A 72089-nucleotide genomic window follows, 5' to 3' on the forward strand; every position below is an offset into this window, starting at 1 on the left:
TACCCATTTTGGTTCTAAAAGAGCCAATTCATCCCATAGTGGGTTTAAAGCACTATAGTAATCTTGTATACTTTAATCACCTTGTTTGGTGGTTCTAAATTTTTCTTGTAAAAAGTACGCTCTTGCAAGGTCTTTTTGGGTATATATACCCTTCATAATGAACCAAGCCTCATTGGCTCGATGAAATTTAGCTATGTTAGCACATACCTTGAATTCAACATTGTTCATGAACCAAGCAAGGATTTTGGTGTGATTGCTTTTCTAATCTTCAACTTTCTTTTGGTGGTCTTCAATGGCTTTGAGGCGAGCATCTCCCTCAACAGCTTTTTCTTGGCCTCCTTCAATCTTGGTGGGGTTCCAGAATATAACCCATAACATAACCCCAAAGTTTCTTACCTTTGAGGTTGTTCTCTATTGCCGATCCTCACGTTATGTAGTTCTTTCCATTGAATTTGAAGGATAGGTCGATTTTGGATTCCATGATGTCACCAAAAGTGTGTGAAGGATAGAAACAATATATGTCAAAATAAAGTATGCGGAAAAATAAAGAGTGCAAAGAGCATTCACAATGTCCAACAATGGACAAAATACAAAAGAGATAATAGTCGAGTCCACTATGGGACAATGCACACACAAGCTTTAAGAAAAGCACAAACTAAAATATAAAATCTCTTTATTGAGAGAAGGAGCATTAAAGCTTTTCAAATACAAAAGGGTTCACCCCTATTTATACAAAAAGAATGGCCTCAAAAGAGGAGCCAAAAAGGGGGCTCCCATAGTGTTGTTGGGAGCCACCAACGACTCTATGGTGGCCCCCCCTTTTTGGCATGGGTTGAATAAATAAAAAAGAAAAAACATGAAAAAATAAAGAAAGAAAAAAAACCTAATCTAATAAAATAGTTGTTTATTAAAACAACTATGTGAAAAGACATAAATACCCCTATCGGGTATTTTATATATATATATATATATATATGTATGGATACATATTTTAACATACACATGCATGCAGATATGTTTGGTATGACATGGCACTTCTAAAAGTTAATTCTAAATCACTATATTAACAATATCAAATAATAAAACTAAGTTCAGTCTGAAATACAAATACATTATAATTGATGACAAATTTTAAAAGAAAAGAAACTCAAGCCAATACACAATAAGTAATCAAAATAATAAGAGGAAATAAATAAAGTTAACGGCACAATATTGACTGTGTCGGACACTGGTTTGATTGTGTCCACAAGGTTTCCTAGAGTGTCCGAGTAGTGTGTTGTGTCGACGTGAGATACGCATGCTCAATGATGTGTCTATGCGACATAAGCTGGGGTTAGGCATAACCTTACCAGTTAGATCCTACCAGATTACACATTCTACTCACTTAGGCCCCACTCAGGTGGTTCATCTTTCCATGTCCAATCCTATTCCTTGATAGCCATGTATGCTAGAGCTCTATCTATATAGATATTCTCTTTTGGAATTACCAAGCAATTGAATCCTTGGTAGCTGTACATGGGATTGAGGATATTTTGATCAATTGTATGTAGATCCCCTTTCTTCTATGTCACACAGACACTCCATTTTGCCCTCTGTACGCGCATGTCCCCGTGTCGACACACGTCGACACCTGGACACACCATTTTAGGCTCCGTACATACAAGTTTGTATTCAATTTATAATTTATAATTATATCTTCAGTTTATAACTTTATATTTTCAGTATATAATATATATTTTAGATATAGCATATATATTTAGATTATATTCAGTTTATTTTGTATTTATGTGATATTTAATATATTTAATATATATATATATATATATATATATATATATATATATATATATATATATATATATATATATATATATATATATATATATATATAGCCGTGTCCCCGTACCCACATTTTTTTGGAATTGCCATGTCATACCCTCTGTACCCGTACCTGCACCCGCACCTGTACCCAGCTGACATAGCATCCAGTCCATTTAGCTAATTTTTTGTGAACTTCTTTTCTGTATCTACTATCTATCATGCCTGCATGACCATAATGTGTCACCTTTGTTGCCTTCTTCACTACATCATTCATTTTAGGCAGCTGTCTATATCCTTAGTATCAAGTGTAATGATACAAGGATCCAATATATTGTCTTTTATGTGTCAACAAATATTTTCCTAGCTGCCACATGATTAGCTGCATCATCAGTTACAATGTACAGTGTTTTTCATCCTTAATATATAATTATATTTTCAGTATATAATATATATTTTAGATATAACATATATACTTAGATTATATTCAGTTTATTTTGAATTTATGTGATATATATATATATATATATATATATATATATATATATATATATATATATATATATATATATATATATATATATAGCCGTGTCCCCGTACCTGCATTTTTTGAAATTGCCGTCCCTGCCCGTACCCATACCCGTACGACATAGCCTTTCCTTCTAGAGCAATATTAATTGGTTTAACCATGTCTCTTCTCAATGGTTCAGAAATGACTTGGTCTTTCATGATTTCAGGTGTCCATTCAAATTCATAAACTCCCATGCACCTCTTGTCTGCCATCCAATTTTGATGAATTATCAATGATTATCTCTACTTGCCAATTTTCCACCTGTCAACAAGAAATGTAAATAATGACTTGATCCTACCGGAGGACGTCTCCCTTAAGGACTTTGAAGAATATGCCCTCTTGCTGAATTTAAGATTTCCAAGACTTTTTTTTCTCAATTCTAGTATTCTATCTAAATAATATTCTGTTCTGAATCTTTGATTGTTTCTAATTTCCTAACTGTATCCTTGCATGGTACCGACTAAATTAATTGCCTTGATAATCAATCATAGCCTTTCTCTAAATCAATTAAATAGCGTATGAAAATCTCGCTGTTTCCCTTTAACGGTCTTGATAAATTGCTTTAATAAGACAAGAACTTCTATTTTTGACCTTAATTAGATTGGTTTTCATATGCACAATTCTCTTCTTAAATTACGCTCTATCATTCTTATAACTTCAATGCCTTATAGTTCAATATAATTTTATCTATATCCTTCTTTCTTATAAATAAGGGCCAAAATATTCTCTCTATTTATTGAACATTTTGTTTCTTTACAAAGTATTGCTGAATGATTTTACTAGTCACCTATGTCACATAGGTGCAGGTGCGGCGATGCGGCACTTTAAAAAAACTTAGGTGTGGGGGGTGCAGGGAGGGTATATATATACTTTAACAGTTTAAGTTAGCATTACTAATGAAATATAAATAATTATGATATCATCAATTCATCATGCATAAATTCATGCAATAAATCAAATTAATTGCGAAGTACAAGTCAAGTCCAGCAAATTGCATACCAATCAAACAGGTCAAGCAGAAAAGAAGCAAACAAGTTAAGCAGAAAAATAACATTTTATTAAAATGAAATTCATAAAAATAGCTGGCTAAATTTAGAATAGAATTATAGAATCCAACCCAAACTTGGATTCGGTTCTGCTGAACCCATGCTGGGTTCTGTTTTGCTGAACCTAGGAGCCCAACCTAGCTGAACCCAGACCTGGGTTTAGGTTCCACTGAACCCAGCAGAACCGAACCCAAGAGCCAAACCCAACCTTGGGTTCGGCCCTTGTGACAATGAGAGAGAGAGAGAGGTGTCGAGAAGCGCGGGGGGGGGGGAGAGAGGTTTATGCAATTGTGCCCTAACCCCCCCAAACCACAATTTTGTGATTTTTTTTTACTTGGACCGAAATGGATTCAGTCACAGTTGATCGAGTCCATTTCTGGACATTTATAACCCTGGGTGTGGGTTGACCGCACCCAGTGCGGATGATTCTCATGGTAGCCGCACCTATTTCTCTTTGCATTTTAAGCTTTATTGTTGTTTTTTCAACTTCTTTAGCATGAACTCTATAAATTTTCCCTACCAAGGCTCTTCTTGTTGGTCCACTTCTCCCATTCTTTGCTTAATAAGTTACAAAATTATTTTTATATCTATCCTTATTTTGGTTATCTTTAACCAGAAATCTTTTGTTTCCATTAGTTATATGAACTAGTTTGCATAATTTTTGGGCTAACTAATATATCTTTTATAATGTCTTTTGTATCTAACTTGGTGTAAATCTGATTATGTGCCTTTTATACCTTTTTTTGATATCTAACTCAGTGTAAATTTTATCATGCTCTTGAAGGATATGCCAAATGTTTCATGGCTAGTTTCCACCTGAAACCAACCCTCCTCTCTAATCCAAAAGCAGAATCTAGTAAAAAGAATATCTTGAATTAGAGATCAGAACTGGGATGAGGAAGAAAAACACAAACTAAAACTCATATCAGATACAGGAAGCTGAAAAAAAAAAGTTTTTTGGAGCAAATTCTGCTGGTTCAGATATTAAGAAACACAAAGAAAAAAAAATCAATAGCAAAGCAAGAGGGAAGCAGAAGCAGACTTCCTTCTGAAAAAATATTTTCTTTTCCAACTGCCGTTGGGGTGATTCTTTTAATCAAATAATGACCAATAACATCAGGGTATATTCCCTACTACTTAGACGTATGGATCCAAGTGAAATTGCTATGTCCTTTATTTTTTATCCAGGCTTTGTTATGGTACTGATAAAGCATAAGACGCTGAAAGAGTTTTGGGTTCTCTACATGCTACTGATTTGTTGTAAGATCTTTGAAGTAGATAAAAAGGACTATTGAATCTTTGATCCAAATTTGTCATATATTCTGTTTGGTTGATTGCAGCAATATTATGGTATCTTACCTTTTTTCTTCTTTCCTAGTAATGTAAATGTTGATGATAATGGCATATGTTGCTAATTACATGTATCTATTTGCATCTACTCAAGTATGTTGTGAATGGGTTTCAGTGGATTTGACCTTGTATGTCTGCATTTGATACATTTCTGTCAATATTAGAGAAATGACCTTAAATCTTTGCAATTTTATTATAAGGAAAATTTTTCTTGATGAGAATCTGATTGCAAGTTGTGCACCTGAGACACTTGTATGTGCCTTGGATGCCATTACCATTGTTGAGTTTTGATGACTTGGTGAGCAGACGACAATGGGGAACAATTATTCAGATTATTGTTGTGAATTTGATGGTGCCATCTTCATGTGCAATCGTAAAATGAAGAAAGAGTGCCTAAAGAGAGAACTTTTTGGCCTTCCACATTCCCACGCTCAATTTGTGAAAAAAATTAAATCGGGAATGATATTATTTCTGTTTGAATATGAGGAAAGAAAACTCTATGGGGTGTTTGAAGCATCCTCCAATGGTGGTGTCAATATTGAACCTGATGCATTCAGTTCCTCAGGGAAGCAGTTCTCTTCTCAGGTATTATCTACTGATAGGATTTGTATTTTTCACATTTACAGTTTAAAGAAAAAGGTATTACATAACAGAATTGACGCAGATGCTTAATAGAACATAGTTGATGTTGCTGTGAAATTCAACTTCAATCTACAATTATTATCCCTTTTCATTTACTTCTCCCAGATCCGCATACGGAGAATATGGTCCTGCTATCCTCTTTCTGAACCTGAGTTCTATCATGCAATGAAACACAATTACTATACACCAAACAAATTTCGTTTTCTCCTCTCAAGAAAACAGGTTTTTGCCTTGAATTTATTCCATGAAATTTCGATAATAGCATGGCATCAACTGGATATCAATAACCTTTCTGATTTTAATTTTTGTAAAACTGCAGGTTGAAGATCTCATATTGCTGTTCTCTGCTAAGAAAATAAGAAAGCAGGTTTCAGGGGGTCTAGGGAAGAATGACAAGGCCATGGATCAATTCAAAAAATTTAGTCAAGGTAGGAGTGCCATAAGTAAGCAAGAAAAAACTGTAGAAACAAATAGCACACAGCAGGAATTCGCTGCCACTAACTTGGCTGATGCAGCCCAACAGTTTGATATGTGCAAACCTTACTTTGTGCAGAGACAATACCTTAACGAGCATATCCTGAATACCCAAGGTTTTCAATCTGAGAGAGAAGACAACCCCTTGGTTCCATACATACCTGCAGTACATCAGTATGCTCCTGATGGAACACTTGCAGCACCTTGTTCTTATGCCAGTTCTTTGGAAATTGAACGTGTTAGCAGGAATGCACTTATAGAGGAGCTTATGAGTTCAGGTGCTACTGACATTCTAATGCTTGATGATGACCCTACTTTTCAACCATTGGTGCAGACTAACGAATACAGGTGTGGCTGCAGTGACCCTCTGGTTTGCTGGCATGAAAGTGGTCTTCAAGATCTAGAATATCAATATCTTAATGAGGTGGACCATGAAGAGCATTACCAAGATCTTGTTTACCCTTCTCTTCGTGCAGATCAGTATGTGAAGAGAACTAGTGCATTTGACCGACTGTCTTTTGCTTCTAAAACTGGCATGCAGCATGATGAGCATGAAGTAGATATTTCTGCTTATGAGCTTATTGAATTGTTAGGTCAGAGGAGAAAAAGGTGGCCCATGCCCATTCCTAAGAAGGAAAGAGCTCAACACTTGACCAGTGGGATTGATGAAGAGCATGGGAGTGAAGCTGAGTTGGAAGGGTTTGTAACCTTCCAGACTGATGAGGAAACTTGGATCCAGGCTGATTCTGTCAATGATGTAGTTGACGATCATGATAAAAGGCAGTTTCCAAATTTCAAACGCAGGAGTGATGCCCATAAAGAGTGTAGAAAAGGAGAAACTGTTGAGGATCGAGGAGGCTCTCATGAGTTGGAAGGGGTTGTCACCTTCCAGGCTTATGAGGAAGCTTGGGTCCAGGCTGATGCTGTCAATGAGGTAGTTGACAATCATGATAAAAGGCAGTTTCCTAATTTCAAACGCAAGAGTGATGCCCATAAAGAGTGTAGAAAAGGAGAAACTGTTGAGGATGGAGGAGGCTCTCAGGAGGGTTCCTGCCAGGTGCCCAAGCGAAGAAAACTGATCAGGCCTTCTTTCGCTGATGTGAATTCCTCAGTTGAATGTGTCAGTGAATCCGATAAAGCAGAAAGCCAAGCACAAGAATTGGTTGTTGATCAGTCTATCGTACAGTTGTCAAAGCAAAATTCGATGGATGGTGCTGAGCATGCGGTTCTGTCAGGTGCCTGTGAAGGAAAGCAAATATTGTTTCAAAATGTGGTTGGGCCTGTTCATATCTTGGATCAGATTGTTGGTGAAGAGCAGGATTTGACACTACCACAGAAAGCAAAAATCAATTCACAGAAATTGGATGTTGTTCAGTCTACATTTTCAGTCTCAAATATTGAAGGTGAACAAAAGGGGAACCAGATTTTGCAAACTGGATCGTTACCTCAAAATACCATTGGCCAAGCTAAAATATTGCCCTTGGCTGAAGAAGCTGGGGTTAAACATGGATATTTGGTTCATGATGATGGAGTTGAGTTGCTAGTCAAGCATGTCGATAACTTGGATAAGAGTGTTGTTAATGAAGAACAGGAAGGCACATTACTACAGAAAGCAGAATGCAACTCAGAGAAATTAGTTGCTGCTCAGTCCACATTCTCTTCATCAAATGTTGAAGGTAATCAGAAGGGGAATCATATTTCACAAACAGGATCCTTATCTCAAAATGCTGTTGGGGAAGCTAAGACAATGAACTTGGCTGAAGAAGCTGATATTAATCATGGGCTTTTGATTCATGATGGTGAAGGTGAGTTGCGAAATGCAGTTGAGCCTGTTGATTCATTAGACGAGAATGTTGTTGGTAAAGAACTTGTAGAGACTTTAGCAGAGAAAGCAGAAAGCAACTGTGATACATTGGATGTTGCTCAGTCTATGTTCTCAGCCTCAAATGTTGAATGTGAACGGAAGGGGAGCCAGATTTCACAAACAGGATCCCTACCTCAAAATGCCATTGGGGAAGCTAAGACAATGACCTTGGCTGAAGAAGCTGAGGTTAAGCATGGGCTTTTGATTCATGATGATGGATGTGAGTTCCGAAATGCAGTTGAGCCTGTTGATTCATTAGATCAGAATGTTGTTGGTGAAGAACAGGGAGAAGCTTTAGCACAGAAAGCAGAAAGCAAATGTGGGAGATTGGATGTTGCTCAGTCGTTGTTCTCAACCTCAAATGTTGAAGGTGATCAGAACAGGAACCAGATTCCACAAACGGGATCCATAGCTCAAAATGACATTGGGGAAGCTATGACAATGACCTTGGCTTAAGAAGCTGAGGGTTAAGCATGGACATTTGGTTCATGATGATGGAGGTGAGTTACAAGGGTTGTCCCAGGCTATTCATCTGGTCAGCATTATATTAAATGTTGGAAAGGATCAAGGTATTGTTGAGCACTCCTTAGAAGAAGCTTTGTTAGAAAAGGTTGGCATCCTAGCTCAGAATGATGAGAATGTTTCAGAAGAGTCATCCCAACCAGAAATTTAGTTCCTGAGACGATTCTCATGATTTTATTCACTGGGAAGATTTTGTGAATATGTTTTGGTGTTTAAAGTAGATGCGACCTTGTTGATACTTGGTGATTAGGAATTGATTGGCTAGATATGACTGTCTCGCACAAGAGGTATACTGACACATAATAGAAGGGTGCTTCATCTTGCAAATATTTTATTTGCATTTTTGTGGTTCAGAGATGGTGCATTTCCTTATTTTGGGGATCTCAAAAACAGAGTTGAAGAATCCTTGTCTGACCAGCTGAAACTTTCATATTGGTTCAGGCGTTTTGGTTTGAGTTTTAAGATTCTCACTCTCACTTGGCATGATCCATGCAAATTCTTTTATTAACGGCTATTAAACAATGTAAACAGTTGTAATCTGCCTTTTTGTTTTCTGTTTTTAATCGGAACTTTTAATGTAATCCTTGAGTTGAATGCATTGCCTGTGGTGAGATCACCATTTCCATGCCTGAGAGTTTTAAACGGCATGATGAAAGAGCGATGAACGTTCTTGGGCCAAGAAAGAGCGACAAATTAGGATGGCAGTGGACCGGGGCAGGGGGGGGGGGGGGGGGCAAGGTCTCCACCCCTTCCCCATCTCAAAATCCTGCCCTCCATTCCCGCCTCTATTTTCGCACGGGTTTTGATTTTAAGCTCCATTCCTGCCTCCATCCCTGTTTCATGTCCATCTCCTGTCTAAGCGGGGCGGGGTGGGGTGGGGCTCCGTTTTCCCTCGGTCCATTGTCATCCCTAAAGGATAGGAGACAGGGTGGAGCGGGGCAAGGCGGGGATCGGGACGGGGCGGGATGAGGGAAAGCGTACGTCCATCCCCACCTCCATTCCCACATGGGTTTTGATTTTAACCTCCATCATCGCCTTCATCACCGTTTCATGTCCTCCCACCCCGGTCTAAACGGGGTGAGGCAGAGCGGGGCCCTGTTTCCCCCTGGTCTACTGCTATCCTAGCAGGCGGGGTGGGGCCCTGTTTTCCCCTTGTCCACTGCGATCCCTAGTGATGAATGCTGACTCTGGTTGCAACTCGCCTGAAGGCGATGAGAGGCATGATGCCTCGTATAGCCCGACTCTTCGCTCCCTTCTCCCAAACGTTCTTTGGGCCAAAGTTTATCTCTGCCATGCATTTTGGGATCCTCGGCCACAGCTAGAATGGTACAGCATGGAGACCACCAACGTTTTGAGATCTCATCCGAACGACTTGATGAAATGCTGGCCCCATTCTGTTGGACGCTTCGGGCTAGCTTTTTCGGGGGCAACAAGCGTAAGCATATTGAGTTTTAATATGCTGTTCGCAAACTCAGAGCGTTGTGGAAAATCACTACTCCTATCCGGTTCTCTCAATCAGTCAGGGGATGTTCATGGTTCACTTGAACAGTCGCGAGGAGATGACCCATATTCTGCAAGTGGGTCCGTGGATGGTAGCAGGATGCACCCTTGTGGCGCATCACTGGCTCCCGAAATGGAACTTAAACTCAAGCCTTCGAATCCAGTTCCATTGTGGATTTGATTGCCAAGACTATCAACTGAATGTTGGACTAAGGACGTCTTTGATGGTGTGGCATCCGATCTTCAAGTCAGTCTGCTGGATATTGATGCCCATACTCGTTTAGTGGAGTGCATCACTTTTGCTCGTATATGTGTTGCAGTTCCCTTGGACTTTTTCCTGAAAATGTATATAAAAGTTGTGATTCTAAATCCCAGGACTTTTAATGAGATTGTATATGAAACCAAAGTCCAGTATTGTTACACTCTGTATTGTTTTCCTCATTTTTTCTATACCACCCATACTATGGGATCCTGATTGTGAGATACATTGACTCTGTGTTGATGGGGTCAATCACAGTTGGTTTACATCATCATCATTCATGATGAGAATGAGTTTTCAAATGATCAACAACATGACTCATGAACAACCTATGGCGTTTGGTTTCCTATCCCACCCATACCATAAGATGCGTTTATTAAAAAATTTCACCGTCGATGTTTTTTCATCGATGGTGGTACTTTCGATGCTTGGCCAAGGAAAAAATGTTCATAATTTCTTATTGGTAGATCACAAAAACCTTATTTTCTGTGAAACCCTACCTTTGTTTTTATATTATGCTCATACAAACATCTAAAACTTTAAAAAGAAATTTCACAAAAAAAAAAAGGAATCTCACAATACCAGTGCGATGCAAATAAGAGCTTTCACAATATTGGACTTTCATAATTTTTTCATAATTTCTCAAATTATAAACTTTTACAACATTTGAAGGCATTTTCGGAACACAATGTGTGATACTCATCACAATTTTACAATATTGAACTTTCACAAATATTTTAGAATTTCTTAATACGTCATGCTATGCTCATCTACAATTTCATGATTATCGAACATTCACAAATTTTATGATTTTTGTAGGTGGTCACGCGATATTCATCACGAGTTTCACAAAATTTTTGAAATATCGCAACCTCATATATGATTTTGTTGACGAGTTTTGTGGGTGTATTATTTTATCATCGTGACACATGAAAATAAAAAATTCGCATATGCAAGAGGTAAAAGCATCTAAAAAAAATTGAGTACTTGCATAATTTTTCATTTGATAGATTTGGTAAATTGCTGGGTATTTTTTAAAATGCATCATTTTTTAAGTATAGTAGAATCAATTTCCATTCAAATAATCTGTAACTGTCTTCAACCTTAATTTACATTGGTTACCTCAAATACCATTAGAGCTGATTATATCAATATTTATGAAGAAGGCACGAAGAAAGTTTATGAATTTTTGGGTGTTCTTTGAATAAAATAAGCCTCACAACTGATACATGGTTTTCCTGTCAAAATCTTGGATATCTATGTTTGACTAGTTATTATATTGATAATGAATGTACATTGCTCAAGAAGGTGTTAAGTTTTGTTGTGGTTTTGACTCCAAGATATTTTTCCTAACTATTGATAATTGTTCCGCAAATGCTAGTGCACTATCAATTATTCAGATAAGTGAAGGAAAATTATTGTCATGTGATGGTCTGCTGTTTTATGTCCATTTCGTGCAAGATGGTTACAAAATTTGAAATGTTGTTACATTTATAAACGGTTCACAATTTATATAATTAAATTTTAGACAAGTAGTTGATCAAATACATAAAATGTGAGAAATTCTTGTGTCTTAATGTTCCTATTAGATTAAATTCAATATATCTTATGCTTCAAGTGGCCTTAAAATACAAGAAACCATTTTTTTAAAGTTGTGAATCAAAATTTTAAAAAATTGCACCATGTATGGATGATTGGGATTGTACATGGTAAATTTATAAAAGGTTAAGTGTTCTATATAATCACTAATGAATTCTCATAGACCAAGTTTCCTACTTTTAATATATTATTTCCTTCTCTGTGTTTGGTAAATGTACATCTTGATTGATTGTCTAAGAGCTCGAATATGGTTATTCATAACATGGTCACAAAGATAAAAGGAAAATTTAATTACTGGGGTATTGCTACTTGGTTTTCAGTAGAAGCTATGCTAGATCCTAGATACAAAATGAAGTTAATATAGTTCTATTATCCCCATATTTATGGTGCTAATAGGTCTGATTGCATGTGAGGGGTTAAGGATTGTTTCATGGTAAATTAAATTCAGTCAAGTACCAATATAATCATACATGCATAAATCTTTGTAAGGCCAAAGTATGAAATCAAACATGGATTTGTATTTGGAAGAGAATCTTTTTCATGAAGATCCACATTTTAATATATTAGAATGGTGAGTACATAATGAACCAAAATACCCAACCTTGGCATTGTTGGCAACATGAGGATAATTAACATGTATATTTCTTTTATTTCCTGCTTACCATTTTTTTTACTTGATTGGTGTAAAAAATATAATGTTTAAATTGACATCATTTTGAAGTCTTTGAACTAGTCTATAGTCTTGAAAGTAAGTTGATTTTGTACTACAGTTTGTAGTAATTTAAATACTTAGTTTAGTAGTGTCCATATCGTGAAGTGTATAGTCTTAAACTAAGTTGATTTTGCATTACACTTTATAGTCCATTTGAGACTTAGTTGGGTTGTAAATATGTAATTACCTTAGTTGGTTGAGGTGGAATGGTTGATTGATTATTATGTTGTGTTTGTGGATCCAAGTGACTTGATTTGGTTGAAATGCGATCCGATTATGTGTTGGCGGACCGAGTTTGGTTATAAATATCATTGGCAAATTTGGGTTTGGTTTGTGTTAATTCTATTTTAATGAAATCCGGGCAATGGGTTTGGTGTCGAATTCGAGTATGGTTTGTGTGTATATTTATTTGAGTGCGGTATGGTATCTTCTATAGTAGGTCTGGTTGGATCTGGGTCCAAACCCAGTACTAGCACCTCTTAGTCAGATCCAGGTCCTATACCACTCCAATTTTGGTGGAGGTCCGACCTGTTGTCACCCTTATGAGTAGGGGCTGTCAATGGGTCAGGTCAAGGTTGACCTGGACCTGACCATATAACTAATAACCAGGTTCGAGTTTTGTCAGGTCACGAAAATAAAATTTCAAACCCGGACTTGCATAATTTTAGATATTTATTTTTATTATATATATATGTACTCAGGTCGGGTCGATTACCCAGAAAAAATCTTGACCCAAACTCGGCTCACATATTGCTCGGGTCGGGTTCGGGTCGACCCTAATATTATTCAGGTTGGTATTTTCCATGTCGATACTTTAAAATTCAGGTTTGGGTTGGGTCAGATACCCGATACAAATTGGACCCCTTGACAGCCCTACTTATGAGATCCACAGCTGGATTTGACTAAATGGGCATGGGGCCGACAAGGACCCTGGATATAGTGTAGCAACCACTCAGACCCAAGACCTGCCCCGACCCATCCTACCTTACCCATGTACAGTGCCCAAAGTTTAAAACAACGAGAAATTAACATTTAAAATGTTCAGGTGGTTTCTTGCGATATTTTTACGAGTTTTTGCATAAATCTCGCCAAATTTGCCACGTTGGGCATCGCCTCGATTGGCACCAAACATCTCTGCCTTTCGGGTCATGAAGTCCTTTTTTTAGTATCCAATTGTAGGGTTGGACATCAGTCCGACCCAGGCCCATTTAAAACTCAGTCCATTGGGTTTTAGGTGCATCAGGGCCTGGAGATGACCTGGCCCGTTTATTAATGGGTCGGGTTTTAGCCCAGTTTTTAATGGGCTTGGGTTTGAAGAGGAGCCCATGACTCGGCCCATTGGCCCAACGGACTAATGTTCAACGGATCGATCCAACCCAACCCAAATTGAGTTCAGTCGGATATCTGAACCGTTTAGATCTGACACCATGGAGAACCGGGAAACTTAAAAGATACGCCGGAGAATTTCCCGGTAATAACGTCGGTCTCTATCTCTCTCTCTGAATTGTTGCTCATCAGATTACTCGTGAAGGGGAAGAAAGAAGAGAGAGATGTTCAGAAAGATTGGCGGCCGAGTCTCCAGCCGGCAGAAGCCGTTCAAGCCGGCGCCTCCGTCTTCTAAGAGGCGGTGCGTGACCAACATCTGCGCCGCCGTCGCGGCCGCTCTCCTCCTCCTCTCCCTCGTCCTCCTCCACTTCCGCCTCTCCACCGAGGGCGCCACCCTCAAATCAGGCCACCTCCGCTACTCCTTCCGAGATCCCATCGGAGGCGACGCCGACGGGGCGGCCCTCCTCCAAGACCAGAAGAAGCCAGAGGGTATCTCCGGAGACGACTCGCTAGACCGGATCGACGAGTCGGACGAACTAGACGAGAAGGAGACGCCGGAGCGTGCGGATCCGTCGGGTCTAGGGTTAGTGTCTGGCGATCGTAAGGAAGGTTCCGGCTACTTCTGGGACCATGCTACGGGTGTCGTCCGCCGGGCGTTCACGAAGGGAGGAGTGATTGACGACGACGATTGGCACGGGCGGGGGCTTCGGCGCCGCCTCTGCGGCGGACGATCGGATCAAGCTCGCGTTCGGGTCGGACGATCAGCCGGTGGACGGAGATATTCGGTCTCAATTAAGCGGGATTCGGAGGATCGAAGACGCGCTGCTGCTGAATAATAAGAAGAAGAGCGGGTTGACGCCGATGGAGTGGTCGGATAGGGTTCAGAAGCAGTCGGCGAAGGGCTACTTTCCGTTGCGGGACGCGCTTTTCCGATCGACCATGGATGCCTTGAACCCGTTGAATCAGCCGCTGCTTCAGGATCCGGACTCGGCCGGACTCACCGCGCTGACGAGGGGTGACCGAATTGTGAAGAAATCGCTTCTGAATAGAGTAGATGAGAGCCCGAGGAGGGTGCCGAGGAGGAAAACTTTGGAGGAGTCCCGATACGCAGACGGACGGAGATGGGGCTACTTCCCCGGATTGAATCCTCGCTTGGGGTTTTCCGAATTCATGGATCAGTTTTTCCGGCGGGGGAATTGTTCGATGAGGTTCTTCATGGTGTGGAACACGCCGCCTTGGTCATATACGGTTCGGCACCAAAGGAGGCTTGAGAGCATTCTTTACTATCATCCAGATGCCTGTATCGTCGTGTTCTCGGAGACAATTGAACTCGATTTCTTCCAAAACTTTGTCAATGATGGGTATTTCTTCTTCAACCCCTTTCTTACAGAAAATTTTAATAGCGTTATTTTTCTGAGTTTTCTGATCAATTGAGTAAATGGTACATCTGTGTGCAATAGTTTGCCTGTTCATGTTGGGCAATGTTCTTTGGTTAAGACATTTGATAGAATTGAATATGGTTAAAGTGAAGCTGTTTCTTGTAAGACAGCTTGTGGAATTGTTCACTTATTTCATGCCTCTTCTTTTTTTTCTTGTGGAATTTGGCAAATTTAGAATCATGTGAGATTAGTCCACCTGTTTAAGTTGTAACCCAGCTATCTCTAGGTGTAACTTAAAATAATTTAGGTTTGTGAGCCAAATATATCAGAATAATGATAATAACACGCACACACCATCTATAATTCTTTTCGTTTTCTTATATGCCTGTCCATATAAATTTTGTACCTTTGAAGATTACGTCTGTAAGTTGCCCATGTATATGGGACGAGGTATGATGATGATATCATCATCATGATTTCTGTAATCTAAACAAAGTAAATGGATTTTTTATGACATTTTGGTACTTCAGTTACTGCTTCAAAATATTATGGTGCGACTTTTTAGTTTGCATGAAAACGTGGACATGCGAGTGCTGAGTAAATTTCTGCAAACACATTTTCTTTCTATAGGAATGCCATGCTCTTATAGCAGTAATATGATGGATGCGTAGATTATTTGGAATCCCAAACTGGATAACCCATTTTGTAGTTTACTAGATTCTATGACATGGTTGGACTTGGATCTGTTACACCAGATAGAAATTGTGATTCTCTTTAAATTTTTGAAGTAATTGTTGTATGAACTTTTCTTGGTTATCTTAAGCGCTAGATTTATGAAATTATCATGTGTGAAACTTTCTCTGGATGTGTATTTTTGAGTTGGATATTCTCCAACAAAACTTGAATCACCATTCCATATTCTATTTTGTTACAGCATGATTTTTCTCTAAAATCTTCTGAGCATATATATCTGGCTAATTTTTGCTTATTTTGTACAAAAATGCATACATGAATGAGTGCCTTGTTGTATTCAGTATTTTTGTTGCTCATATTTTAATAGAAATAGAATTAGGTAGCATGATTTACTTGAAATTTGATGTTTTTATGAGTGCTAGTTGGAAAAATCTGTGACTAAAAATTATGATTACACATGAACCTTGATTCTGGAGGATAATTTGCCTTAAATATAATGTACTGCAATAGTACCACAATGAAAACATTGTTGAATGGTGGCAACATGCAACATGCAACATGCAACATGCAACATTTTATGAGATTCTTGTAATGAAACACTAGTGCAAAGAACAATGTCACAAAGTGACTATAACAAATGTGAAGAGAGAGAGACCTTAAAAATATAAAGAATAACATATTGAAATGCTCTTGGAAGCATTAAAAATAATGGAGACAAAGACCCCCTATTTACTTAGTTGTCATAGGCGCTAGGCGGAGCCTAGGTGGTGAGCTCCTAAAAAGGCCTAGGCACGGGCTTAGACAGTACCCAAATAAAAAAAATTAAAAAAACATAAAAAATATAAAAAACATAATAAGAAACATGTATACCATATAAAATCAATCAATAATAATCAATAGACAAATAGTATGTCATTGAATACTATAAAAAAATTATATTACATAACCTTAACCTGCTCAAACAAATTAAGAATAAATTAAACAATTGAATAAATAAACCATACAACTAACAATGTGAATGGACACACAAAAAATAAAATCATGTATACAAAAAAATTAACAACAACAATGAACATAATACAAACAATAGACAAATAATGTCTTCTTCTTCTTCTCAACAATAAGCATAATATAAGCAGTAAACAAATAATATGTCTTCTTATTCTTCTCAACAATAGACATAATACATGCAATAGACAAATAACATGTCTTCTCTTTCTTCTTCTTCTCCTCCTCCTTGAAGAAGAAAACAAATGATATGTCTTAAAAAAAATCTTCAAAAAAATTAAAAAAAAAGAGAGATCTTAGGCTATGACAGCCTAGGCGGCAATATAGGACACCACCGCCTAGACCTGGTCGCCGAGGCGGTGGGGTTGTGCCTAAGTTGCCTAGGCTGCCTTTGACAACTAAGCCTATTTATACACTCTTTGGGACTAAGAAGGGGCTCCCATAGAGCTGTTGGGGAGGGTCCCAACAACTCTATGGGATGACCCTCTTACCCCTAAACAAATAGGAAAAAAAGAAAAGAAAAGGAAAATAAAAAAAAGACAAAAATGTCCCTAGTGGACATGCCTATTTACATAGAAAGAAAAAGACTAAATTGCCCCTAGTTGGCATTACAAAAGACATTCATACAATATATATATATATATATATATATATATATATATATATATATATATATATATATATATATATATATATATATATATATATATATGAAAGAGAAATGAACATATTAGGCCCCATTTCTCGTTCTGCCCATAGGTTTTAAGTGTTTTATGATAGATTTGAACCCTTAGATGTGTTTAACATGCTTGATATAGTGGGAATCGACTCTTGGATCATGTTTTTTCAATGAAAAAACATACTTTTTTGAGCCGGGAAAAATTGGTACCTTCATAGCCATTGATTTTGGATCACCGGAAAAACCTGTATACAGGTTAAATTCTGGCGATCTAAAAACCTGTTCCCACTAAGCAAATCCTATAGATCACATCTACGGTGTTAGATGTGAGAAAAAATACTTAAAACTACGATTTTTGAAGAGGCCTAACAAGACCTAACAAAAAAGAGGCCTAAGGAACACATCACTCTATATGAAATACATATGCATAGATATATATCATAAATATATATATATATATATATATATATATATATATATATATATATATAAATACACACACACACACACATATATATATATATATGATATCCATATATTTTAACACCCTCCCTCAAACTAACGGCAAGATCACCGAGAGTTTGCTTAGGATGGTAAAACTTTGGTAAAAAAATCTGCATGCTGATACTCTGAAGTGACATAATGGCAATTAAATGGTGCTATGCAAAAATTCATCCTGAACATAATGATAATCCTTCTTGATGTGATTTGTTCGTTTATGGAAAGTGTGGTTGCAAGCAATGTAGATGACACTCTTGTTGTCGCAACACAACTTCGAAGGAATAAAGATGATGACTCCCATATCTTTGAGCAGACTTCTTAATCAGATGAGTTCAGTTGTAGTCGTGGCCATCACCCTATACTTGGCTTCCGTGGAAGATAAAGACACCTTTTGTTGTTTCTTACATCTTCAAGAAATTGATGATTCTCCATGAAAAACACTGTAGTAGAAATACGATCATTGGGGTTACCACCCCAATCAGAGTCAGTATAAACAATTAAAATGAGAGATGATGAAGAGGATAATAATAGTCCTTTTGTTATTGTTTCTTTCTGATATCTGATAATTTGCATAACAACAACCATGTGAATAGTAGTAGGGGCATTTTGAAATTGACTTGCTCTGTGAACGACATGAGCAATATCTGCCATGATAATAGATAAATATGTTAGTGACCCAATCAATTGACGATAAGGAGTGGGATCTTCTAAATGAGTTTCATCATCGGCTCTTATTTTAACATTGATTACTTCTAGAGTCTCTACTTTTTTTTCGACAGTTAAGCCAAACTTGACAATAATATCTGATGCAAGCTTTATTTGAGACAAAACATATCTTCTAGGAGAATATGCAACTTCAATCTCTAAAAAATTACCTTAGAAATCCAAGGTTAGACTCAATGCTTTCCAATGATGTTCATATCATTAACATATAACAACAAAATAGTTATGTGATCACCTGCATTCTTAACAAAAAAACAGTATCAGTGTAACAAAAAGTAAGTCCATTATTAAGAACAACTTTTCTAAAGCGGTCATACCAGGTTTTTGGAGCTTGTTTAATACCATAAATAACATTATTAAGCTTAAGAATTTTTCTTTTCTCTATCTCAAGATTCGGGTGAGGATCTATATAGACTTCTTTATAAAGATCCTCATTTAAAAAAACTTTTTTATCTAATTGGTAGATAGGCCATTGTTTAATAGATGCTAAAGCTATTAAAGTTCTTACACTAGTCATCCTAGCAATCAAAACAAAAGTTTTCTCATAATCAATTCTATATTCTTGAGCATATTCCTTACCAACTAACCTAGCTTTATCTTTCTAATGACCCATCTCTTTTAATTTTGAGTTTATAAACCCATCTACACCCAATAGCCTTTTTTTCTAAAGGAAGACTTACGATTTTCTAAGTGTTAGCTTTGTTGAGTGCTTCTAATTCTAGTATCATGACATCTATCCAATGTAAATGTTACATAGCTTCTTTAAAGTTGGACGGCTCGTGATAGGAATAAATCATCATTAAACAAGTTCTACAATTTGAAGAAAAAGAATCATATGACTCAAACTTTTGAGGAGGTCTACTACTCCTAAAGGATCGTCTAGGTAGGGATTCATCTACTTGGTCCTCTAAGAAAAGATTTTGTAAATACATGTCAAAAACATTTTGATGTTCATTTCCCTCACGCCGAGTATATACATGAATATCATTAGGATTCTCACTATGAGAATCATCTCTTTGATGAGAATGGTTATCATAAACAATTTCATTATCACAAATTTTATCATTAGATTTTTTTAGAGTTATTTCTAGGTAACAAATCAAATAAGAAAGAATAATTAACATCTTTGGGTTTTTGATGTTCAAATCAAGGTTTTAAAACTCGTCGAGTCTAACTCGGTGACTCGGCTCAACCCTCTAGTGAGTCAACCCGGCAAGGCAAACTCAGTTTGCGAAGACTCGGCTTGACTCGGCCTGACTCCGGCGAGTTCTGGGCACTTTCGTCTTTAAGAAAATTTGAAAGACTTGTTCCTGCTTGTGTAATTTCTTTAATAAATGTCAGTCACCTTACTGTACATTGATAACATTGAACAACCTGTAGGTGCTCATTTTTCAAAGAACAAATAGCATAATAACAATAGGCTTACCAACTTAATATAAAATCACAAAATTAGTAACAGTCTATGGGCATTTTTTTCTAACTGCCATGCTACTACACAATGATTAGAGTGCAATACCTTTGTTCTAATAGGGCATGTAAAAAAAAAGGTCATGTTCGGTTACATTCACTATAAAAGATAGAACACCTGATTGCACTGAAAATGTGTTTTATATGTGATTCCACACCAAAAAATGATTTCTCAAAAATAAGGTAGTCCTCAACAAATTGGCTTCTGATTGATCTTTAACAGTAAGTTGCTGACAAATTTAGTCACAATGCAAGTGACATTTTGGAATCATTCATCTTTTGTCACTATCTCTGATTTTCAAATCATCCGTAACAAATGCCAAAACTATCTATGTTCCCTCACTCTATGTTTCCTGTCATAGTTTTCTTCTCTATGTCGTCGATCTCACGATGGTACTGTGAAATTGTCTACGAAAAGACAATCCATAAACAAGCATAAAAACTTTATAAAAGAAGTGCACGAAAGCACTCTCACAACACTTGAACAAAATACACAAAAAGTGTATAAATAATAAACATGCAATAATGCATGTATTTCAATATATAAAAGTAAATGCTTGAGACTCTCAAGCTTAGAAAATACAAGGGGGGAACACCCCTATTTATACAAATGTTAGAAGGTGCAAGGGGGCTCCCAAAGGAGTCGTTGGGAGCCCCCAACGGTCACATTTGTGACCGTTGGGGGCCCCCAACGGTCACATTTGTGACCGTTGGGGGCCCCCAACGACTCTATTGGGGGACCCCCAATGCACATAAAATAAATCAAAAAAAATAAAAAGAAAAAAAAGAAATTACAAAAGTAAAAATAAAAAGAAAATTACAACATATTCTAAAAGTGAATATGCGCAAAACAGGAAATGACAGAAATGCCCTTTCGGGTAAAAATATATAAATATATATATTTATATATATAGAGATATATGTACATATAATATATTATATGTAAATATATCTCTATGTATATAAATATATATATTTATATTTACAATGATTTTAGGAGCTACATTTTAACACCCCCCCTCAAACTTACGGTGTGATAACCGCAAGTTTGTCAAGAAGGAAATGAAATCTGGGCGAACATAGAGCTTTTGTGAAGAAGTCGGCAAGTTGATACTCAGATGTCACATATGGCAGATCAATGACCTTCTTCAAGTATTCCTCTCTGACGTAATGACAATCCATCTCTATATGCTTTGTTCGCTCGTGAAATGTGTGGTTCTTGGCAATGTAGATGGCACTTTTATTGTCACAGCATAGCTTTGTTGGTTCTTTGACAACTACTCCCATATCTTCCAAAAGACGTCGAATCCATACTATTTCCATGGTGGTAGATGCCATGGCTCTGTATTCGGCTTCAGTGGATGATAATGAGACCTTCTGTTGCTTTTTACATCGCCACGAGATCAAGGATTCTCCTAAAAAAATATAAAAACCAGTGGTGGAGTGACGGTTACTAGGGTCACCTCCCCAATCTGAGTCAGTATAAGCAAGCAATTTTAATTCAGAAGAAGAGGATAGGAATACTCCCTTATTCACTGTTCCCTTCAAGTATCTGATGATGCGAAGTACAGCACCCATATGGACGGTTGTAGGAGCATGTTGAAACTGACTGGCGATGTGTATAGCATGCGACAAATCGGGTCGAGTAATGCTCAGATACATTAAAGAACCTACCAACTGTCTGTAAGGAGTAGGATCAGTTAGAGGAACACCGTCGTCAATCTTCATTTTGGCTCCCACAACTTCAGGAGTTTCACATACTTTGTCATCAGAAATCCCTGATCTGTCAATAATCTCACAAGCAAGTTTAGACTGAGATAGAAAATAACCACGTTGCGAATAGGCAACCTCAATTCCAAGAAAATATGTCAGAAAACCTAAGTCTGACATCTCAAATTTTGAAGTCAAGACGGACTTAATACCCTTGACTCCTTGTATATCATCACCTGTGATTAACATGTCATCAACATATAATAACAATATTACAATCCCTGCTTTAGATTTTCTAGTAAATAGAGCAGTATCAGTATAACATGAGGAGAAACCATTTTCCAGCATTACACTGGTAAATCTGTCATACCAGGCTTTGGGAGCCTGTTTCAAACCATAAAGGGCCTTTCGAAGACGAAGGACTTTATTTTTAGGGATCTCCATGCCAGGTGGAGCATTCATATACACTTCTTCATTAAGATCACCATTTAAAAAGGCATTTTTCACATCCATTTGAAAGATATTCCAATTTTTGATAGATGCAATAGTGATAAGACACCTAACTGTAACCATTCGGGCTACAGGAGCAAAAGTTTCTTCATAATCAATCCCATACTCTTGTCCATACCCTTTTGCAACTAAGCGAGCCTTATACCTTTCAAGTGATCCGTCACTCTTAGTTTTAACTTTAAATACCCATCGACAACCTATAGTTTTCTTTCCTATAGGTAGAGATTGAAAATCCCACGTTTCAGCCCTTTTAAGAGCACTAAGTTCATTTTGCATAGCTTCTTGCCATTCTATACATTTCTTTGCTTCTTCAAAGTTTCTTGGTTCAAAATAAGAATGAATGGCACTAAGACAAGCCCTATACCGGGGCGAAAAGGAATCAAAGGAGACAAAAGGAGTGGGAGGTCTCCTATTCCTCTCAGACCTTCGGTGATCGAGAACAGGAGTGAGTTCACTATATTGGTCAATAGCACTTCTAAAGGTATCTTGGTTTCTACGAGAGTATGTTATAGGATCATTAGAAATCCTGTCTTCTTGTTGGTTATGCTCTTCGATATTACTTTCAATGTTCTCATCATGGTTTGATGACATATCATCATCACTGGATGTATCATCATTACTAGATAATAAGTCAAAAAGGAAGGAATAATCAAAATTTTCTTGTTGAGAAACATTTTTTTCAAATCCACTTTCATTTTCCAAAAAAGTTACATTTCTAGAAACATATAATTTATCTTCTCGAAGATCATAGCATCGAAATCCCTTTTGAGTTTCGGAATATCCAAGAAAAGCGCAGGGGATAGCCTTGGGAGAGAGTTTGTCATTCTTATCCGTAAGAATGAAACACTTACACCCGAAGACTCGTAACCTATTATAATCTGGTTCGAGTTTATACAAGACCTCAAAAGGGGATATTTTTCCTAATATTTTAGAAGGCAAGCGATTTATTAGATAAACAGAAGCAAGAGCAGCTTCAGCCCAAAAATTTTTTGGTATGTTTTGAGAAATAAGAAGGGTTCTAGTGGTCTCAATAATATGTCTATGTTTTCTTTCGGCCAACCCATTCTGTTGGGGGGTTTTCGGACAAGATCTTTGGTGAATGATTCCTTGATCTTCAAGATATATTTTAAATTGGTTGGAGAGATATTCTCCTCCAGAATCACTTCTAAAAATCTTTATGTTACTATTAAATTGATTCTTGATCATCGAATGGAAAGTTCTAAAGCATGAAAAGACTTCATGTTTGAATTTAAGAAAAAAGATCCATGAATATCTAGAGAAATCATCCACAAAAATAACATAATAAGAAAAACCTCCTTTTGAGACAACAGGTGCTGGTCCCCAAACATCGGAATGCATAATTTCAAAAGGTTTTGATGAGAACATAGTTCTTTGCTCAAAAGGTAAACTTTTCATTTTTCCGAGAATACAGTCATTACAAGAAAAGGAACTTTTACATAGGTCTTTTGCAAAATGTAAGTAAGACAACTTGGTGATATTAGGATGACCAAGTCTTTTGTGCCACATGTTTATATCTTTGTTTCGGGCAACATTACAAAAAGATTTTGGAACTCGAAGAGATTCCATGTAGTATAAATCGCCTTTTCTAAAGCCTTCCCCAATCAATTTCCCGGACAGGCGATCCTGTATTAAACATTTATCACATGAAAATTTAATATCACAACCATGATCCGAGAGTTGAGAAACAGAAAGAAGATTTAAATTAAGTTTAGGTATAAATCTAATTTTTGGAATAAAAAAATCTTGAGTTTCAAAATTACCTATTCCTTTAATTTCAAGAGAAGTTCCATCCGCAGTGGAAACAAAGGATGGAGAAGCATTTTTTGAATAATCGGAAAGTGAAAACATGTTTGGGGACATATGAAAGGATGCACCTGAGTCCAAAAGCCAAGGGACTTTACCTGGAATGGAAGAAGTAGACACGGCGGCACCGGATGTAGCTCCCTTGAGAAGAGGTTGAAGGGCTTCCATTATTTGGTTCAACGAGAGTGACCCACTTGATGATGCCTCTTCCTTTTGTGGTGCGCCGGTGGTGGCCATAGCAAGAAGCTTCTTCCATTTGGGACATACTGGCTTGATATGCCCCGGTTCTTTACAAAAGTGACATATAGTCTTGCTATAGTCCCGCTTCCCTCTTTGTCCACCATCTCCTCCTTGATTTTGGAATTTAAAGTGAGGAGGACGATAGGTCTTTACATTATTTCCGGGTCTTGATACGGCATTAACCTCATTATTTTCTTCATAATTACAAGGAACCATAAGAACACTTGGTCCTTGTTTACATAAATTCATACGAGTCTCCTCACCACTTAATTTGGTGAGAACATCTTCAAGAGAGGGAGGAGTAAATGAGGATAGAAGTGATGACCTTATTTGCTCAAATTCCGGTCTCAACCCATTCAAAAAATTGAAGAAACGATCTTCTTCAAGTTGCTTGTGGCGGAGTTCAATTGCCTCTCCACTCCATTTTGGTTCAAGCATAGAGAGCTCATCCCAAATAGAGGAAAGATCGACAAAATATTCCCTAATAGACATTTCACCTTGAGTAAGGGAGAGGGCCTTCTTTTGAAGGTAATACTTATGAGATAGGTCTCTTGATGTATACATCTTCTCGAGATAATGCCAAGCTTCCGATGCCTTTTTGAATTTGATAATGTTGGCATTAATCTTCGTTTCGACGGATGCGAAGAACCAAGAAAGAATCTTGAAGTTCTTCATTTCCCATTCGTCGTGTTTCTTTGAGTATTCTTCAAGAGCTTTGATCCTTTCCTCTCCCTCAAGAATCTTGATTTCACTTCCATTCATTATGGTTATCTTGGGTTCCGGCTCCGGAATCGTTCCTTGCACATAACCCCACAATCCTTTTCCTTTTATGTGGGCCTCCATATTCCCGGCCCAAATATGATAGTTGGACCCATTCAATTTGAAGCCAAGGGCAAAGTGAGACTCTTTCTCACCCATTAAGACGTAGAGAGAAGAAGAAAAAAGACGTACCAATACGATGTTTCAACTTCTTCTTAGCACAAGATCCTTCTAAAATATTTGAGAAGCAAGATCCACCACTTCAATCTCAAAAAATCCGAAGGCACGGTTTTCGAGGCACTCGAACAAAGGCGGATCTCACGATCTCCAATCACCAACCGAGCTCTGATACCATGTGAAATTGTCTACGAAAAGACAATCCATAAACAAGCATAAAAACTTTATAAAAGAAGTGCACGAAAGCACTCTCACAACACTTGAACAAAATACACAAAAAGTGTATAAATAATAAACATGCAATAATGCATGTATTTCAATATATAAAAGTAAATGCTTGAGACTCTCAAGCTTAGAAAATACAAGGGGGGAACACCCCTATTTATACAAATGTTAGAAGGTGCAAGGGGGCTCCCAAAGGAGTCGTTGGGAGCCCCCAACGGTCACATTTGTGACCGTTGGGGGCCCCCAACGACTCTATTGGGGGACCCCCAATGCACATAAAATAAATCAAAAAAAATAAAAAGAAAAAAAAGAAATTACAAAAGTAAAAATAAAAAGAAAATTACAGCATATTCTAAAAGTGAATATGCGCAAAACAGGAAATGACAGAAATGCCCTTTCGGGTAAAAATATATAAATATATATATTTATATATATAGAGATATATGTACATATAATATATTATATGTAAATATATCTCTATGTATATAAATATATATATTTATATTTACAATGATTTTAGGAGCTACATTTTAACAGGTACCACTTATAATACAAACAATCCACTTTGCAGGTTTTATTGACAAGTTTTTTGCTAAGTAATGTGATTATGATTCTTAATTGTCATAAATAAATATTCATTTTGGCTTTTCATTTATCTGGGAATAAGTCTTCAATTTGCAGATATTGCCACCAACGGCTAAAGATTATTTGTAAGAAAATTTGAAAGACTCGTTCCTGCTTGTGTAGTTTCTTTAGTAAATGTGAGATTTGAATTAAGAACAGTTTTACTTGATGTTATTTTACTTCTTAATCAATTAAACTAGTAATCAAGTCATTCTACAAACTTTTATATGTTTAAATGACAATTTATATATTGTCTTTCTTTTTAAATCAAAAGTTAACAAAACCCGGTCCGAGTCATCGAGTTGACCCGTCGAGTCACGAGTCAATAAAGAACGAGTTGAGTCCCGAGTCACTGGGTTTTAAAACCTTGGTTCAAATTCATTTTGTTCTTCAAGAAAAGTCACATTTCTTGAAACATAAAGTTTATTATTTTTAACATCATAATACCTATATCTTATTTTCACCATAGTCAATAAAAGCACATTCAAGAGCTTTTGGTGAGGGTTTGTCTTGCCTTTGAAAAAGAACAAAACATTTGCAACCATATTCTTAATCTTTTGAAATCCATAGATATTTCAAATAATTTTTCAAAGGTAGAAACATTTTTTAAAGATGAGGATGACATCCTATTTATAAGTTATATTGCGGAAAGAGCGGTTTCGGCCCAAAAATTCTTTAGAACATTTTTAGAAATGAGAAGAGTTTTTGGGGTTTCAGTAAGATGCCTATGCTTTCTTTTGACAATGCCATTTTGTTGAGGAGATTTGGGACAAGATCTTTGATGAATAATGTCATTTTATTTAAGATAATTTTGAAATTCTTTTGACATGTATTCTCCTCCGGAATCGGATCTAAAGATGTCTATATTATTTTGAAATTGTTTTTGAATAAGGATATGAAATTCCTTGAAGATAGAAAAAACATTGGATTTATTTTTAAGGAAGTAAACTAAAGTGTATCTACTGAAATCATCAATAAAAACAACATAATATGAATATTCTCCCTTAGGTATGATGAGTACCGGTCCCATACATCCGAATGCACTAGCTCAAAGGGTCTTTTCAAAATGAAATTGCTATGTTGAAATAGAAGAAAATGCATTTTTCCAAGGATACAATCATTGCATGTAAATTCCTTTTCATTACAAAATTTCTTAAAAAGAGGAAAAAGATACATCTTAGAGAGATTAGGATGAGCAAGCCTTGTTAAATTATGTATATATAAATATATATATATACATATACTTGTATATATATACATTTGTATATATATATATAAGTATATATGTATATAAACATAATATAACCTTTTTATTTTTTGTATAAACCAAAAACCCGATAGGGGTGTTTTGGTAATTCCAAATGTACCTTTTCCCCTTTTTCCTTTTTCTTTTTTATTTTTTGTCTTTTGCTTTTTGGAATCATAAAGGGGCCCCATCCATCTAGTCGTTGGGGCCCCAACAGTCATATTTATGACCGTTGGGGCTCCCAACGACTAGAAGGGAGCCCCCTTTATGGCTTCCTTTTAGTGCTTCCCTCCTCTATATAAAGAGGAGGTTCCCCCTTGTAAATGTATGGGTTTTTACACCCTTCTCTTCCTTTCTTCAATAACATCCAACTTATGACTTTAAGTCATTTTCTATATTTGTGAGTTTTGTGTGTGCACATTGGGTGTTTGTGTTCTTGGTTCTAGTAGTCACTCTTAAAGAGTGACTTTTGCTCTATTGGTGCTTCTGCCTCTTTTCATTACATGTTATCAGAGCTCGGTTGGTGATTGGGCTTTTTCTTTTGTCACCTTGGAACGCGTGCCTCTCAAAGTTTTGAAGGAAGGAAGTATATTTGGTGCCGATGGAACGTGACTCTAGAGTGAAGCTTTCTTTTAAGCTAAATGGGTCCAACTATCTCATGTGGGCCTCCGCTATGGAAAATCATCTAAGAGGTAAGAAACTTTGGGGCTTTGTTATGGGAACTACTCCCGAACCCTCTCTTGTTCTTACAAAAATTGAAAATGAAGTTGAAAAAGCTTTAGATGGCGATGAGCGCATCAAAGCCATTAATGAACATCAATCCAAAATTGAGGATTGGGAAAGTAACCATGCCAAAATTTTGGCATAGTTTATGAACACTGTAGACCTTAAAAATTGTGCTAATATTGCAAAATTTAGAAGGGCCAATGAAGTTTGGTTTTTTCTTAAGGGTATGTATACCCAAAAGGATCTTGCTCGACAATTTTTTTGTCAAGAAAAAATCCGTTCCACCAAACAAATGGATATCAGTGTCTGGGACTATTTTAGCTCTCTTACTACTCTTTGGGATGAGCTTGCCCTTCTTGAGCCTAAATGGGTTGCTCCACAAGATATTGAGCTAAGAAGGGAAAAAATTGAAAAGGAGCACTTTTTTTAATTCCTTCATGGCCTTCGCCCGGAATTTGAACAAGGGCATCTCTTCTCCATAGAAGCAAAGCCCTTCCTATTGAAGATGCTCTTGCCGAGCATCTCTTCTCCATAGAAGCAAAGCCCTTCCTATTGAAGATGCTCTTGCCGAGATATGTCAAGAAGAAACTCGACTTGGCTTGAGCATTAGAAGTGATGAAGTTTTGGCCGTTACTAGGCCCAGATCGAATGTTAAAGCATATAGACCTCCCCACTTTAACAAAAATAGCAATGGGCCTAGAAAGAGAATTATATGCCACTATTGTAATGAACCGGGGCACATTAGACCGGTTTGTCCAAAGCTCAAAGGAAAGGTTGCCGCGGTTGGAGAAAGTTCTCCAAAGAAGGAAGAAAGTACCAAAGAAGGAGATATCAAAGAAACTCTTAATCATATCTCCGAAGCTCTCCAACACCTTCTCAAGTCTTCTCCTTCAACATCCGGAGCCGCCATCGCCTACTCTTTATCACCTCCAGGTATGTGGATTCTAGACTCTGGTGCTTCTTTTCATATGACATCTCATAAAAACTCTCTTTCAAATGTTTCTTCCGAATCCACATCCTCCTATGTTTCAACGGCCGATGGAACGTCATTAAAAATTGAAAGTATTGGAACACTTGATTTCAAAAACTCTCAAAACTTTTTCCTTTCTAAAGTAAGAATCATTCCGAAAATTAATTTAAATCTCTTTTTCGTTTCCCAAATCACTGATCATGGATGCCAAGTCTCCTTCTCACCTAAAGATTGCATCGTGCAGGATCTCCAGTCAGGGAAGCTGATTGGGCAATGCCATAGAAGGGGTGATCTCTATTTTATGGACTTTTTGACGCTTCCATCTAAGTCGTCTTGCAATCTTGTTAAAGACAAAAGTATTGGTATTTGGCATGAGAGACTTGGTCATCCAAATTTTGTAAAAATGTCTCTTTTCTCTTTTTTGAACAATACTTGTAAAGACAATCACATGACTTGTAAAGATTGCATTTTTGGGAAATCTAAAGCTACTCCATTTCCTCAAAGAAGTTACTTTACCACTCGACCATTTGAACTTGATCATTCCGATGTATGGGGACCCTCCCCTATTTTATCTAAAGGAGGTTTTTCGTATTATGTGGTCTTTATTGATGACTTCACTCAATTTACGTGGATATACTTCCTAAATCGCAAATCCAAAGTCTTCTCCTTCTTTAAAGAATTTCATGCAATGGTTAAAAATCAATTTTTGGGAAATCTATCTATCCTTAGGTCCGATTCGGGAGGTGAATATATGTCTAATGATTTTCAAAGCTACTTAAAAGAAAATGGAATTTGTCATCAACGTTCTTGTCCCAATACTCCGCAACAAAATGGTCTTGCGGAAAGAAAGCATAGGCACATAATAGAAACTACAAGAACATTATTGATTTCAAAAAATATCCCAAAATCCTTTTGGGCCGAAGCGGTTCTAACTTCAACATACCTCATCAATAGAATCCCTTCATCCTCCTTGAAAAATCTTTCTCCATTTGAAAAACTTTACAATATGTCTCCCGATTATAAAAGATTAAGAATTTTTGAATGTAAATGTTTTGTTTTAACTCGCAAAAATGATAAACTTTCTCCTAGGGCTATTGAATGTATTTTCTTGGGATATGGCGAAAAACAAAAAGGATATCGATGTTTTGACATACTTAAAAATAAACTTTATATCTCAAAAGATGTCACATTCCTTGAAGAAGAAAACGGTTTTTCGCATCAACCAAGTGAAAATGTTGACTATTCCTTCTTATTTGACTTGTTACCTCAAGAAAACATCATAGATGATCATATTGATCCTAGTGAACCTCTTAATGAAGATCTTGTTGAACATCCAAATAATGATCAAAACTTAGAAGAAAATGCTTCAAGATAAATACAAGTCTACTCTAGAAGGCATGAAAAAAATCCTCCTTGTGCCCTCGAAAGATTTTCTCAAAATGAGTCGATAGAAGAGACCTCTCAAAGAAGATCAAATCGCATTCCCAAGATACCAAATAGATTTGTTTCTTATGACTCTTTTTCTCCTAACTATCGAGCATACCTACTTGCTCTTCACTCCTTTCATGAACCATCTCATTACAATTATGCTAAACAATATGCTCATTGGAATGAAGCTATGAAACTTGAACTTAATGCCCTTAAAAAGGCGCAAACTTGGGAAATCATTGATCCTCCCAATGGCAAGAAACCCATTGGATGTAAATGGGTGTTTAAAGTTAAAACTAAAAGTGATGGTTCATTAGAAAGATATAAGGCTAGGTTGGTAACCAAAGGATATGCCCAAGAGTATGGGGTAGACTATGATGAAACTTTTGCCCCAGTTGCTCGAATGACTAGTGTTCGAGCCCTTATTGCTATAGCTTCTGTTAAAAAATGGTTAATCTTTCAACTTGATGTTAAGAATGCCTTCTTGAATGGTAATTTAAATGAAGAAGTTTATATGGAACCGCCTTCAGGTATGAATTTAAATGGAAAAGTTTTAAAATTAAAAAAGGCTTTATATGGACTTAAGCAAGCTCCTAAAGCTTGGTATGACAGGTTTAGTAATGTATTAATCAATTTAGGATTTTTATCTTGCTATACTGACACTGCACTTTTTGTTAAAAGGACAGGTGACTCCATTATTATGCTTCTGCTATATGTTGATGATATGATCATCACTGGGAATGATAAAAAGGGAGTAAATGATATTAAGTCTATATTAAAAGATACTTTTGATATGTCTGATCTTGGTTATTTGAGATATTTTTTAGGAATTGAAGTGACTTATTCTGCGCGAGGATACATCTTATCTCAAATGAAGTTAGCTGCAGAAATTTGTACCAAATCAGGAATATCTGATGAAAAGAAAGTTGAGACTCTCGAAGTTATCAATTCGAAACTAAGACTTGAAGATGGGGTTCTTCTTGAAGATCCAACACCCTACCGTCAATTAATTGGATCCCTCACCTATCTATCCATTACCCGTCCAGACATTGCTCATGCAGTTCATGCAGCGAGCCAGTTCCAGCACGCACGTACTATGGTTCATATGGCGGCTGTAATGAGAATTGTGCGATATATCAAAAATACCATCTCTAAGGGACTCTTCTTATCCTCTTCCTCATCTCTTGAATTGACTGCTTTTACTGATGCTGACTGGGGAGGTAATCCCAATGATCGTATCTCAATTACGGGTCTGTGCATTTTATTAGGTGAATCCCTCATCTCGTTGAGATGCAAGAAGCAGCAGAAGGTCTCATTATCATCTACAGAAGCTGAATATCGGGCCATGGCGATGACAACTATGAAAATTGTGTGGCTCAGAAGTCTTCTTGGCGACATGGGCGTTTCCATTTCCGCTCCCACCAAGCTCTGTTGTGATAACAAAAGTGCGATATACATTGCCAGCAATCACACCTTTCATGAGCGGACCAAGCAAATTGAAATGGATTGTCATTATGTTCGGGACGAGTATCTCAAAGGGACCATCACATTGTCATATGTCACCTCAGAGTATCAACTGGATGACTTCTTCACCAAGGCGCTTCCAACTCCACGATTCATGTTTTTTCTTGGCAAACTTTCGGTCTTCTCCCCGTAAAGTTTGAGGGGGCGTGTTAAATTATGTATATATAAATATATATATACATATACTTATATATATCTATATTTGTATATATATATATATAAGTATATATACGTATATATGTATATATACATAATATAGCCTTTTTATTTTTTGTATAAACCAAAAACCCGATAGGGGTGTTTTGGTAATTCCAAATGTACCTTTTTCTTTTTTACCTTTTTCCCTTTTTCCCCTTTTTCCTTTTCCTTTTTTATTTTTTGTCTTTTGCTTTTTGGAATCATAAAGGGGCCCCACCCATCTAGTCGTTGGGGCCCCAACAGTCATATTTATGACCGTTGGGGCTCCCAACGACTAGAAGGGAGCCCCCTTTATGGCTTCCTTTTAGTGCTTCCCTCCTCTATATAAAGAGGAGGTTCCCCCTTGTAAATGTATGGGTTTTTACACCCTTCTCTTCCTTTCTTCAATAACATCCAACTTATGACTTTAAGTCATTTTCTATATTTGTGAGTTTTGTGTGTGCACATTGGGTGTTTGTGTTCTTGGTTCTAGTAGTCACTCTTAAAGAGTGACTTTTGCTCTATTGGTGCTTCTGCCTCTTTTCATTACAAGCCTTTTGTGCCAAGTGGCAATATCCTTAGTTTGAATATGATTGCAAAAAACTTAGATGGTAATGACAAAAAATCCATATAGTATAAGTCTCCTCTTTTATGGCTTGACCCAATCCGCTTCTAGGACCGAAGATCCTGCCCATAGCAATTTGAAGATGAAAAAGGTTAACAAGGGCTCCACCACATCTAGCTAGGTGGGTCAGCTTAAGGCATTCAAGTTGAAAGACATTATGAGTTTGATACCCGGGTTGGGCAGCCCTTGCCTTATATCCAAAGCAGCAAGCTCTATGGTGGGCAAGGAGGGCGGCCGAGGGGTTTTAGGGTGGGCCATATGGCATAGTATCAAACTCTCCCGGACTCTACATGGGGTTTCCCCTTGATAAATATCTAAAAAAGTAGACTATTGCGCAAACAGGTTTACAATAGATTGTTTAGTACGACCTAAATAGTGGCTAACAAGTTAAAAAGATAGACTACAATACAAACATGTTTATAACAAACCGTCTAGTACGACCTAAATAGCGGCTAACAAGTTCTCTATGTAGGGAAAATGTACACCAGCTAACCAGGCCTCCAAAGTCCACAAAATATTTAGAATGCCACAACCCATAACTTTGGCAATGATAAGCACAACCAAGATTACAACCGAAATCGGATATTTGAGAAACCCAAAAAAGATTTAAGTTAAGTTTAGGAATATTTCTAATTTTCGGAACAATTTTTTTTTTGTCATTGCTCAAAATTGTTTCAAGAGTTCCTATCCCTTTAATATCCAATGATGTACCATCAGCCGCAGAGACAAAATATTTAAAAGAGTTGGTGTTTGGTTCGGATAACAAAGATGCATTTGGTGTCATATTAAAAGAAGCACCCAAATCAAGAATCTAAGAAGTCATACCGGGAGTTGATGAAACCGCGGTATCGGAAGTAGGTGTGGAAGAGTTGTTTCTCACAAATTGTTGAAATGCTTCCGGAAGTTAGCAATGGAGTCCTTGATGTCTCCATCCTTTTTTTGATCTTTATTTGATGAGTTATCTCCAACGGAAGCCACTTTTCTCTTATGCTTAGGATAATCGGGTCTAAGATGTTCCTGTTCATTAAAATGACGACACACGATTTTTCTTCCACCATTATTGTTGTTATAGTTATTTTTTAAAAAATGAGGAGGTTTATATGTCCTCGTATTGTTGCCCGGTTTAGATACGGCATGCACTTCATCAATATCCTTTTTTAGAGCCAAGCAAATTTCTTTTTGGCATAGATCGACAAAATTTTTACTAAGAGGAGTTCAAGCCCTATGAAGTATGGATCCTCTTAGTTGTTCAAATTCAGACCTAAGCCCATGAATGAATTGAAAAAATCTCTCTCTATTTGCTCTTGTCTCATGGCAATAGCACTTCCTTCCCATGAGGTTCAAGGAGAGAAAGTTCATCCTATAGAGAGGATAAAATACTATAGTAATCTTTAATACTCATATCTCCTTACTTGGTTGTTCTCACTTTTTCTTGAAAAAAGAAATGCCTAGCAAGGTGTTTTTGAGTATACATACCTTTCATGAAGAACCATGCTTCATTTGTTTTCTTGAATTTGGCTAGATTAAGCAAATTAGGAGTTCTACATTATTCATGAACCATGCTAATATTTTGGCATTCCCACTTTCTCATTTTTCAACTTTGGATTGACATTCTTCAATGGCTTTGGCTTTTTCTTTATCATTCAAGGTTTTTTATTCATTTCCTTCCTTTTTGGTGAGCTTTAATTGTAGCTCCGAAATAGTGCCACGTCCATATCCCCAAAGATTCTTGTCTTTGAGATTGTTTTTCATAGCGGCCACCTACATTTTTGTCCCACTCAATTTGAATGAGAGGTCAATCTTTGCATCTTTGTCGGCATTGCGGAAGAGTTGAAGAAGAACATGAGTGTGAAACTTAAACATACTCAAATACAAAACAAAGAAGTCCTAAGAGTGTTCAAAAACACTTAGGAGCTCTGATACCATGTAATTAAACACTAGTACAAAGAATAATGTCAAAAAGTGACTACAACAAGTGCACAAGCATGTAAACAAGAAGCCATTAATGGACAAAATACAATAAGCCACAAGGGGCTAGGCACCAAACACACACAATGATGAGAGAGAGAGAGAGCTTAAAAATATAAATAATAATATATTGAAATGCTCTTGGAAGCATTAAAAACAAGGGGACAAAGACCCCCTATTTATACATTTTTTGGGACTAAGGGGAGGCTCCCATAGAGCTGTTGGGGAGGGTCCCAACAATTCTATGGGATGACCCTCTTACCCCTAAGCAAATAGGAAAAAGAAAAAGAAAGGAAAAATAAAGAAAAGACAAAAATGCCCCTAGTGGACATGTCTATTTAATAGAAAGAAAAAGACTAAATTGCCCCTAGTGGGCATTATAGAAGACATTCAATATATATATATGTTAACAATTCTTGCTGATCCCTGATGTTTCATTTTTTGCAGCTATAAGGTTGCCACTGTCATGCCAAATCTTGATGAACTTCTGAAGGAAACACCAACCCATGTATTTGCATCTGTATGGCATAAATGGAGAAAGATTTCTCTTTATCACATTCACTACAGTGAACTTGTTCGCCTTGCTGCCCTTTACAAGTAAGTGCCTAGTGTTTGTATAGCCCCAAAAAACGTTTCTATGATCTTTGGAATTGTCTTTCTTTAGGTTTCACATCTTTTTATCATGGGTATGGGATTATTTGTTCATCCCACTTAAACAAGGCCTTCGTCAAGGTCCTGTTTCATTAGTAGCCTAGCATTTGAATGAACCTCTTTCTAGCCTCTAAAGATTCTTGTTTAATGGAGAGCTGGTTTTTACTGTTTTCCCTTGTTCTCTTTTCTTCATTTTAATTCTGAGGCAGTATGGGATTTATAATTATAATTGTTCCGAGTTTGAAAAATATAGTTATAAAATTTCAGGGTCTACTGCCTCATAGCTGAAGCCAGTGGTGGGTGTCTCATCACTATCCACCATTAATAGGACCCTGATATTGGTGCCATTGCCTTTGGAAACAAATACTATTCCAAAATGTGTGGATGACAATGTCTGATGGATATGGATGCGGGAGCGGGACACAATGCAGATTCACTTGGTACAATTCGATAATTTTCAATAATTAGGACATGGGGACATGACTGTACATGCAAGTAGAAGTATGTATGTGTGTGTGAAGGTATAAAACAACAATTCTAAATCGCTATAATTAGGAACATCAAATATATAGCTCATATATTTAGATTATATTCAATTTATTTTGAATTTATTTTGTATTTATGTGATATTTAATATTTATATAGCCGTGTTCCCATACCCACAATTTTTTGGAATTGCCATGTCGTACCCTCTGTACCCGTACCTGCACCCGCACCTGTACCCAGCTGACATAGCATCCAGTCCATGTAGCTAATTTTTTGTGAACTTCTTTTCTGTATCTACTATCTATCATGCCTGCATGACCATAATGCGTCACTTTTGTTGCATTCTTCACTACATCATTCATTTTAGGCATCTGTCTATATCCTTAGTATCAAGTGTAATGGCACAAGGATCCAATATGTTGTCTTTTATGTGTCAACACATATTTTCCTAGCTGCCACATGATTAGTTGCATCATCAGTTACAATGTACAGTATTTTTCACCCTTACTTTCTCAATCACATGATGTAAAAATTCAAAAGTGAATTCTCTGTCTTTCAATTAGCTAATCCATTAACCAACCAGAAAAAAAAACTTTTAGGAAAATTGAGAAGAAAGCTGTCATGGAACCAGCCTTGCTGTCATCAAAATCCATCAAACATGACTGTGCACCCATACTGAGCTCAATGTTCTTTGAAGTTGTTTAAGAACCTGTAAGTTCTTGCTGGCTCTGTCAAAACAAGGCTCCTTCACCTTGTAAAAGTAGTGCCTTCATTTCAAACCCAAATTGGCTTTTGGCTTCAATCACAGTTTATGCACTAGTCATTTGAGGGGCAATAAACGAAATCTTCACTTGAGAAAGCAATCTATTTACATATTCACATGCTTTCTACATTGCTTCCTTTGCCCAATGTAGCTTGCTATCTCCAACTTTTAAGTTCTTTATCTTTTGCTCTATCCGTACCCCTTCTTTGTGGATCTCTTCTAAAATAGATATTTAGTATGACCTTTACAATGTGGTTTCTTAGTGCTAAAACTGCCAAAGGCTTTAATTTTTTGAGTTCTTTATCAATACCCCAATCCCTAATATGTTGTGGCTCCTTTCATTATCTTTATGAATTTGTTTGTTATTCTCTTTTTCTTCCTCTTCCATCATTACATATATTTCAGTACAATGGACTTGATCTCCCTATGCACTACTGCACGCCCCATGGTGTTTCCTTTGGTGTCGAATGTATAAATTGTGCATCCAAGAACCCCTTCATTTGTTGTCTTCTGATGCAAATAACACAGTATCATTCATATTCTTCAAGTAGTCCACTCTCAAGGACTTTTTGACATTTTAGGAGAACAGGAATCACAGTATTCACTTGTCAAGCTTCTTTCTGCCCATGACATTTTGAGAAATGCTACATGATCAGTTGATCACTATCTCATTGTTCACATTATTTTCTCATTGAGAGGGAAAACATGCATTTTTTCAAGTTCCAGTTCATGTAGGTGCATTTTTACCCTATGCACTTTAGGATCTGGAGTTGCATTTCATTTTTATCACATAAAATATGAATTAGATAATCAGAGGCTCTATTTAACTCATATGCTACATGTAATCACTTAATAGTTTTTTCTTCTTTTCCCATGCGATCTTGTGTGTTTTTTGTAAATTTATGCTGGAATTTATTGTAAGTAATATAGGTTTAGCATGGCTTAGAAAACCAATAATTCAGTTATCAAGAAATAAATAACATCAGTGATTCTATCAATGCTATACCCAAGTTTTTTGGATACATCACAATAAAAAACTAAAGGTGAGCTGCCTAGGATCCATAAGGTTTTTCCACCTCTTGAATTCTTCACACCATAGCCATAGTTATCTAAGATATCAAAAATGCTAATATCCTCTCTATAGATATTCAACGTGTGCAACCTCTGGATCTGAGATTTGAAACGTGGCAATTGTCCATAAGTGTCCAGAGGCCACAGGAGATTAATCAAAATTCTGGACCAGTCATACCACAAAGATGGAATCCATAGTTCACTGAATCCTAATTGAACTGCCAACAGCGGGAAAAATGATGTTATAATTTTTCTTAATTGCATCATGATCAATGCGATCTTGCTTCTCACTTGGTGGAAGTTCACAGGTTACTCTAACATATTCTAAAGTTTGTTGTATACCTATTTCTGTATATCTGTAGCATAGTTTAATACAGAGGTGAACTTAGGAAAAACAAAAAGAAAATGTTCTAGTTAAAAATATTTATCAAACAGTTGTAACAGTAACATTCATTGATGGTTTTATCCAGCTGAACTTAGGAAAAACAAAAAGAAAATGTTCTAGTTAAAAATATTTATCAAACAGTTGTAACAGTAACATTCATTGATGGTTTTATCCAGCTGAACTTAGGAAAAACAAAAAGAAAATGTTCTAGTTAAAGTATTTATCAAACAGTTGTATTAGTTATCATCTTAGTGAATGTTTACAACAGTAACATTCATTGATGGTTTTATCCACATGCAGATATGGAGGAATTTATGTTGACTCAGATATTGTAGTGTTGAAGTCCTTGCATTCACTTAACAATTCTGTTAGTTTGGAGAATCTGCAGAACGAGATGCCTTCTTTTAATGGTGCTGTGATGGCATTCGAAAAACATAGGTACCATTGATCACTGCTAATGAAATTCCCTCTCTCAATTTAGCTATAATTAAAATGGCTATATTGATAGAAGTGTTTCCGGTCATTGTATTTCACCCTATTCCACTGATAATGGTTTCATCCACTTCTTGTAGTCGTTTTATCTTGGAGTGCCTAAAGGAGTTCTTTTCAACGTATGATGATACCTTATTAAGGTGGAATGGTGCTGAGCTTCTCTCCAGAACAGCTGTTAGAATTGTTAACAAAACAAATTATGCTTACCAACAGCTGCAGATCAAAATTGAACCAACTTTTAAATTCTTCCATATAAGTTCTCAAGACATTACAAGGTAAGAAGTATCTTCTTCTCAACTATCATTTCACTTTGATAAAATTTGTAATTTTGTTCCACCAGTTTGCAAAATGGAAGCTGCAGGATAGGATAAATGCACTGGATTTTGTGTTTTAACTTTGTTTCTTTTATGTTGTTAAACTAGTTTAAGGTATACGTATTACCTTTTGCTTGGTAATGCCAGTTCTTGTTCAACCTGTTTGATTTTTCCATAAATTTCTGAACATTAAGGTATATGTATTAGATTCATTTCAGTGAATATCTTATTATCTTTCTGAACATCTCTTTGTGTGCTTGTATGGAAATGATTCCCATCATAATTTTCTTGCTCTAGCTTTCATTATTTATTAAGTGTTTTATGAGTTCATATCACAATTTTCTTGCTCTAGCTTTCATTCTTTATAAAGTGTTTTAGGAATTGCATTTTTTTGAATATTTCTCATGTAACTTAAGATTGCTGATATGTTGTGAAAGTGCAATGAAATCTGAAAGATGAGAAAGGAAAAATTGCTGTTCATGGTGTGAGAACGTCACCTTGGACTTAATGCCCTGCAAGACAAGAAAGAAAGGGGAAAAAGAGAAAGAAAAATTGAGGAAGAGTAGGCTGATCAAAATTTGGTCAGGAGAACAAGCCATATACATAGCAATAAACCTTGCATAATTTATAACACATCATGGTCGTGAGAACAAGCCATCGTCCCCTAGGCCCCTAAGGGTTTGAGAACAAACATCCCTATCCGAAACTGGGCTGCCAATAGCTGCAAGTTGATCTACTCAAGGTTGCATGTATTATATCGTTACCCGTATTAGTCGGGCCCAAAGTAGCACCGTATCGTATCGTAAACGTATCGTAAATTTTTAATAAAAAATTTCCAAAATTCTCAAAAAATAAAAAAATCAGGAAAAATTCTAAAAAAATTATAACACATAAAATAATGATGAATTGAACAAAATATAACCATAAAATCACATATGAAGCATTTATGTCTCTATGAGCTACATAAGACTCTTGCAATTACGAACATGCCACAAGACTCATACTTTCATATTACAAAAACGAAAACAAAATATTATATAAAACTTCAATAATCATAATCATCATCATAATCTTCTTCTTCTCTTGCTAAAATTAATAACAAACCATGCAAATGATAACCTAACCGACAATGTAAACAAAAAACAACTACATAATTAAAATTTTAAACACAATTAAAGCCTTAACTAACAATATTAAATTCACATCCAATTCATACTAAACTGTCATAAGTTATAATTAAACTACTACAAATTCATGATAACTAAAAACATTACATTTAACCAATATCTTACGTGCCAATCTTCATATCTAAAGTTCTAAACTATAAAGATCCTAAAACTATACTATCTTCTAGAGCCTATTTGCCAAACATTAGGACAATAATTTCTCAGTGTTGCATCCAACTGCCGCACGATGATCTTTTTATTTTCAACAATTTGTTTGGAAAGTGGGTCATCATTATCATCTTCAGAATATGGAACAATGGTTAAAAGTTTTTCTTTGCATTTTTGCAAAATTCTTCTAATTCAGCAATAACATCCCCACGAAAAGTGGAAGGAATAGATGGATAATTACATAGACGTACATTTTGACGAACACATACAATATGTCGCTTAAATCTATGCAGTCCACCTCTAATAATATATCCACAAAACAGACATCTCAATGATGACCTTGCTCGTGGTACATTATTTATGCTTCTGCAGTATTGCCATGTAGGATGATCATCTTTATAAGATAAACATGATGACGACATCGAAAGATCTAAAATAAAACGTAACCAATTAACCACCAAATGAAAATATGGGCATACAAATATTCGACAACAAGCTTACACACACAGAATAGGTTTTTTTTTTACCTTAATCCACTTTCTTGAGTGAAAAAGGGTGAAAATGCATTCTTGAAAAAATCACAAAAGCCGTCGCCCTTTGCGTATGGATCAGCCTCCAAATCGCTCTCATGGCTCCTAGAGTGCGTGAGTTCTACTCTAATGGCCTCTAAACAAATGAGGGAGTCAGCCTTCAAGAGGTATTTAAAACCCCAAAGGTAAAAAAAGTAACTTTCGGTTTTTTTAAAGCATGCTGAATGTGTATAATACGATATGCCCTGTATTGTACGATACACATGATACGGATACGATTTGTATCAGTTTCTCCCAAAGTTACGATTTGTATCGTACGATACAAACAACCTTAGATATACTCCGTACTTGGAAAATCAATAGCAGACGAGTTACCCCTTTTTAAGGCTTCAAACTCATATTTGAGATGATATACTTTAGGAGTATTGATCTGTTCTAACCATTGATGCAAAATCTGCCATAACTTATATGTGGAAACTCCGGTAGGAATGTGGAGAAGCACCTGTTTGGAAAGGGTCGTAATGTACATGTCCCTTGTTTAACTTCTTTAATGTTGGTGTGCGCATCATATGAGAACCTTGCATCATCTAAAATACAAGTGAACAAGGAGTATTCATGGAGTACTATTAAAAACACTACTTAGTTTGATGGAAAATTTCTAAGTGCGACTATAACATTGGAAGAAACTACTACAAATTGTATAAAGGAAAGTTGTCACCTATGAATTGAAAATAAGAGAAAAAAGAGCAAGGGATATAGAAGAGTGATAAATTAATTTTCTTTTGTAAGTAAAGTCAAAGCGAAATTAAGACTCCTAATGGTTACTAGATATCCTAACTTGAGATATTCTCAACCAACTAAAGCGGTTTTTTTGCTGGTAACAATCCATGCACGATACCAGATAATCTTCTGTTTAATTTAACCATGAAATTTTGTCTATCATTATCCAGTTGCTCTGCAAATAGCAAAGTAAATCTACTTCAGGGATTTTGTTCTGAAATGGGACCTATACCTATTTAAACCATAGTTTCATTCATTAAAATAGCTTTGTCTTTTTCCCCCCTTCTGCATTCTCTCTTCTTGCATGAAGATGTGCTAATTCCAATGGTTGACACAGATATTTTGAAGCACCTGAAGATGAAGACGAAATAATGAGCCAGGAAATCCTTTTTCAAAAAATTATTAATGAGTCTTACGCGTTTCAACTCCGCCTGTGTATAACTATTTTAGTTATACACTGCCGGTCCCAAGCCCGGATAAAGGAGGAGGGTTGCGGTAGGCCTGTGACAGCCAGCATAAAAACTTTGTCATATCCTATGAAAATGAACCAATATGAGAATTTCGTTGGGGCGTTCCCTACTGAGCGACGCGCTGTACTCAATAGGCCCGGAGGCAGTGATAAATGGGCAAGGGTTGCTAGGTCGTCGCCCAGAAGCGACGCGTCACACCGGCGCCCGGGTGTGGTGTCAAATAGGCAAGGGTTCCCTCACTTTGTTGGATGGGTGGGGGTAAAGAAGTTAGTCCAAGACCATAAAATTAGGTTAGCCACTTGGAACATAGGGTCTTTAACTGGTAAGTTGGTAGAGTTAGTAGATGTTATGTGTAGGAGAAAGATTGATATTTTATGTCTTCAAGAGACCAAATGGGTAGGTGAGAAAGCTAAAGTGATAGAACCTTGGGGATATAAGATTTGGTATACAGGAATAAATAGGAATAAGAATGGAGTAGGGATTGTTATGAGTCGTCAGTTTATAGATAATGTAGTTGAGGTCCGTAGGAAGGGTGATAGAATTTTACTTATTAAATTAGTATTAGGTACGGATATTATTAATATTATTAGTGTTTATGCACCTCAAGTAGGTTTAGATGATTCCATTAAGCATCAATTTTGGGAAGATTTAGATGGAGTAGTACAAGGGATATCTTATGGAGAAAAGCTTTTCATCGGCGGTGACCTTAATGGACATGTAGGCATTAGTAGGGATGGATTTGAGAGTATCCATAGAGGCTATGGTATAGGAGAAAGAAATGAAAGTGGAGAAAGGATTTTAGATTTTTGTTTGTCCTATGATATGATCTTAGCAAACACTTGGTTTAGGAAGAGGGAGTCTCACTTAGTAACATTTAAAAGTGGGGTTAATACGAGTCAGATAGATTTTTTCCTACTTAGAAAGAGAGATAGGGGTTGTTGCATCGATTGTAAGGTTATACCGGGAGAAAGTGTAGCTACACAACATAGAGTCTTAATTTTAGATCTTAGAATTAGACAATGCCGCAAAAGGGATAGACATAAGATAGATCTTAGAATTAAGTGGTGGTCACTGAAAGGAGCTAAACAAGGAATGTTTGTAGAGCAGGTAGTTAAGGAAGCTAATTGGTGTCTCGAGGAGGATTCAGAATCAATGTGGAATAAGATAGCGGGTGGCATGAGAAAAATGGCTAAGGAGGTATTGGGTGAGTCTAAAGGCGGTGCACCACTAGGTAAGGATACATCATGGTGGAACGAGGATGTCAAATTAGCTATTAAGGTTAAAAGAGAGTGTTATAGAAATCTAAGTAAGAGTCGTGATAATGAGAATTTGGAGAAGTATATGATAGCAAAGAAGGAAGCTAAAAAAGTTGTTCGAAACGCGAGGGCTAAGGTATATAAAGAGGTTTATGACAAGTTGGATACCAAAGAAGGCGAGAAGAATATTTATAGGCTTGCAAAGATGAGAGATAGGAAATCGAATGATTTGGGTATGGTTAGATGTATCAAAGATGAAACGCAAAGGGTTTTAGTCAAAGATGAGGAGATTAAGGAGAGATGGAAAGATTATTTTGATAAGCTTTTTAATGATAGTCATGCTCAAGATCTTGGAGACTTCTCCATTCCTTTTCATGAGATAAATCGTGACTTCATACGCAAGATTCAAAAGAATGAAATTGCAGAGGCTTTGAAGAAAATGAAATCAAGAAGGGCAGTTGGCCCAGATGGTATACCTATCGAGGCTTGGAAATGCTTGGGAGAGAAAGGTTTAGAATGGTTGACAAATCTTTTTAACTTGATTTGGCGAACAAATAAGATGCCAAATGAGTGGAGGAAGAGTACTTTGGTGCCTTTATATAAGAATAAGGGTGATATACAAGATTGTACAAACTATCGTGGTATAAAACTCCTGAGTCATACTATGAAACTTTGGGAGAGGGTGATTGAGTCTAGGTTGAGGAAGGTTGTCACGATATCGGAGAATCAATTTGGTTTTATGCCTGGTAGATCAACTATGGAAGCTATACATCTTCTTAGACAACTTATTGAAAGATATAGAGAGAGAAATAAAGATTTGCATATGGTTTTTATTGATTTAGAGAAGGCATACGATAGAGTACCCAGGGACGTTCTCTGGTGGACAATGATGAAGAAAGGTGTTTCTCTCACGTACATTGGTATAATTAAAGATATGTATGAATGAGTAGTAACCAATGTCCGCACGTGTGGAGGGGTGACAACCAATTTTCCGATAACGGTTGGGTTACATCAAGGATCTGCTTTAAGCCCTTTCCTTTTTGCGATAGTGATGGATGAGCTTACGAGATCAATTCAAGAAAATGTACCGTGGTGTATGTTGTTTGCTGATGATATTGTTTTGATTGATGAGTCTAGAGCTGGGGTTAATGCTAAGTTAGACTTATGGAGACAGACATTGGAAGCTAGAGGTTTTAAGTTGAGTAAGAGTAAGACTGAATATATGGAATGTCGGTTTAGTAAGCAACGAAGTAGGGATGGGAGTGTAGTGAAGCTTGGTGAGCAAGAAATACCGGTGAATGATTATTTCAAATATTTGGGATCCATCATTCAAAAGTATGGAGAAATTGATGGAGATGTAAATCATAGGATAAAGGTTGGGTGGATGAAATGGAAAAGTGTAACTGGAGTGCTGTGCGATCGTAGAATGCCATTGCGGTTGAAGGGAAAGTTTTATAGGACGACTATTAGACCTGCTTTACTATATGGTACGGAATGTTGGGCTGCCAAGAGACATCATATTCAAAAAATGAGTGTAGCTGAGATGCGGATGCTTAGATGGATGTGTGGAAATACAATAAGAGATAAGATTCGGAACGAGGAGATACGTAAGAAGGTAGGTGTTGCACCCATTGAAAATAAGATGCGAGAGAATCGTTTACGGTGGTTTGGACATATTCGGCGAAGGCCTAATGATGCTCCAGTTAGAAAGGTTGGAGAAATGGGAAAATAGATTAGTTAAAAGAGGTCGGGGTAGGCCTAGGAAGACTTGGATGGAGATGATTGGAAAGGATATGAATGCTTTGAACCTCACCAAGGACATGGCATTGGATAGAAATGATTGGAGGAAAAGGATTCATGTGGAAGACCCAAAATGATTTTCTTTTTTAGTTCATATCGCTGACCCCAATTGTTTTGGGATGAAGGCGTAGTTGTTGTTGTTGTTGTAGTCTTACGCGTTTCATTTCTGGAATGGTTTGACATCCATGCTGGTCCCACAGCCAGGCAGCGTTGTGGAGAAGCTTCTCAACCACCATTGTCTTCGTTGCCATGATGTGCTATGAATTCTTTAGACTGATGTTTTTCAGTAATCATAAATGTTGAAATCTACTGCGGAAAGAGGGGTTTCAGATTAAATCAACAGCAGCATACATCAGAAAAGAGTGGGGACTAATGATGGTTACCATTACAATGAGAAATTTCTCATCATGGTACCATGGTTTTACTAATTCTTTGGTTTAGTACACAAATTTATCCTTTGGAGCTTGGATCAAATGAGATTGATGGGCTGAATGGATCATCGAATGGCCATAGGAATCATGTATTCTATTGTTCCTCAGGGAACTGACTCAATCATCAGCAAACTTGTACCAATGCGACAATATACTCTACTGTAAATTTAGTGCTAGGAAACACACAACAGAGTTGGCAAATATTATTTCCCTTGATACTCAATTGTTGTGTTTGAGCCAAATCTTGTAAAGGTTCCAAATGGAGTCTCCAAACCAAATTGCTTGCACTGAGATTCATCAAAAGGGGGGTCTCATGTGCTTGGTTGAAATGCATAGCAGCTTGTAAGTTGTAACACACAAAGAACTTCATGGTATTTTGAAAAAATGTGCATATGTTTTGGGGCCTTGGGTCTCTCTTGATGAGGGGGTACATGATGAAAATACTTGCACTTCTAGTGACCAATGGGTAAAGTCCATCTTCGCCCTACAAGCTCAAGACAACCAATTATCATAGATCTTTCACCATACTGGAAGAGAATCAGCACCTGACTCCAATCAGCCTCTACAATACAAAATCATGGATGGTGCTAACAACTTGGGAATTGAGGTGCCTAAGAGAATGGATCCCATCATCTGACGTGATTGAATCTATCATACATTGGATCCAAGCTGTTCATCCAATCGTTATGACAAGTTCACATGTTCACCTAAATGTGGATGGATCTTAGCCATCTAAATGCGATCAGTTGGACGGTTAGGATCAACATAGATCCTCTGACATCATATCTCGATATCTCTATGATCCCTTTTTGGGGTGCATACTATCTATTAAACCCACTACATGTAAAGTTGGTGTACTTTTTTTTCTAGTCTTCACATTCGATCCAGCCAGCGACCTGCTTGACAGCCACTCATCTTGGTATTTCTCTAGATAGGTGTGGTGTCCATCTTGGGAAATGTTCAGATGAATGGTCATCCGCAGCCGAACTGCAGGCATAAAAAATGACCTCTTTTTTTTAGTTGTCATGATCGTCTGTATTGATCGTATAACCATGGCTGAGTCTCAATGTACGGATAGCCACCACTGGCTTGGACCTTTATTGGTATTAGCTCATCACTGCTAATGTTAGATATTGTTAGGGATGGCAGTGGGGTGGGGCGGGGGACAAGGTCTCCACCCCCGCCCCGCCTCAAGATTAGAACCTCCATCCCCACACGGGGATGGATTTTAACCTCCAACCCCGCCTTCATCCTCGTTTCATGCCCTCCATCCCCGGTTCAAACGGGGATGAGACGGGGAGGGGCTATTGCGGGGAAAAGTGGTGGGGGATGGGGCGAGGCGGGGATGAGGCAGGGATCGTGGTGGGGACGAGGCGGGGCGGGAAAAAGTGTACGTCCATCCCCGCCTCCATCCCCGAAAAGGGATGGATTTTAACCTTCGTCCCCGCCTCCATCCCCGTTTCATACCCTTCATCCCTGGTCCAAACGGGGTGAGGCGGGGTGGGGCCCCGCCCGGTCCACTGCCATCCCTAGATATTGTTCTACTTTTTACTTATTTTTTTTAGAGAGAGAGAGAGACCTTGTCGATAAAATCAATAATTATGTGAAAATTAAACCTCGATAAAATTATGAGATATTCAAACAAAATAATCAATCACAAAACTGCAAAATTTTGATAAGCAAATTATGATGAATTATGTCGCATATCATAGGTGCAATCTTTAATAACTCGATCAACATGGTCTCTTTGGTAGGGAACATGTCTGTGTTACTGGATGCAAAAACAAGTTTTTTTTTTTAATTTTGATGTATTTTTTGCCATTACTTTTTTAAATCTCTTGAAAAACCGGTTCACATGATCCACCTGTACTCTATTCAGTAACCCATGTCGATCACCTGCAGTGTATGATCTACAAAAAAAAAAGTGAAAAACATGGTGATTTTGACTAGATAGACTGTCTAGTATGCCTCACCAATTTGTTGGAAAACCTGAGCAAATGGTTAATATAATGTCATCGTTAAGGCATACTGTCTAGTATGCCTCACAAGTTTGTTGATATTTTTGCATGCTTTGTAGATCAAGCCCTACAATCATGACTTACGTAGCTTGTTTTGTGAGAAACATGTTACCGTTTGTGCTTTAAAAGTTCGAAAAATCAATGGCCCACCATGTACTGAAATTTCATGGTGAAAAAACAGATAAATGCTTTACATCGAAATGACTCGATTCATGGTCCAATTTATGCTGACTAAAAGAAGCTTGTACCTATGATCCTCCACTGTATAGTGTAGTACTAATGACCTGACCAAATATTATCTCATGGATGTATAAGGTTTGTACTTGGTGAAATGGACTGTATCGGGTTGTCTAGGAGAAAGTCATGATTTCAAGCTTTATATGATCGATTTGACCGAATTTATTTGGCATGTACATTGGAGCGAGTATTTTCAACATAAATTTTTTTATCATAAATGTTTTGGTATATTGTGAACTATTGATTTTGAAGTCCTTAAAAATCTTATTTACACAGCACAATCGGGCAATCTAAAACACATATTTTTTACTTTAGTAAACCATGTAGAGAGAAAAATACTAAGAACAGGTGATTTCTACTCTCTCTCTCTCTCTATATATATATATATATATATGTGTGTGGAAAATTGGTTTTTCCTAACCTTCCATATAAAGTGAGGACAGTTTGATGTTTCAGGGCATGTTTGGTCAGCCTGACACATCATATTCCATTTGCTAGGGACCAATTGTTGAATCATGTATTTTTAATGAAAATATATGATTTTACGAGTCTTTAAATTTATAAAAATTATGAGCCATTAATTTTGAAGCCTTATAAATACCTGCTCACATGTCCATCGGATGATCCAAAAGCCTATTTCTACTAAACAAAGCTCTCTCTCTCTCTCTATATATATATATATATATATATATAGGTTTTGTACCATGACATACAGTGATACACACTCTTACCTTTGTTTGCATAGATCTAGCATTCAACATGGTTTATTTATTATATGAGAAGGATTTATCATGTTTAATATATTTTAAAATTTTGGTTTTGAAACGGTAAAAATCAATAGCCCATAATTCATGAAAATAAGAGTTGTCTAAAAATGGTATAAAAAATCATATTTGAGTCAACTCTAACACATTAAAATAATAAATAGAATACGTTAACATGATCCAATGATTAGATTTTACTTTTGTCAAGTGTGTACAAACATACAAGTTCTTTTATATATATATATATATATATATATATATATATATATATATATAGTAAAGTGTATCATCAAACACCCAAAAAGTCTGATTAAAATCAGACGAATTTGTGCCGCGCACAATCAGAGTGTGTCTTTACACTCTAGCAGTCAAAGACCACCGCTAAAGGGTGTAAACATGCACACTTATGCGCCTTGCATGAGTCCAATTGTGTCCGATGAAAGGGGGGATATCCCCTTTCATATAATATAATATAATGCGCTAGTGCTGCCCCTTTTCTCGTTCAGCTCGTTAGGGCCCTTCAAAACTCATATTTTTTTGCAATTTTTCTCACATCTAACACCATTGATGTGACCTATAAATTTTGTTTATTGAAAAATGGCTTTTGGATCACTCGAATATGACCTGTATGCAGGCTTTTCGGTGATCCAAAATCAATGGCTATGAAAGCATCAAATTTTCCAGCCTCATAAAATCATATTTTTAATCAAAAAACATGATCCAAGAGTCGATTCTCACTAAATAGAGCATGTTAAACACATCTAATGCTTCAGATATATCATAAAACACTTCAAACTATGGGGCCTAACAGGTCTCTCTCTCTGGCAGCCAGGACAGTGGCAGGAGGGTTGTGGTCACTGTTGTGTATGGCCCGAATCACGCTGTCATGAGGTCTGCTTTCTGGAACGACTTAAATAGGATCGTCATATCAAACAGAGAGTATCATTTTCTTATGGGGGACTTTAATTGCCTTTTGTCTATCCAGGATTCTAATAATCTCGCTCATCTCAATCCATCCATGCGAGGTTTTCAAGATTTTGTTAATCAGCATCACCTTTACCCAAATTTTTTTATTGGGGAGCAGTACTCTTGGTCGAATAGGCGGATTCGCCCATGCTGCAGAGTTCTTGACAGGGTTTTTGTCACTCCAAATTTGCTGGACCTCATTCCCGATGTCAAGTGTGTCTTGATGACTCCCTCTATCTCGAACCATGGTCAGTTAATCACTATTTGGGGGGATGGTTTTAAACACGCCAGGAGTTTTGTGTTTGAACAATGGTGGCTCCAAGAGCCAGACTTTCACACTATTATTTTAGACTCTTGGAACAAGCCTTCCATTGAGCAGTGGGCAACTATTCGATGTCATGGGAAGTTGTCTCGTCTCGCTAAGGATATCAAAGATTGGCTCCATAATCGAGATGTGGCTAAATTTCATCAAATGGCTACTTGGGAGCAAGAGATTTCAGCATTGTATCAAACTATGTCTTCCCCGGAGTCTCTATCTGATTCTCACTTGCAGAGTTTGCAGGACAGATCTATTGACTTATCAACGCTTTTGAAGAACTGGAGGGTCAAAGAGGAAATTAGATGGAAGCAACGTGCAAGGGTGAAATGGCTTGCGGCCAGAGACGATAATACTAAATTTTTTCACTCATATGCTTCTCATCGTCATAGGAGGAATGTCGTCCCATCAATCACCATTGGGAGCGTTTCGTACCTTAATCAACACGTTATTTCAGCTGTCACTCAGTATTTTAAAGATTTATATTCTGTTTCACTTACTGCGAAGGGTGTCATTGGCCCTGTTTCTGTCGATTCGATTCGGCAAGATCAAGCCAGAATTATGCAAATGAGGTTCTCTGAAGATGAGATTTTTAGGGCCATCAAAGGGTTGTCGGGATGGAAAGCTCCAGGTTCTGATGGGTTTCATGTGGATTTCTTCAAAATTTTTTGGTCTTGTGTGAAGCCTGATATTATTAACATGTTTGATGAGTTCTATCGCAACTCCAGATTGCCTATTCAAACCCACTTGACAATTATTTCTTTAATTCCGAAAGAGGATGCTGCCACTGATATCTCTAGGTTTCGCCAGATTTCTGTTATGAGTGCCTTTTATCGGATGATTGCTAAGGTATTGGCTAATAGGTTGAAGGTTGTGGCTCACCAATTTTTTTCGAACTCTCAGTTCGCCTTTATCCACAATAAGAGGATTCAACATTCATTCATCTTGGCCTCTGAAGTCATTCACTTCTTACATCTTAGTGGCCAACCCTATTTTTCTCTTAAATTGGATTTTCATAAAGCCTTTGATTATGTGCATTGACCTTTCTTATTTCAAATGTTATCCAATTTTGGCATTGGTCGTCGTTTTTCTAGGTGGGTGAGGGAATTGGTCTCTAATGCTCATGTCATGATTAAGATTAACGACACTAGAGGTGGCCGGATCAAGTTGGGGGCGTGGAGTAAGGCAAGGTTGCCCTCTCTCGCCTTTGTTGTTCAATGTCACTGTTGAGGGCCTCGTGGTGCTGCTCAAGCGTGCTACGGAGAAGCGCCTGATAGATCATCTAAATGTTCCGGACTTTTCGAACCATATTCTTATCTATGCTGATGATATGATTATTTTTGGGCGAGCAAACGTGCAGCAGATGCTTAGATTCAAGCTTATTATTCAGTTCTTTCTTTCTCTTTCTGGGTTTTCCCTAAATGATAGCAAATGCTCTCTTACTATGTTCAATGTTCAGTCTCCTATGCTTGCAGTGAGCCAACAGATTTTTAATTGTGCAACCTCTGAGTTGCCGATAACATATTTGGGTTTGCCGTTACAAGTGAAGCGCCTCTCGTCCGCTGCTTGGGCTCCAACTATTCAAAAAGTGAAAAGCAAGCTTCTTTCGTGGCAGGCTTCTTATCTCTCCATTGCTGGCCGTCTGACTTTAATCAGACATGTTCTTTTTTCTATCCCTGAATTCTTCATGTCAATGTTCGTGATGCCTGTGGGTGTGGAGAAGCAAATTTGTCGTTTAATGTCGGATTTTCTTTGGTCTGGGTGTCAACTTAAGAGTAAGCGCCATTTGGTTGGTTGGCAAACAGTGGTGTTACCTAGGCGTATGGCTGACTTAGGTGTTTTTGCTCCAAGACAGAGGAGTATAGCTCTCATAGCCAAGCAATGTTGGATGGCCCATCAACTAGGCTCTCCATGTGCTCGCTTGCTTCATGCTAAATATGGTGCTCCTGATTTATCTCATTTTCGCCATGGAGCCCGGGGTCTGGCGATCTTGCACTTGCGAAGCATGTGGCTGAGAGCCTTATCGTCCTTCAGAGATCAAACTGGGGATGCTGGAAATTATGATCAGTGGTTGCAATGGGCGATTACGCCAAATGGAGCGTTCCACACTCACAAAGTGTATAGATCGTTGCTCCCCCAGGGGCAGATTGGTTCTCTGAGTGTGCGTTATGGGGTAAGGGCCCTTCTCCAAGATCTCGGTTCTTGGCTTGGTTAATTTTGCATGATAGGGTTCAGACTCACAGTTATTTAAAGAAGTTGGGCTTTCAGTTTCCAAGTTGGTGCGTGTTGTGTCAAGCTGTTGAAGAAACTATTTTTCATTTATTTTGGTCCTGCCCAATCTTTATGGCCCTATTTAATAGGACGTGGAGATCTCCGAACGTAATTGTCAAAGAGGAGTCTTTTGCGCTTGATATTCTCCTGGGCCCTATTGAAATTAGACGATGCAAGTGGTGGAGACTGATCTGGAAGACATGATTGCTTACTACTTGGTGGTTTGTTTGGATGGCACACAATGATGCTATTTTTCGTCAAATTTCGGTCATCTTTAATCATCTTGTCCATAAAATCTTGGTTGATGTGTATGCAATATTACGTATGCATCTTAGAGACCTCTCCTCTCATCTGAACGACGTTCACTCAGCGGTGGTTTCTTCTAATCCTGCGGATCCTGGTTGAGTTGGCTTTGCTGTTTTGTTGCTAGCTGTCTGTAGTTTCTTTTTCTTTAGCTTTGTTTTTTCTATATTTTAGTTTTGTTTTCTACTTGTTCGGTTCATGGGTTCAACATTTTGTTGATCTTCATGAGTATTAATGTTGATCCTCTCTCTCTCTCTCTCTCTCTCTCTCTCTCTCTCTCTCTGGTGCTTCTATGTTGATACTGTACACACTTTGATTTATATAGGCTTCAAATGCAAAATCTAACGGCTCATGTTTAACATGTTTTATTTATTATTTTGAGGGGTTAAAGTTGTCTCAAATATGATGTTTTATACCATTTTTAAAATACCCTTATTTTCAAGAATTATGAGTCGTTCATTTTCACTTTCTTAAAAATTTGATCTCACGATGTATTGCACACGAGAAAACCTTGTAATATAGTAAATAAATTGTGCTAAGTACATATATATACAGTAAGATTTACTATTTGGTGGCTAGATCCATACAAACAAGAGTGTGTTCCATCCATAGTGACAAACGTATTTATCAACAATTTCTAGTTTTTCAAAAACTCATGAGAAATTGAAATTTTTTCATAAATCTCACTTTTTTCCGGCAAAATCTCTGCAATAAAAAATTAATTAAAAAATATTAATAACAATTATTTGAAATTAAAAAATACACGATTTTTTTTAGATAAATAGCCGTTTAAAACATAAATATCATATTTAAATCGCGGTATTTATGTTTTGTTCATAAATCTCGCGAGAAATTGCTGTTTTAAACTTTCAGGCAATTTCTCGCGATATTATCGCTAGATTTTCATAAATCTCCCGATATTTGTCACTATGGTTGAATGGTGCTCAAGACCATTGCTAAATCACTATTTTAGTACAATTTTTTTTTGCGCCACATATCTCACGCGCTATCAGCAGTGCAAATTCTTGTGGGTCTGACAAAATAGGTGTTTGATATTGCAGACATCTTTAGGACCCTCAAAATTCATACTTTTACGTGTTTTATGTTAGATCTGAACCATTAAATGTTTTTATCATTGCTTATTTATCAAGAAACAAGTTTTATTTCGAATTGATTTGATATAAAATATGAATATTTTATCATCAAATTTTAATGCAATATCAACCACTGACTTGTTTACCTCTTTAAAATACACACCTGAGCACAAAGTTACTTAAGTGAATAGTCTAGCTGCGCTGGCTCAGCCTGCGGTACTTACGATCTCTGTTCACAAAGTTACTTGATCAAATTTTTTTTTTTTTACTTGGAGAAACCGCCCCAAGTGCAGAGTCCTGTTTGTACCATTTTTTTTATTAGGACCTAATGACAACAACCCTAAACCAGTATATATATATATATATATATATATATATATATATATATATATATATATATATATATATATATATATATATATATATATATATATATATATATATATAAAAGAATGGGAATTGTGCTGCCATTTTTTTTGTTAGATTAACGTTAAGACGCTTCAAAAACCACAGTTTTAAGTGTTTTATGCTAGATCTGAACCATTGGATGCATTTATTATTGTTTCTTCAATAAAAAAAGGGTTTTATATAGTGAGATGGGGCCTAGACCGTTTGATGGGCAGTAAAGGTTCAAATCTCATAGGCATCACCCTTGCATAAGCCAAAGCTTGGCGACTCCCTGGGGTCCAGGGGTAAGCCCTCGGAGTTTTCCACTAACTAATGCTGACCCCTTAGTCCTAGGTGCAGGTTCAGTTTACTATTCATGATCGTTCTCATGTTGATATTTGAATTGCTTTCTATTTTTATAAAAAAAATCAATTACCTTCACATTTAAGGGGCGTTTGTTGTATGCTCTTTCTTACGAAACACGCCCTCTTTCCTAAGAAAAATGAAAAAAATATCTTCATAAGAAACTTAAGATGGGAATTCAAATGCTAAACATACCAACTTTCCTGTCAAAATGGGTTCACCCCTCTTTCCATAAGAAGTCACTTTTCCTCTTAGTCACCCCTCTCTTTCCATAAGAAGGCACTTTTCCTCTTAGTCATCCCTTTCAAGATCCCCCAGAGTTTTAAGCTGTTAGGACAGCAACTGTAAGTATGGCAGGCAAAGCCAACGTAACTAGGTCTTCGATCGTGGGGGTGGTTTCTCTGTGTAAATATCGAATCCGACTTCTGAAAAACCCGGGATGCAAGAATTATGGGTCAAGAGATATTGAATGGCGATGTAGGCAGAAGGTAATTGGGCCTCACAATCTTAAAAGATATAATCTACCACATTACTAGGTGGTTAATATAAAATCAAGACCAAAATTGTATCGAAATGACCTGAACCGGGCCGATTCGTATCAAATCGTCCCAAAACCAACAATAGAGGCAAGTTCCATTTAATTAATTTTGTGGGGGTTTAAAGATTTTTTTTTATTTTTAGTTCAAATCTCATGGGCATCACCTTTGCGCAAGCCGAAGCTTAGCGACTTTCTGGGGGCAAGGGGTAAGCTCACTGAGTTTTACATGGTTAGGACAGTGACAGTAAGTATGGCAGACAAAGCCAGTGTAGCTAGGTCTTTGGTCCTGAAGGTGGTTTCTCTGTGTAAATATATAAAAAAAAACACCAATGTTGAGCTCTCTACTTTTGATCTAAAAAACTCAAATGTGGACCAGATTTGGATGGTGATAGGCTCATACCAGATCCACTTTTTTACACGCAAAAAGGCTTTTGATATCCATCAAATTCAGATAGCAAAAAATTAAAACCATATTCACATTCCATTATAATCAGATATTGTTTTGGCTTACCAAATACAACTAAACTGAATCCAATTCGGTGGGATATCCAATAAAATCCGATTCATTGACATCCCTAACTCTAGGCCTATCAAGTGAAGCACAAACCAAGATGCTGTCTTCAATAGATATCACCTAACAAGACAAAGGGATATGGTCAAACACAAAAAGATAAAAAAGGGTACATACAAACTGTTCAAAAACAGTGCAAAAGAAAAAATCAAGGTGGGAACATCACCAATAATTTTAACTGAGTATCTATGGAAAAATGTGATGCCTGTATATCCTGAAAAATGAAGTGTCTCTGTCATGAGGATCATTATCCATCCTTCCAAGAATTTTGTAGCAGTAAACCAATGTATAATTACAGCATTGTTGTATCTGAAAATCAAGCTACATGAACTTAATTAGATCTGTGGCAGCTGTTTCTAAAAAGTATAGTGATTCACTAACATCCAGTAACAGTTAGAAAAGCCAGAGTGAGCATGCCCATATGATCAACGTTTGAGATGAGGCCCTGTCATTTGGCTACGCATTTTTTTAAGGAAAATTTTGTTTTGGAGGCCAACTTTTGCCCTTAACTCAAGTATGGGCCTCACTTTTTCCAATTTCTCTGATACAGGTTACAGGCTATTTAAAAACTGTCAAATCTAGACAGGGTGTTAAAGCATATCATCTTTGGAAACGTGATCTTTTGAGTTCCCCATAACTTTTTTTTTTTTTGGAGTTGAAAAATACTTTGTTCACCTTCATAGGTAGGGCTGATAAACGAGTCGTACGAACTAAACAGAAGCGGTGTTGAAGCTTGAAATGTTTCTTGTGTCGAGCTGAAGGTGTGCTTTGAGCTCACGAAAAAACTGAGCTAAATGAGTTGAGCATGGGCAAGCACATCTATAAACTATGTTTTTTAAAAGTTGAAAACAATAGAATTTAGAAGTTAAACCTACTAAGCCAAGCTCAAACTTGCTCATTTACAAAATAACTAACCTTGTCAAACTTATAAGCATGAAAGAAGAAAAAAAGGTTGTGATGGAATGAGGGCGAGTCCTCTGGTACCCTTCCTGAGGGAGATGAGAAGTATATGATGCTTCTCATAGCCCTAGTTATCGGACGCCTATGCACATGCCTATTTGTTCTTAGGCTGATGTAGTGGAAGGATCCATGGCTGCACGTTCATCGTCCAAGGCGACTATGGTGCACTATGGGGACAGTATGCGATTGGAGATTAACCCTGAACGCTATTAAGAGATGATGGTCCCATTCAAATGCACCCTGCTAGCCAGGTTCTCGGGAGGAAATCCTCGAAAGCATATTTAGTACTTACATGCGTTTCAAGAACTTGTACATTATGGAAATGGGCTTCCCCGGTTAAATTTTCATCATTGAATCAAGGTCTTTTCTTGATCCCTCTCTCAATAATATGGAGAAAATGACTTTGATCATTCATGACGGCTCATGGAAGGTGGCTGGACCAGGGTTATCGGAAGCGCCATAGGGTATGGAGAAGCGTGCTTTCTCGAAGTGCATTTTAAAAGGGCAAAACGTGGTGCTTTCAAAACGTGCTGGAAGGCGCAAAAAAAAAATTAGGAAGTGTGCTTTTCAAATTAGAAAAAGCTCTCTTTCTCCTTTTTTCTTTTTCTTTTATATATTTTTTTCTTTTTCTTTTTACTTTTTTTATTCCTCCTCGCTTGCCCTTAGCTTCCTTGATCACTTCTGGTTTGCTTCTTATGTTGCTTTCAGGACGATTCTTTGTTCGCTTTTAAGTCAGTTTTTCACTTTATAAAATTTTGGAAGTGCCTTGCTTCGTGATTTTGTCGTTTTTTGCTCATGCTTCCGCTGGACCAACTTTAGTTGCACACCAATGGCTGCCCGACATGGAACTCAAAATCCAAGCATCAAATAGAGTTGCTTTATGAATTCGCCTCCCAGGTCTCTCCACCAAGAGATGGACAAAAGACGTCTTCCTTCAGATGACCTTGCTCGATATAGATATACTAGAGCGATGGAGAGATGAGCTTTTATTAAAAATTTCTATTCTCAATCGACATACGTTCTAGTAGGAAATTGTCTATGAGCAAAAGATTTGTTTTTGTCCTCAATGTGGATCAATGAATCACTAGATGGCCACTTGCCCCATGCGACTGACTCTCATCCCAGCAAGGTCTGAACCAGCTCCTCAAGATGAATAGCAGCAGATCAAACTCCATCGCTGCAATTGACCTGCCGCATAACAACAATTTCTCGGTTCTAACCAACGTTGAGAAGCAAGATGCTGATCTGAATTCAGACCTGATCCCAGCCATGGGAGATGACTCATATACTAAGAACCCTGACCCAACTTTTGAGATGAAAGTGGGACAAGCTAAAACTGTTGGGTTTTGAATACCTTAATTGATGCAACGGAATATGGTTATGGCCACAAAAAATAAGGTTGAGAAGAAGAGGAACTTAAAAGTTTTTCTCATACTTACCTACAAAATGCACTAAAAAAAATATTTTATTGAGCAAATGAGATGAAAAAGAAGGATGAGGACTTTATATAGAGCCCAAAAAGAAACTGTAACATGTCCCTTCAAAAGGTTGCACTTTTTTAAAAAAACCTAATACCTTTTGATAAATTTCAAAAAGACATAAAGTTGCATTCTTTCGTCAAGCAAGGTGTTTCTTTGAAAATCTAAGACACCTCTTCCCTTCACTTTTGGATTTGGATATCACAAATTATTATTTTTGACAAAAACAACAGAAAAGTGATTATGTTGCCAAGTCTAATGACAACCACAAATGCACTGATGAACCCAAGCCTTCATCGCTGGAGAAAAGCTAGGGTTATCGGCTGGAACTGAGTCCGATGGGAGGCTCCGTCAGTCATGTTTCTTCACTGCAGTTGGGTAACCACGTGAAAAGATAAAGCGCAATAACAATTTTCATCAGAAATGTCATTGCTTGTCTTGTTCAAAGTCAGGGTACTAACTCCATATGCTCGAGAGGTATCTATCTTTGACTCAGGTGACTTGGGAGGAGGCTGACCTGATTGTCTATCCATGGAGGCCACAGTGGTGGGGGATGAGAGCCCACATCTTCTCTGCAACCATTCTGAATGCATAGAAAGGTGAAGAGGAGCCCACCTCCCTCAGTGGTGTGCGTAGGCTATCGAAGGCACCAATTTTGTAACACCACCTTGCTTTGGTAGAGGGACTCTATTGGCCCAATTTCTGGTGATCAACACAGCCGGGTGAAAGATTTTCTTTGATTTCCTTCGATTGAGCTTTGAATTGAAACCCTAGTGAAGTCACAGTGGAACTGTCTGAGGTGGCTGCTGACAAGGCAAGATGCTGTGAAGTGGCATATGTAGCTGCATTGTAGGAGGTTGAAAATACTAACACGCATGCTGGTCACCAGGGTGACTGAGACAAGGTGGTGACCTGGCTGGTTGCCTATGAGGGTTAACCACCTGGCCCTCACTCTTACAGTTGCATGGAGGTAGGTGGTTACCGAGTAGGGATGGCAGTGGACCAGGGGAAAATGGGGCCCGCCCCGCCTCACCCCGTTTGGCCGGGGATGAATGTTAAAATCCATCCTGGTGATGGACTTACCCTTTCTCTCGCTCCACCCGTCCCCATCCTGATCCCCGCCTTGCCCCACCCCACCCCCAATCCTTCTAAAGGATGACAATAGAGACTGAAGGGAAACGGGGCCCCGCCTCGCTCCCGTAATTTGTACCGGGGATAGAGGACATGAAACGAGGATGGAGGCGGGGGTGGAGGTTAAAATCCATCCCTGTGTGGGGATGGAGGTTCAGATTTTGAGACTGTGCGGGGGTGGAGACCTTGTCCCCTACCCCCACCCCAGTCCACTGCCATCCCTATTACCGAGTCTGTCCCCAAGATAGAGGGTGATCAGGTGCTTAATGCATCAGAGAAAATGGGTGCAGCTGATTTGGTTTTTCTGTTAGAAACAAAAATGTTAGAGAATGCTATTCCAGCTACTGCAAAGCTTGTAAGGATTTTTTATAGCACTCCAGCGAGAGGTATCCTTGGACTTTGGCACAAGGCTCAGGTGCAGGTAGACGTTTTGTGGAGTTTAGATAAATTAATCACAGGGTTAGTTGGTGTTAACGGAAGTAGACACTGATTTTCTCATCCGATGGATTCCCCGTGGTTGGGTCATGGGCGACTAAAACGTTACTAGGTTCCTCATCAAGCATCCAATCATCATGATCTTGGTGCTGCATATTTTAACAAATTCATTGTTTTGGCAGGGGTTGTGAAATTAGAAGACACCCTTTATCAATGATCACTATCTGCCCAAATTCTCTACATCAACTTTGACGTCTCTTCCAAAGATTGTGTCAGAACATTACACCCTGCTATTTTGACCAACCAACGGATATCAACTCTTGATCATAGATTCTTGAATTTTGGCTCAAAACTGTCATTTTCTCTCTAATTTTTTATTTTTTCTTAAGTTTGCGGGTATTAAGTTCTCTACAAAAGTTTAGTCCCACATTAAATAATTTTGGGAGATCTCTTATCCTTATATAAAGGTGTGGAGCATTAGATTTGAAACTTGTGCATCACTTTATTCTTAAACTTTGGACCTTCATCTTAACCATTGACTTTGACTTTGACTTCATATAATATATAAACAAAATAAGATTCTAATTAACATGATTAATTCATTGCTTATTAGTTATTGTATAGATTATTACTTGTGGGATGATACATTTATTAGTTTATGTCATATCTTAAATAAAGTTTCATATTTTAAATCAAACGCTACACCTTATAAACTTTGAAAAGGTAAAAAACTAAATTTAAATTATTTAAAAGTTTATGGTTGTATTGCTTATATGAAGTTTACTTGATCAAAATTAATCAAACTAAGTCCAAAAATCAGAACATGTGTTTTCATTCGATATTCTCAAAATAATAAGACATATAGATTTATAGATATTGAAACCAAAGTAATTTTAGAATCTATCCAAGCCGAATTTAAAAAATATTTAACTTTAAGATCACTTTAAGCTCCAAAAGTTATTGAAACTAATCCAAGAAAAAAAATTTGTGAGCCTGAAAATTCTGAAATTTGAAAAGTAAAAGATCAAAAAAACCAAAAGATTTTGGTCCTGGTTTTCATCTCTATATTATAAATAAAGACCTTGTTTCTTTTTTCAGAAGTTATAACCTCTCCAAATGTTCTTTCTTGGAAAAAAGCTATAGAGAGTAAATTATATTCCATCATATAAAATAAAATTTGGATTTTGGTTGATTTTTTCTTGATTTTAAATATTTGAAATGCAAATAGATTTTTAAAAGAAAAACTCAAACCGATGGCTCTATTAAAAAGTTTAAAGCTAAGCTTCTAGCTAAAGTTTCAAACAAAAACCTATATTTGATTATTTTGACACATATGATCCTGTAAGTATGATTGCATCTATTAGAACTATAGTTGCTTTGACATCAATTTACAATATTAAAATTCATCAAATGGATGTTAAAACTATTTTTTTAAATTGTCTTAGAAGAAAAAAATTATATGGAACAACCTGAAGAATATATTGCACCAGGTTAAGAAAAAAAAGTTTGCAAACTATTACGATCATTGTATGGTTTCAAGCAATCATTTAAACAATGACATAAGAAATTTGATTAAATAATCAGATCATTTGGTTTTAAAATCTATAACTTTGATAAATGCATATATAATAGAGTAGAAGATAGTTATGTTATAATTATTTGTCTCTACGTGGATGATACGTTAATCGTGAGTTATAGAATACATCAATAATATCAAAAAAAATTATCTAAATTTGACATGAAAGATATGGGTTTAGCTGATGTTATACTTGGTATTAAATTAATGAGACACAAAAATGGTTATGCATTAACTCAATTCTACTACATTGAGAAAATATTAAGAAAATATAATCATTATGATTATAAGATTATTGTTATTCTGATTGATCTTAGTGTTGAGCTATCGATTAACACTGAAAGAAGTATATCAAAATTAGAGTATGCAAGTATTATTAGTAGTCTCATGTATGCTATGAATAGAACTAGATTAGACATAGCTTTCAACATGAGCAAGTTGAGCCAATATACCAGTGATTCAAGACAAGAGCATTGGGATACAATATATCGATTCTTGAAGTACTTGAGAAAACCTCTAGAATATGAAATATTCTATGAAAGAAAACTTATTATACTTGAAGGGTACAATGATGCAAAATGAAATTCTGATTTCAATGAATCATTATCTATAAGTGTTTAGATATTTACCCTTGAATCTAGAGTAATTACCCTTTGATCTAGAATGATTACTTAAGAATTTAAAAAGAAATTATGATAACTCATTTTACAATGAAAGCTGAATTGATAACACTAGTTTCAACTAATATGAAAGTTGAGTGGTTAAAGAATCTCTTATTGAAGATATCGTTAGGAGATAAGTCAATACCCTTGATAGTTATGCATTACGATAGTCAAACAACTATATACAATGCGAGAAGTAATATTTATGATAAAAAATCTCGACACACAATTATATAAATAGTTTATTCAAGCAAGGAGTAATCTCAATTGAATATGTGAAATCTTGTTAAAACTTAGCAGATCTGTTGACAAATGAACTTTATCAAGATATCATCTTTAAGACATCGAGGAAAATATGGTTAAAGTCTATAAAAATTATCACTGTTGAAAGAAACACAACCATATGATAAGGGTTAAACCATGTCGAGCAGTTCAATAGAAAGAACAAGTGTATGAGTGATTGTATTCAGCACTTAATAATTTTCTTATTTCTGATGTCAAATGATCGAAACTTGTGTATGGAGGTTGAGTTCGAATTGAATTCTTAATAAGATCCATAGGCCTTATAGTGGGGATATTTTAAACAGGTTTACACCTTTGATGCACTTAAATATGAGTGTGAAGGTAGGGCCCACTTTCTATGAGAATTGAACTTTGCCTCTAGAGCACTCATGAAACTGAAATACATCACAAAACCCTTAATGTGTAGCTTCTATATATTGGTAGATACACTATGACCACCTAAAATGAAAGTGTGTGTTACAATGTCTAAAAAGTCAATTATGATTCTAAATTCAAAGCTAATTTGAGGTCCCAGACTGACTAAGACTATGTAACACTAACATGGGGATTCAAACTCAAAATGTACCTTCACTTATACACTAAATCTTTGCAAATAGCTTCTTGAGTCATCTTCTATAATTTTGATTTACGTGGAGCATTGTTAGATTTTGGCTCAAAACTGTCCATATGTTTTTCTTCTAATTTTTTAATTTTCACTTAAGTTTGTGGGTATTGGGTTTTCTTCAAAAGTTTAGTCCCACATTGAAGGATTTTAAGTAATCTCTTAGCCTTATATAGAGGGGTGGTGCCTTAAAGTGTAAGGCTCTCAAGGGCATTAGATCTTGATCTTGTGCATCATTTGATTCTTGGACTTTAGATCTTGATCTTGACTGTGACCTTAACCTTGATCTTGATACTTGACCTTTGACCCTTGACTTGGATTTAGATTTGGTCTGGTTTAATTCAATCCGATTTAGGTTGACTTTGACATTCTTTTTAGTACTTGAGATAGATTTAGTCTCCAAGTTTAAAATCATCTTTCACTATTACATTTATGGACCTTGACTTAGCATTGACTTCTATTCAGATCTGTTTGAACCCCAATGGCTTTGCATGAGTATTAAAGGCTTAAAACTGTCTAACAACGACTTTTATTCTTGCTTTGATTAACCATTGACTTCTTGACTCAGCCAAGGTCGGTCTTGATCTTCTCGAGCTCATTTTGGATTTGATGCCCTTCTCTCATTTATTTCTGATCGTTTGAACCTCCTAAAGACCCATTATGGCCTTAATGGGTGACTTGGGGCTGGGGCCTATATAAACCCTAACCCCTTCTTATTTCTCTCATTTCATTCTCCCTTTTTCTTTCCTTTCTCACGAATGCTTTCTCCTCCCCATGCACTCTTCTCTCTCTCTCCTTTTTGAGTTTTGAGATTTTAATTCAGATCCTATTCTGGATTTATATCCGATTGTTGTTTGAATCCTTATCCAAGATCCAAATTCAAATATAGTTTGGATCACTATCCAAGATCCAGATCTGGTTATACTTCAGATCATTATTCAGTATTTAGATTTGATTGTAGTTCGAATTCTTATCAAGAATCTAGATTTGGTTGTAGTTCGAATTCTTATCAAGAATCTAGATTCGGTTGTAGTTCGAATCCCTATCCAGGATCAAGATCCAGTTGTTGATTAGACCCATATCCAGTTATTGTTCAGATCCTGACCCAATTGTTATTAGAATCCAGATTCATGCCCATGCACAATTCAACCCTAGTAAAGATATTGCTCAAGGTGGTGCGTGTCGAGGTAGTTGGGTTCACCCAGTGCAAGGCGTGGTTCGATCATTCGTGAGAAGGAGAAAGCTCAATTGTATCTTAGGAGCATAATTACGTAAGTACCCATTACAAGGACGTGAACCTAAGTAGGGCAACTATCGCTTGAAAGATAGCGCATGTTTACACGTACTTCCAAGTTGATTCATGCTCAGCTGCCTGACAAACTAAGTTGAGCAATTTCTCTTCTTATCTTGAAGTTGTTAAAAAACATGGTTAACAAGAATTCAGGGTTGCTCATTCGTGTGGTGTCTAAATTAGTTATAGTTTGTCACTCTCTTCAAGAATCAACTAAGGCATTCATAGGAGATTTGCAAGATCAAAAGAAGCATATAAGTGACGAAATCATGAATTTGTAATCTCAAGTGGGCACAGGAAGCTTAGAAGTCATTGAAAAAGAGTCTCTTCTTTGAGATGAACTGTATGATATCCTACGCATAGAGAAAACTTATTGGTGTTAGGAATCTAGATATCATTAGCTCAAAGAAGGAGATCACAACGACTCTAGTGTGACTGATTAGGATGATATTTTTACAGCGACCTTGGATTCTTTCTCTAACTTATTTGCCGAAACCAATCTCAACCCACAGGTTTTTAAAGGACCTATAGAGCACTGCGTCAGCCCAGAGGAAAGACATCCTGCTTAATCCCGCCTCTAATGATGAAGTGATCACATCGATAGTCTTTGACGTTGACAGGAGAGTGAGTCAGGGCCATACAAATTCCCAGGTAAAATTTTTGCTACTTTTTTAGACATTATTTCGAAGGATATTTGTAAAGCTATCAAAGACTTTTTTCATAAAGAAAGAAATTCTTTCTAGCATTAATTCCACCCACATTATCCTCATTCCTAAGAAAGATGATGATCATATACCATCTAAATTCAGGCCTATTAGCTTGTGTAACTTTATCAAACAACAAACAAACAACAACAACAACTACACCTTCATCCCAAAATAATTGGAGTCGGCGATATGAACCAAAAAAGAAAATCATTCTGGGTCTTCCACATGAATCCTTCTCCTCCAATCATTTCTATCCAATGCCATGTCCTTGGTGAGGTTCAAAGCATTCATATCCTTTCCTATCACCTCCATCCATGTCTTCCTAGGCCTACCTCAACCTCTTTTAACTAATATATTTTCCCATTTCTCCACCCTTCTAACTGGAGCATCATTAGGCCTTCGCCGAATATGTCCAAACCACCATAAACGATTCTCTCTCATCTTATTTTCAATGGGTGCAACACCTACTTTCTTATGTATCTCCTCGTTCTGAATCTTATCTTTTATTGTATTTCCACACATCCATCTCAGCATACGCATCTCAGCTACACTCATTTTTTGAATATGATGTCTCTTGGCAACCCAACATTCCATACCATATAGTAAAGCAGGCCTAATAGTCGTCCTATAAAACTTTCCCTTCAACCGCAATGGCATTCTACGATTGCACAATACTCCAGTTGCACTTTTCCATTTCATCCACCCAACCTTTATCCTATGATTTACATCTCCATCAATTTTCCATACTTTTGAATGATAGATTCCAAATATTTGAAACAATCATCCACCGGTATTTCTTGCTCACCAAGCTTCACTACACTCCCATCACTACTTCATTGCTTACTAAACCGACATTCCATGTATTCTGTCTTACTCTTACTCAACTTAAAACCTCTTGCTTCCAATGTCTGTCTCCATAATTCTAACTTAACATTAACCCCAGCTCTAGACTCATCAATCAAAACAATATCATTAGCAAACAACATACACCACGGCACATTTTCTTGAATTGATCTCGTAAGCTCATCCATCATTATAACAAATAGGAAAAGGCTTAAAGCAGATCCTTGATGTAACCCAACCGTTATAGGAAAATTGGTTGTCACCCCTCCACAAGTGTGGACATTGGTTACTACTTCTTCGTACATATCCTTAATTATACTAATGTACTTAAGAGAAACACCTTTCTTCATCATTGTCCACCAGAGAACTCTAAGTTCTTTATGTACAAAATTATTACCAAGATTACGGTAAAGCGCATGTCCCCCATCCTTCAACATATTATTTCGCATAATCGGGTTTTCTTAAAGGGTCGTGCCATTCATGAAAGTATTCTTCTCGACTATAAATTAGTAGACTCGATGGCTTATAGCAAGGCTCCATCCATTGTATTCAAAACTGACTGAGCTAAAATTTATGAATGAGTTGATTCGCATTTTTTGAAAGATACCCTTTGGTGGTTTGGTTTTGCAGACTTTTGGACTCACTGTATAATGTGATCACCACTCCGTTTGCAGTAGTGATAAATGGGAAACCTGGACCTGAGTTCAGCAGCAGTAGGGGTGTTAGTTAAGGGGACACCTTATCTCCCTTTCTATTTCTTTTGACTAAAAGATTAAGTCACAGACTTCATCAGGCAGAGATAGAAGGCAGTATCTCCTGTTGCTGTGAATAAATTCAGTTGGTCATTCATTGTTTGCAGATGACTCATTGTTTTTCCTGGAGGATAAAAATTGTTCATTCGATGTTTTCTAGACATTATTCATGATTTTGAAGACAAATCCAGGATGTTAGTAAGCCTAGGAAAATTTGTGTTCATTTCATTACACTTGTGTATGCATCATATTGCCAACCTTTATGGGTGGAAAATGAGTTCTCTTCCAATCAGGTATTTGGGCCTTCTCTTTTTCAAGGGACAGCTGAAAAAGTCCTTATACTAATCCTTGGTGGTGAAGTTTAAAAAGAGACTAGAAAGTTGGAGTTGCAGGGTTCTCTCTGGCAGGTAGATTAGTCATCATCAAATCTGTGCTTACATCCTTTTCCATCTACTGGATGACATGTTTTGTGCTTCCAAGTTATGGAAAGTTTCATGAGAATTCTTGTGGTATGATTCTGTATCAAGGAGACATATTCACTTTCTCTCTTGGGACAGAGTGTGCAAGCCCAAAGAAGAAAGAGGGCTGGGAATCAAACAATTGAAATAGAACAATGCTGAGGGTTTAGCAAAATTGGTATGAGACATTTTACAAGAAAACCCAAACCCTTGGATTCAATTAATCCAGAAAATTCGGTGTCTTCCTAAGCTAACCAACAATGGCTCCCATGGCTAGAGAAACCTTATACATGGATTGAATTTCATTCAGGAAGATGTGGGCAATGGTCAACGAATATCCTTTTGGCTGGATTCCTGGTGTTGCTCAAATCCCTTGCTCCTCATTCGTGTTGCTGCTCAAGGCATATTGTTGTGCCAAGATCGAATGAGAAAACTTGGATTCTACATGGTTAGTCGATGCTATTTATGCAGCAAAATGGAAGAAACAATGGATCATCTCTTCATCTTGTGCCCGGTGACTCAACGAACGTGGAATCTGATTAGTCGTATGTTTGGATTGTGGCATAGACCTTATGGATCTCTTCCAAACTCATTACAATAGTGGAGTCATTGCCATCAACCTTCCAAAGTCCTGTATATCATGCATGAGTGGTAGCTTTTCAAGTGAACCTCTGAAATTTTTGGGGCATTCATAACCAAATAATCTTTGAAGAAAAGATATTCACGAAACAACAGATTCAGAAGATGTGTTTTGCAGCTGTGCGAGAGCATGCGTTAAGAATCTGCGGAGTGGACCATCCGACTGTATGGAGATGGTGCAATGCAGGCCAATGGACCCCCCCTCCAGCCCAGTGGACCAAGATTAACATTTTCAGCTTATACTGCTCTCGATGGAAAGTGGGTTACGTGATCCGGGACTTCATCAAAGCAGTGTGGGTCATCGACCATTCAAAACTCAATGACAGGGATTTTATCTTTTATCCTAGTTTCATCGTGCGTTATCGTAGAAGCTTCTCGAAGGGATTCTGTCATTCAAATTAACAGAAGTATGGAGGGCAGGGTACAACTCATAAGTCAGTTAGATCTCCTTACTCAAAGCTTTTGTCTGTTTCAAAGAAGTGTTATTAGGTTTGTCCCAAGGATCTCGATGGCCTTGCATGGACCCTTGCGATATCGGCTATCACTATAGAAGACAGGCAGTAGCCCAACATGAACCCAGATTGGATTCCTCCTTTGTAAAACTGTAGATATGTATCTATATGTTAATAAACTGGTAGGGGTCTGCCTAACTCCAGCTTTATTTGTCCAAAATAAAATTGTGCCAATCTTGTAAGCAACTCTTAGCTTATGGCTGGTAGGTCAAACACTTCAACCATCTTCATCCTATATATATATATATATATATATATATATATATATATATATATATATATATATATATATATATATAATGTTTATTATTAATAAATGAGCCTATAAGAGCCGAGCTGAGACAAACATTGGTTGTTCACAAAGCAGGTTATATGCCCCCCCCCGAACAGGGCAGTTAGCTACATCTCATGCTCGGGGGTCCCAAAGAACACCACGTATGTAAGCATGTGTGTGTCGTATCCCCATGTTTGTCAGCATTAATTAGCATTGGAGTTTGATGCGATTGCAAAGACTTAAGTACCCTCTCCTCCATTGGTGCAAAAAAAAAATGACGATTCTTGAAAAAGAGTGGTTGTGAAGACTTAAGTGCCCCGAAGATGATTATTTAAGACCCAATCTCTGCACTGCAGGATTATCTGAGAAAGAAATCTCCCCTGGAGGAGGCCATGAACATCAACCCTCTCACACTCTCTCTCCCTTCTATTTCTGCTTCTATGCACATCCAACAGAAGATCTTATATTGCTCTATCAAGTACCGACTGACCTGCACATTGACTGTTGTGGAGCCTGATTCAGAGTTTTTACCCTTACAGGAGGAGGGTTTGGGGGTTCATCCCAGCGTGGGGAGGAGGGTTTGGGGGCTCCTCCCAATGTGGATAGCATCGTTCAACTTGATTTGTTGTGGAGCCTGATTCATAGTTTTTGCCCTTACAGAAGAAGGGTTTGGGGGCTCCTCCCGATGGTCAACCGACGAAACAAACCTGAGCCATCAAAAATGTCTGTTTGAACTTTTCATCGTCATCTTCTTCTTCTTCCTTCTCTGTAAAACATTGTGAAACCCTCTCTTTAGAGAAGAAATCAAGGGAGGCAAAGAGTTCCCCCTGTAAAAGGCCATGAACATCAACCATCTCACTTTCTCTCCCTTCTCTCTCTACTTCTGTGCACATCAAACAAATGATCCAACATTTCTTCATCAAACACCGACTGACATGCACACTAACTATAGCATCGTTCAACTTGATGAGTTGTGGAGCCTGATTTAGAGTTTTTGCCCTTACAGGAGGGGGGTTTGGGGACTCCTCCCAGCGTGGGTAGCATCATTCAACTTGAAGAGTTATGGAGTCTGATTCAAAGTTTTTACCCATTCATATTTTAAGGCATTAGATCTCATGTTTGAACATCCACGCATGTGCAGTTTGCTTTCATCATGTCCAGTTGCTTTCTAGATTATACTTTGAATTCTAGTGCATTTTAGATCTATCGATTTGTATGTAACCAAAGCTCATTTTAATCTGAATTTTTTACTGCAACTTCATGCATATGCTTCATTCTTTCCACCAAAAATCAGATCATTCTGAGTTCGTTTGACCCACTTTAAAAATCGAGATTCAGAACCTGTTATTTTGCACCGTCAGGATTTTAGCAGAATCAGGACCAACTTGCGGGAGTGATTTCTCCCTAACCAGAGATGATATTTCCGATCCGTAAAAAGGGTTGTTTTCTAAATTAAATCTAGTTTGTTTATACCAAATTTCAGCGATTTCTATGGTGGTTTCATACCAGTTTTGGGTCAAAAACCATAACCCTGTCACCCTGTGTCATTTTAACGTCTCAGATTTTGATCCATTTTGTTTGAATTTTATTTCCCTAATGGAAGATCATTTTTCAATTCTGTAAAACGGGTTTTCTTTTTTTATGTGTCTAGTTCATCCCTGTAAATTTTCAGAATTTTTCATGGTCAATTATTATTTTATTTTGATTAAATACCAGAACCTTGTATCCAGATTTTATAAATGTTCTCATTTTGTTCCTCATATCATGACTGTTGTAGCACTTCTTCAACAAATCGTTATTTGATTGGCAATATTCTTCAACAAATTGTTGTTATGATTTTTTTGGGTCTCTAATGAGTCCCTACTATGATTTATAGTATTTTTGGGTCTCCAACGAGCCTCACAATGATTTATAGTGTTGTTCGGTCTTTTAACTATGATTTATGGTGCTTTGGGGTCTCCAACGAGCCCCACAGCGATTTGTAGTATTTTTCGGTCTTTTAACTATGATTTATAGTGTTTTCGGGTCTCTAACGAGACCCACAACGATTTATAGTGTTGCTGGACCTCGCTATAGCGATTTGTAGTGTTTCTCGCTAAACACTACAGCGATTTGTGATACAAATCGCTATCTAAATCAGGACCAACTTGTCAGGGCCATATCTCTCTAACCAAAGATCGGATTTCAAATCCGTAAAAAGTGGTGTCTTTGTTATGAAGTTTAGTTTATTCCTGTAAATTTTCAGTGATTTATATGGTCATTTGATACCCCATTTGGATCTAAAACCAGATCCCTATCAGTTTGCCTTATTTGAGTGACATAGGTTTTTATTTCATTTTGTAAAAGTCATATCTCCCCAACGAAAGATCATTTTTCAAATCCGTAAAAAGGGTTTTTTTCTTCTATGTGTCTAGTTTATATCTGAAAAGTTTTATAACTTTTTATGCTCATTTGATATTTCAAACCTGTTAAAAACTGAGACATGTCTCCAACAAGTTATAATTAACTTTCATCCACTCACTTAAAATGGAATAATAACATGTCTCGGTTTTTAACAGGTTTGAAATATCAAATGAGCATAAAAAGTTATAAAACTTTCCAAATATAAGCTAGACACATAGAAGAAGAAAACCCTTTTTATGGATTTGGAAAATGATCTTCCGTTGGGGAGATATGACTTTTACAAAATGAAATAAAAACCTATGTCACTCAAATAAGGTAGACTGATAGGGCTCTGGTTTTAGATCCAAATGGGATATCAAATGACCATATAAATCACTGAAAATTTACAAGAATAAACTAGACTTCATAAAAAATACACCACTTTTTACGGATTTGAAATTTGATCTCTGGCTAGAGAGATATGACACTGACAAGTTGGTCCCGATTCGGATAGCGATTTGTATCACAAATCGCTGTAGTGTTTAGTGAAAAACACTACAAATCGCTATAGCGAGGTCCAGCAATACTATAAATTGTTGTGGGTCTCGTTAGAGACCCGAAAACACTATAAATCATAGTTAAAAGACCGAAAAACATTACAAATCGCTGTGGGGCTCATTGGAGACCCCAAAGCACCATAAATCATAGTTAAAAGACCGAACAACACTATAAATCATTGTGATGCTCGTTGGAGACCCAAAAATACTACAAATCATAGTAGGGACTCATTAGAGACCCAAAAAAATCATAACAATAATTTGCTGAAGAATATTGTCAATCAAATAACGATTTGTTGAAGAAGTGCTACAACAGTCATGATATGGGGACCAAAATGAGAACATTTATAAAATCTGGATACAAGGTTCTGGTATTTAATCAAAATAAAATAATAATTGACCATGAAAAATACTGAAAATTTACAGGGATGAACTAAACACATAAAAAAAGAAAACCCATTTTAAAGAATTGAAAAATGATCTTCCATTAGGGAAATAAAATTCAAACAAAATGGATCAAAATCTGAGCCGTTAAAATGACACAGGGTGACAGGGTTATGGTTTTCGACCCAAAACTGGTATGAAACCACCATAGAAATCGCTGAAATTTGGTATGAACAAACTATATTTAATTTAAAAAACAACCCTTTTTAAGGATCGGAAATATCATCTCTGGTTAGGGAGAAATCACTCCCGCAAGTTGGTCCTGATTCTGCTAAAATCCTGACGGTGCAAAATAATAGGTTCTGAATCTCAATTTTTAAAGTGGGTCAAACAAACTCAGAATGATCTGATTTTTGGTGGAGAGCATGAAGACATATGCATAAATTTGCAGTAAAAAATTCAGATTAAAATGGGCTCTGGTTACATACAAATCGATAGATCTAAAATGCACCAGAATTCAAAGTATAATCTAGAAAGCAATTGAACATGATGAAAGCAAACTGCACATGCGTGGATGTTCAAATATGAGATCTAATGCCTTAAAATATGAATGGGTAAAAACTTTGAATCAGACTTCACAACTCTTCAAGTTGAATGATGCTACCCACGCTGGGAGGAGCCCCCAAA

General features: G+C 37.0%; 1 protein-coding gene across 1 annotated transcript; it reads left to right on the forward strand.

The window, feature by feature from the left end:
- Positions 1–13907: 13907 nt before the first annotated feature.
- On the forward strand, positions 13908–46119 carry LOC149822686 (uncharacterized protein At4g19900-like). Its single transcript, XM_089980340.1, is given in 7 exon segments — positions 13908–14418; positions 14420–15044; positions 35314–35463; positions 38523–38660; positions 38795–38989; positions 42010–42088; positions 45348–46119. Coding segments are annotated over 7 exon segments (1812 nt in total). The 3' UTR covers positions 45462–46119.
- The last annotated feature ends 25970 nt before the right edge of the window (positions 46120–72089 follow it).

Source organism: Nuphar pumila, chromosome 11, assembly GCF_984573655.1.
Source record: "Nuphar pumila chromosome 11, dmNupPumi1.hap1.1, whole genome shotgun sequence".
In the NCBI taxonomy this organism is placed as follows: Eukaryota; Viridiplantae; Streptophyta; class Magnoliopsida; order Nymphaeales; family Nymphaeaceae; genus Nuphar; species Nuphar pumila.